We start from the raw sequence: 71,728 nt of genomic DNA on the forward strand, positions 1-71,728 counted from the left end.
GATAGTGTTTTTTTTAGTTATTTTTGAGTAAAAAATGATTGAAAATAAATTTTTAGATCCAATTGGTGTCTCAATATTTATTATAAAAAAATATTATTTTAAAACTTTATCTAATAAACTCACATGTTGGGTTTTTTTTTCATTTGAGTTTTTTTATATTAAATATTTTTTTTATCCAATCCATAGATAACACGAAACAATAACTTAATAATGAATTTCCCGAAGCCTGCAGTAACTTTTCGTCGCAAGACATTTTTGGATGACCTGAGGGTTTTTTTTTTCAATTATTAATACAAGCATCTTTCTTATCCATTCTTTTAAAATCAGTGTTTAGGTTTTAAAGCACTCAATTAAGCATATTTTTCTATATAAATATGTCTAAAATATCCACGTACAATACATACTACTCTCTCTCTTTTTTTTTGAAGAGTGGACTTTGTTTCAATGGAGACTAAATGTTTTGTGTCAAAGAATTCTAACGAAAAAGCTCGGTTAAAAATTATCAAAATCATCTGAAAATAAATCGATATAAATTCTTTTTGAAATTAAAATTAATATTAACCCAATAATTACTATGCGGACATTTTTCAGGTTTGCCCTAATATTTGTGTGGCCAGGCCCCAAGGGGAGAGAGTGGGTCCCAGGAATGATGTGGCTTCCTAAGCTGATTCACACGCCATGATACATTAATATTAATTAATATGGGCTATGGGAAATGGCATGATGAAGGAGGAGCAAACGTGATGAGGGAAAGGACGGGGTGGTTTTGAGAAGGGTCCACACAACCCTCTGTCTGTAACTGGTGCCACATTCTCAATGTGTTCTTGCTGTGGGCTTTTGCTGGCAGACAAATCTAATCCAAAGAGCACTCCAATATTTATTACAAAGTTGACATGCCTCTGTGATTCTGTAGGAAAGTCATCACTGTAAATGTTCTCTCTTCCAGCGATACTATCCTTCTCTTTTCTCCTCGAACTCTACCTTCATTACCCTACAAAAAACTTTATTGCCTTGGAAAAACTGTGATCATGTAAAGCTCAGCTGCAAACATACATGTTCTTGTTCGATTCCAAGCATCCAGCCGGCCTATGCCATGACATTATCTCCTCATCATAAGGCACCTACACGGGCCACTAGCAAATCTGAAGAGTTTCAAAGAAATGATTCCAAGATTTTCCACAAACTTAGCATACCGGCCTTTTCATCGTAGTTAGCTTTATTATGTGGAATTCTGCAGAAAGCCATCAAAATCCCAATAAACCAGGCCCAGAAACTGTCATTAATCATTGCGAGAATTGTACATGGGTAGCATCAAGATCTGTTTCCGAATGATGTAAAACGTCTCTTTGTAACCTTAAACTCTTGTGGTTAAATCTAATCAAGGAGGTTAGTTGATTTGGAGGGAATAAAAAGGGACATCTTGCTTTGTAGAAACTATGCTTGCTGTGTTTTAACTTCATGGTAGTGGCAGACAATTGTGGATCCCACCAAGGCAGACAAGCAATGATGTTAAATAAGGACCACATTCGTGTGTTGTAATGCTATTTTGTTTTTATAAAAAGTGTTTTTTAATTAAAAATATATGGAAAATAATATTTTTATATTTCTTTAAATAAACAAAGTTTGAAAATAGTTTTTTGTTTTTTTATTTTTAAAAAACACACTATTGGAGGTACTGTTAAACCGAATTTTACTTCCGAAAGTCTTCCCGAAGGAAGTCGTAGCAATTAGATTTATCAATGGGGGAATATTTCTTGGCACCACATCATCAAATTTAACATGTAGTATAATTAGACGATTAATAAAATCAATATAAATTTAGATCGTCAGATAGTGCACAAGAGTATCTTCATATATAATTCTTTATTTCGCCACGGATGCTCGAAACGAATCCAAGAACATAAGCTCCATCAGCATATGGAAAAAGTGGGAAAAAGAAATAAAGCAAGGAAATTCAGCATGTTCATCCTTTTGAAAGAATTTAAATCCTCACGTCCTGTCTTAAGTAGTAGTGTACACATTCTCGAACCAAAAAGAAAAGAAAAGAAATTTGATCTTTTAAAAGGTGTGCAAACCAGAGAAGCTAAGAAATTTGACTCGCGAGAGTTTTTAGGGTTGCTGAAGGAAGAAAAAAACATCTGATCTCCAATAAGTTTTCTATGAATTTCATAACTTTTTATCATTTAAATCGCAGGAATATATTGCTACAGCCAACAGTAGAAATGTCGGTATTATCAAATGAAGAAATAGATGATGTGATAAATGGGATGAATTCAAAAGGCAATTCGATGGCCTTGACACCTCATCAATTTTAAGTTCATTTTATAGAGCTTCGTTTGCGTACCTACTTGACTAATTTTAGTCCTAAACTAGGTATTGCTTACGCTAGGTTGTGAATTTATGATTTTTTTTTATAAAAAAAAATAATATTTAGGTACCATAAATGTATTTTAAAAAAGTAAAAAAATATCAAATTTAATAAGTTAGTTTAATTTTAATTAAATGATAAACAAATAGACAACAATAGCAAACAAATAATTTTTTTAAATGAAAAAGATGAAGCAAAGGGAAAAAAATTCATGGAGGTACAAAATTGAATAACAAAAGGCCTGGGCTACTCTTAAATAGTGCGAAAGAAATGTAATCTAGATAATATATAAGAGGCGAGCCAATTCTTAAAACTCATGGTTTAGATAATGATATTATGATAACCCAATAAAATTAAAGCCCATGAGGTTCGATGATGAAGCAGAGGGTAATTAAGCATATAACAATTAAGTTAATGTTGAATTATCAATTCGTTTTAGTTGGGATAGGGACAAGCTAGCTTTTAGAAAAAGAAAAGAAAAACAGAGTTAAAACATTGTAAGCACATTAGCTTCATAAAAATCCTACCTAATTATACAAAGATTTGTTCTAACACTTGTTCCTTTTTTTGTTAGTAAAGATGAATCTAAAATCAATTGTTTAAAGGGAAGTTTTTTTTTTTAACATAAATATAGAGATAAATATTTAAATTAATGTGTTACGGTGTATATCCTCTATAGATAATAAGAGGCGAGTCAATCTCTAAAATTCATAGTTTAGGTAATGAGATTGTGATAACCCAAAAGAATTGAAATTCATGAGGTTCGATGATGAAGCTGAGGGTAATTAAGCATATGACAATTAAGTTAAAATCAAATTATCAATTTGTTTAGGCACAAGCTAGCTTTCAGAAAAAGAAAATAAAGAAAAACAGAGTTAAAACATTAATTGTAAGCACATTAGCTTCATAAAACTCCTACCTAATTATACAAAAATAGGTTCTAATATGAAAATATAAAATCTTCATTCTGAAGATACATCGAAGAAGAGAAATACAACGACCAGAAAAACACAATGAGACATCCTAGCCCTAGACTGTCTCACTTATTTCTAGCGTGTGTGGAGTTTCTTTTTTGTTAGTAAAGATGAATCTAAAATCAATTGTTTAAAGGGAAGTTTTTTTTTTAACATAAATATAGAGATAAATATTTAAATTAATGTGTTACGGTGTATATCCTCTATAGGTAAAAAATAATTAAAATTTGTTTTTAAGGATTGAACTAAAATTGTTTTGAGAAAATTAGAGAGCCAAACATGTCAATTTCTTAAAGAGATAGAGAGTCAAGTTTCTATCCTTAAAGGACTAAACTGTTGGAATTAGTTTATAAAACATGTAAAAGGGTTTTTTAAAGCCAAATTATATGTGAGGTCTATTGTAACCTAATTCTTTACCTTCATTTTTATACACATTTCAAAAATTAGAAAAAAAATCCAAAAAATATGTATTTTCAATAAGTTTAGTTAATTTCAATCATTTCAATATTTTTACTTTATTTTTAAATCATGAAAAATCATAAAAAAAATACAAATATAAAAAATATATTTTGGGCCATAATTGAAGAAGAAATTGATAATAAAATGATAATATTTTTATCTTTTATAGATGATTGGTGGATCTAGGAATTGAGATATAATAATAATTTCAATTTTTTTAGAATCTTCCCCTTGTTTACTTTTTTTAAAAAAATTTGATTTCTTTTTAATTTCTTGCTCTTTGTTTTCCTCTTCTATCCAAACAATGCATGGATCGACAATATCAATCACATCACCTTATTTTTTTCCTTCTAATTTCAATTTTATTCCCGAACATAATCTAAAACGACAATAAAAAGCTAGACCTTACCCCTAGATGGTTAGGCATTTTGGTTGAATAGTCTACACACACACACACACATAGAAGGCATGGACGTGACATGTGTTACATATATAGATGCATAGCTAATGTGTTGATCAGGAGACCCATGCTACAAAGTTGAGGTGCACATAAGTCAAAAAGTAAGTAATAAGATTGGATCTGGGCACTGGGGCTAGCTCTAGCCACAACTGGTTTCTTCTCTGCTCTTTTCTTTTTTAATGTATACTATATAGTATTAGGAAAGAAACTTGGCCAAAATTAAACATGAGACGTGGACTTTCGAATATGATACTATTATCCTTCAAATATGAAAGCTTGAGAGTTTCCGGTAATGGGCACTTGAATATATGCTTTTTCAAATGAGGGAATGGCTTCAAGGGAGGAAATGGAGGGAACCAGCCATTCGACGAGGATGTCAAAAGTTGTACATCTTTTTGAGCTTGGCTAGAAAATGTAGGGCACTGCCATTTTAATATTTCTGTACAGAGAAGGAGGGTGAAAAAATGATGTCTTTGCCAGTTCGTGAAACTGCTCAGCCTTTGACATAAGCCTGTGGGCTGAGAGATGGTGAAGAGTGAGAGCTGAGCAAGAGAGGAGCCATCATTGCTAAAGAGCAAAGGCTATAGTTATATTCACTGGCATGGACCACCCCATGATGCTAAAAGAAGGGTCACAAGTCACACCACCCTCCTCTCTCTCCGTCTATCAGCAAAATGCCTGCCTGTGGCTGGCCCTTTATAACTCCCAAAATCCCATGGCTAATCATTTGAAATTTATTTTCCTTGAGAAAGCATTGGATAAATAAAACATGGATGAATAGTGAGAAAGGAAGGGGACCCTTTATAAAAGTTTATAGCCAGAATCCTATATATTAGCCATTCATAATTCATATATATACATGCCTCCCCTTTAGCAAAAGATTCACAAAATTTTGAAGCTGCACCACTCCCTAGCTACATAACCATATCCGGCCCTTTCTCGTCATTCAAATTTTAAATACCAAAGATGGCAGTGGTAGATATTGTATAATTGAAGTGAAAAAGATCATGATCTATCAATCAATGGGATGAAAAAAAGATTATCTACTTTTTAGTTTTATATCTCCATTTCATGCAAAAGATATTGCCCACTTTTGATCATGATAACTTTTTCAGAGGAGTGCCTGCTTAATTAGCTATGTGAACCTTTTCTCTTATTTTGAGAAATTCTACTATTTGGCCCTGTGCTTCTTCTCGATTAAAAAACAAATTTCGTTTCTCGGGAATGATCTGTTGTCAGGTATCATCTCTGACAGAACCCTAAATCTACATCTACATCTACACGGATTTTTTTTTTAAAAAATAAGATTACAATTTGATCTGAATGCCGGACAAAATATTTATAATTTTTTTTATACGATAATAAGTGCCTTTAAATGGTAGGCCTAGCCTTTGCTTAAGCTTTCGCGTCCATTGCATGGGTGGCTCGAACCAAGAATGATGGTATTCGTTATGGAAGCAAAACCTGTGGATTTGGCATGACTGCATGCTTATGCATTGCATTTAATTGAAAGGGTGGTAAATATTTGAGGTTTTTTTCTTTTTTTTACAAGCTAGCATCTTCCCATGGTTGATTTGATGCCTGGGCTTCTTGTTTGAAATATTGCTAGCAAGTTTTTATGGATTTTGGCATTTAAAGAGAGTAAATAATTATCACTGGATTTCTAAATATATCTGGAGTAGTTTATCTTAGAAAACACAGAATATCTATTAGAATTCAGAACATAATTTGCATGAGAACGACTAATTACAGAGAATAAAAATCTTCTAGAGTCTTTAAGTTGCAGTCTGATTTAATCAGTGAAGAACTTGGTGGTAACAGGGTGTGTGCAAAAAGTTCAATATCGACAAACTTTATGAAGCCTTAAAAAAAAATATTTTTGCTTCCCTTGAACAAGATGTTACTTTCAATCAAGTATCTAGAAAGCTGTAATACACCTAAAAAATACGTGTAATATTACTAATCCCGTATTACTGGAGTTTTAAAAGCGAAGTTGCAGCTAAATATTATTCTTGTCCACACATTCTTTGTCTGCGAATCTCACAAAATTTGGTTTTAGCTGATTATGCACCAATATTTTTCAATGTAAACTTTGTGATAATCAAATCATATGTTCCGATATCTAATTATAAATATTCCTCAAATGCAAACTAGATCACTTGGAAAGCGAGATTATGCAATTTCTAATGCCTGTCCATGGTTTCTTAAAGCTTTATTTTTTCACATGAAGTTTTTTTTTTTTAAATACCTCCTAGCATTTTATTAATGTATTCAACAACCAGCATGGAACTGGAGCTTTTGTCCAACAGGCACCGTCGGTCTCTACTTGGTGCTGCCTTTACACTGACAATGTATTGCATATGCTGCTACAAGCATAATTTTCTTTTTAAATATATATTTTTTAGATGTAGATGATGTGTTTATGCTTTTTAAGAAATAATTTCAATATATGAAGAAAGTTGATCTGATTATATCTTTTCCACAAAGATTCAAAAGAAACATTATGTAATTCTATCAAAACTTCCAATTACCATACATACATGACTTAGTTTGTCAGCAAACTTAAGTAACATTAGGTAAACAGAAACACACAATAGTAATTGAAATAAAGTTTGTAAGATCAAAAACTTTTTAACCATTTTTTCTGTGGAAATCTGTAAGCTTTAAATAGAAAGGAGTTTCTCGTTCTTAAATTTGTGAAAAAATAATTAAAGCTACTTGTCCGTAATAAGTTTGCTGGAAAATTTAGCTACAAATCTTCCCGAATTTTTTTTTATGTCCTATAAAGATTCCGTAAGTACGTAGATTTAAGATCTGCATATTCAATAGTTAAACTTTTCCATTATAATAAATTATAAATTTAGCATTACTCAACTAAAATACTTCATCTCACAAATATATAACTCCTATTATATATATTCAAAGAATATTAAATAGAATTTTTTAATGAAAATTCTTGAGTAAAGTTTCATAAAAAATCATGCTACTACAGTGTACATGTAAGAACTGATATTCGTGTAGTAGAAACGAAAGGAACAAGGAGAGGAGTTAAAGAAAGAAAAACACAGCACCACAAGAAGAGATTTGATTTATCTAACAAAAGATCGCGGCGGCTAAGGACTCCCCAAATCCCGCCACCAATCACTCCCTAGGCATCACACAAACTTATCAGGGAGATAAATTTTTTTTAACAAAACATTATTTAACAAGGGGATATTAGAATGATAAATCCCATACCTACGATCGTGGATGGAACAAAACCAGACAAAATACCAAACTCATGTGTTAAGTCTTGTTTTTTTTCTTCTTGTTTTTGGGTTAAGGTGGCACTAATTAAACAACATGGGTTTTTGTTTTTTTTTTTCCCCTTTCTTGATAACCAAAAACCACACAAGTGATGAAAATACGAGGAAATATCACAGTTCGATGGGTTCCGTGTTTCATCCTTCACATTGTTCATGCTATGCTCTCCTTGTAATGGTCAACTAGAAAAACCAACAAGCCATGTGAAGACCATACAAAAAATAGTCATCAAATTTAGCTAAGAAATTAGAGCATACTATGTAATGCAGGAGAGAAAATAGGTTTCAAATTCGGCTTCAAATAAAAAAAAAAATTCATATAAACGCATTTCAATTCCTAGAGAAAAATTGTGAAGTTAATAGAAGAAACAATTAAACTAAAAGCATTTTACTATCAAGAAAGGAAAACTAAAAGGGCCATGATCGTTTGTATAGGGATGTACAAGGATCAGAAATTAATACATGGAAAAATGTAAAAAAAAAAAGGAAAAAAAAGGGAGAGAGCTAGTATTTACACAACTAGGAGAGATTAAAACGGAAATAAGATAAAATACAAAAAAAAAAAAAAAAAGTGTCCTAATTAGGTTAACCAAAAGTCATGGTTAAGGTGGAGAGACAAAAAATATTCCTCTTTCATGCATCAACATTGATACTCACCGCCATTCTTGCTTTATTTTCTTCATCTTCATTCTCTCTCTCTCTCGCTCTCTCTCTGATTATGATCTCATTATCATATAGTTCTTAATGGTGATTATCATATATTAAGATATTTATATTCCTAATCAGAAGAACAAATCCATGATTCCATCGTACCTTCACTTCTTGTAGCCACATTCTCTTGCCCCAGCTTATGGTCACCACAAAAATCTGATGATGAAGCCAAGAAGTTAACTTTCCCATTTGTAACACGCTGGGTTGAGTTATTGTAATCACCATTAATTGACCTTAAAAGACCTTGTTGTTGTTGTTGTTGATGATGATGATGATCAACCTCATTTGAACCAGCCCCATCTCCCCAGTTTGTAAGACTGTTGCTGTGATCACTTCTTCTCACTAATGTTACATCTGCTGAGGGTGATGATGATGAAACTATGTTTTGAAGGCCTGAAAGGTTTGTGTTAACATGGCCATGGTTCAACCCGAACTCTTCTAAAACAACCATTTTCAGATGTGAGACATTTAAAGGAATTTCTAAAGAACCTTGTTGTGGTTTTGTGGTGCCAAGAATATTGGGCGAATCTGGAAGCGGGTATTTGGGCGGGGCTTGAAGAAGTGGGTGGAAATTGAGAATTGGGTTTTGGACGTTGAGGTTGAGCAAGTTATGTGGCTGTTTCAAAAGGCCTAAATCAGAAGGTAGTTGGTAGTTAATGGATGTTAAAGGGATATTATTTGAAATGGTAGTGTTAGTACAAGTGCCATTGATGTTGGTTGCAGTAGTGGAAGCTATAGCATCAACCATAGAAGCAGAAAATGATGATGCAGCAGAACCTGAAGAGACAAATGGTGGTGGTGGAGGTGGTTGGAATTTTTTAGCAAAAGGTCCTAAGAGGTAGGGGGGTGGTGAAGGGTCCAAATGTTGAGAGACAGCTGATCTCAAAGTGGAGGCTGCAGTCCCAAATAGATCAAGTCTGCTCCTTGGGAAAGGTGAGGATGTGAAGGGTGGTGCAGGGATCCCTGTAAACTCCTGAACCATGGCTCTGAAATTGGTGGTGTCCGTGCTCAAGACAGTTGTTGGTGCACGCCTAGAAGCTCTTGATCTTTTCTTCGGGTTTCTAATCCCTGCAGTGTTGCTGACTTGATCATTTGTCCCTGAAACTGAACCTGAACCTGGAACTCTTGTAGCACTTTCTTGTCCATGTGATGGTAGAGACTGAAAAGTGGTTCTATTTTGAGTTTGGTTGGTGAACTGTTGGGTTGGTAAGGAAGAGGAAATGAACCCACCAAGATCAGTGCAATTGGGGTCAGATCTTAAGTTCTTTGACCAGACCATATCAAGGTTGTTGAGTGAATTTGGGTTCGTAAGTGATTGTAGTGGTGATCTTGATGATGATGATGATGGTGCTAAAGGATCAAAATAGTTTGAAAAAGGGTCAAAAAACATAGTTGAAGATGAAGAAGAGTGGTGGGATTGGTGGTGGTGATGGTCTGGTTCTGGCGGTTGGTTATGAGGCATGGGACCAACATGGCTGAAAGGGTTGTTTTTGTTATTGTTGCTGTTCAAGAAAGCTGAGATTGACTCAGCGCGTGATGAATCATACTCTTCATCTCCACCACTTGAGGATTGCATACTTCCACTATTGCTAGAATCCATTTTTCTTCAAGAAAAAGAGAGAGAAACAAAAAGGGAAAGACGTAAAAGAAAACAGAGATATGTATGCAGTGAGATTTTTGCTGATGTTACTTGTAACTCACACACACAAGCTCATTTTAAGAAGGGGGAGAAAGAACCTCCAAAACAAAGCATGATGTAATATAAAGAAGAAAGAAAGAAAGAGAAAGATCTTCTGGGAGATAAAATCAAGGAGAGCTATATCAGAAAAGTACCCAAGTTGTCTTTAAAGCTCTGATCTGCAAAGAAGACAGCGTTCGGCTTGCTTTTACTCTGTCTTTCGAAAAAAGGGTATTTTATTGTTGTAAAGAATGGAATAAACAGCCCACGGATCATGAAATTGATAGTTCCATCAGAGAAGAAAGAGATAGAGAGATAAAAAGATAAATGGAATTAAGTTCACTCTCTTTGGGTGTTTTCCGTTCCCTTCTGTGTTTAAGCCTAATACGAGGGGTACTGAAGTGAATTAGGGTTTTCTTTGAGAAGTAAAAGAGACAGAGAGAGGTGCTTCTCTAGCATTTTCATCTCCCAAACAGAGCTGCTTCTGCTCGCGGTTTCTCTCAAAAGATCAGGGTGGGGTAGCCATGAGAGAGAGATGGAGGGAGGGAGGAGGTGGTGATTGGAGAGGCAAGTGGTCAAAGTATGTGAGACTTGCAGTTTTGATTCACAGTGTGAGAAGAAGAAAAGGATATGGGGTCAAAGGAGAGCGGTTAAAGTATAGTACTACAGTACTAATCTTGTAATTAACGTTACGGCATGGTAGTCTTCCAAGCTAATTTATAATATAATAAAAAAATATGTATTTTATGGATGTGTTTTCAAGTATTATAACCTTTTAATTAAAAAAATGTGAATATATTATTTATATATAATAAAATAAATTATAAAAAATATAAACATGTAAACCATGAAAGTTTTATTAATGATAATTAAATAAAAAAGATAATGTTTTTCTAAAAGTAAAAGATATAATTAAGTATATGCAAAATTTTGACCTCAATTTTCTTTTTAATTTATACTATTTTATTTATTTTATCTTGGAGGTTATTTTTTCTTGCCAAGAACCAATGGCTTTTATTTTTATAAACACATCATGTAAATACAATTGATTTATATAAAATATAAAAGGAAAAAAATTAAATATAAATTATAATAATCTGTTTAAAATATTACAAAATAAATAAAAATAGATACTATTTTAGATAAATAAATAATTTTAAAAAATAAGAGAGAATAATAATTAAAATTTAAATAAAATAATTAAAGATAAGTTAAAAATAAATAAAGGAAAGTATTAATTAAAATTTTAAAAATTAAACTAGGCCTTTTGAGTTAGATAGGTTAGGGAAGCGTGTTTGAATAGCAACCCAAAAGCCTAAGCTTGCATGGATGCATGCAAAAATAAAATAAAATAAAATTAAGAAGCAACAACATACCTTCCACTTTAATTTTATTTTGTATAATAGATGACATGTCGTTCATTATAACACATGACCGTTGTACCTTACAACATTTTCTAATCATCTATGGTGATAAAAAAAAATTGGTTATGAGTTTTATGATTTTAAAAACTCATTGTTAATCTATTTTCATTTAAAAATACTTTAGAAATCCTTACAAACCCTTTTTTTTAACCCAAACAAATATTTAATCTCTCTAAAAAGAATAACAATTTAATAAATAAAAATACTTTAAAGAACTAGATCTATTTTTTTTTTTTGCTATTTTTAAAGGGCAAAACCACATTCATTGAACTTTTTTCGAAAAGACAAAGCCATTAACATCAATATTGCTATTTTTAGTAGCCTAAATATCAAACTCTGATCACTCTCTTTTTTTAATATTTTTCAGCGACTTTCTTTTTTCTCTCACAATTTTTAAGGACTAAAAAAAACTAAATTTTAAACCAAAATGTAAAATACTAAAATACCAGGAACCAATAAATAAAGTAAAAACTATAGGGAAATTTAAGTTTTAAGTGCCGATAACAAGGTGGGGTGTGTTTTTTTTGTTTGTTAAATTTAATCATTCTTCTTTTGATTTCTATATTTAACTAACAAAATTTTTGTTCAATTCACCACCAAAATATTCATTTATACTCTGTATATATGAGAAAATACAAACTAAAGTTTAATATCATATTAATATTACTTGAAATGATGAAATTACAATTAATAAATTTTGATTATTAAAAAAGAAAAAAAATTATAATTAGTTTATGTGTGCAGAATAATAGGATGGGCAAGCAACCAAATTAAGGAAAAAATGGTAGCCGAATGGCATGGATAGCAACCATCACCAATCCACCACCATTACTTTCCAAAGAATTATAAAAAATTATAAATATAAAAATAACTTCTAGCAATAAAAAATTAAGTGTACTGCAAATTGGAAATCTAACATTATCTAGATTTTGTCTCATGTTTTTCAGGGAGGTTAGGTTTAATAATAGAGAAAGGAAGAATCATCCATGTCGATGTTTATATATATATATATGTATTTGTTTTTTGGCACAACATAGGCTAGTTGATTAATTATAATCTGGGCCACAGCCAGCCTTTGACGAAATCCTGGGGAACCATGAAAAAAAATCCCATTATCCGTGGGTTAATTATAATTGAGGAACCTGGGAAATCTTTCACAGTTTTTTCTCTTCAGAAACGTGTAGATATTGCAAGAATCATTATTTTTGTCTATCTTTCCTTCTTCTTACACCCTTAATGTAACTTAATTTCCTTACTTTTTAATGATTAAGATTCTTACTACAGTGTGTTTGTAAGAAATAATTCAAATTAATTTTATATGTTTGGCAGAAAGAAGAAGAAACCATCCAATCTATGGATGGATGGATGGATCGGTTCAACAACACCCTAAGGTTGCTGCAACCATCAAAACTAAAAAGAAGCTGTATAAATTAAATGATGTTACAATCTGCTTTTCTTTTCGCGTCCTTCCAAATATTTATTATTATTATTAAATACTTGGAATTAAGGACGAAAAGAAAAGTATTATTATTATTATTATTATTATTGTTATTACTCAACTTGTTTTTTTTTAGAAGAAGCGTCTTTGTCATTCTACGTGTTTATGATTTATCTCTTGTTATTGGTCTGTTTTTTGCCCTACAAAAACCAAACCCTAATCCTGAAGAACCGAAATGTCACGGATTTCAAAAATACGCGTAACGTTAGCGACGCAGTATGCAATGCATTATTAATTAATTTAATTCCCAGCTATACATATATATATATATATCTGCCGCTTTCAAGGGGAATTCTTCTTACAGTTATTGGCAGCTACAACTTACAACCTATCCCCATATCCTGAAATAAATTACAGGGAGAGAAAAGAAAAAGAAAAAAGAAGCATCGGCGGAAGTCAAATCAGAATTATATTTTAGAGGGAGCTAAACTTAAGATGACAAGTCAGGTAAAAATAACAAAATAGTATCACTTCTGAATCATTATATTTTGCAGTTCTCTTTAGAAATAAATAGTAATAGTGATAAAACAAATATGAAAGAAAAAACTTTTTGATATAAACTAAAATGCTAGCCTAAAATAATTTGATGATTTTTAGCTGAAACAAAAGTTATAAGACTCGTGACCTAGCCTAGGATGGTGGATTAATGAATTTTTTAAATTAAAATAATGTTATTTTATATTTGTTTTTAATAAAAAAAATTAAAAATTATTTTTACCCGAATTAACTCGAAATTTTATCATTAGATAGGGTTGATCCCAGGTTATAATTAACTATGGTTGAAACCTTCCAGGATTACAAAAGCTGTCTATTATGAACCTCTATTTTGTTTTTTTTTCAAGAATAAAGAAAGTTGGTGCTATGAAGAAAAATGTAGCAAGTCTAAAAACTTTTATATCTTTTCTTTTAAATTCGAAACATTTTTATGATTTAATTTATACATTTTTTTTGTTCAAAGGTTTTTAATAAATAAGTGATATAAAGTGAAAAAAATAATAGAGAGTTGGATTTTCAATGGCAAGATGAGTATATTGCTTCTATTTTCTCCTAAATCGAAAACGTAGGTAGATGCAGGTTTTTCATATACTTGCATTCATTAGTTTTCAGATCTGGCTCGATTCAAGGTCCAGGTTCCGGGTTTTAACCAGGTTATAGGAGCGTTCGGGTCAATTTTTTTTTTTAATCAAAACGACATCGTTTTAGTAAAAAAAAGACAAAAGTCAACGGATTGCAACCGAGTTTTTGACTGGGTCTTGTCGGGTCAACCTGGTAATACCGGTTTTTCCTTCATCTATTTTTTCTTCAACTCGGCTCGGTTTTAATCTCGGGTCGGCCGATTCTCGGTCGACCCGTCAGGTCGGACCGGATTTCAAAACTATGATTTTTATAACCATCATCCAAATGAATAGGATGAAATGAAGTATATCTTCCATTCATCACGTGTGTACCTGTCTTGATCATGAATTCTTTTCTTTTTCTCTTTTAAATAATTTTATTTTTTAAAATTATATTTAAAATTTTAATACTAAATATAAGTTATTATTACCTATTTTTGGGTCTTCACATAAACAAAAAAATCAGAAAAAAAAACAATACAAAAATTAAAAAAAAATTGAAAAAAAAAATAAAAAGATATATTAGTGAGAAGAATATACCAGAAAACTTAGGAAATTACCGAAGACTGATTGATGAAAATTAAAATATATAAGATTGAAAGAATTGATAGTGTATTTTCCATTGATGAAAGTTCTATTGATAAAGAAAATTTATTTTAAGGAGAAAAATTTGAAATAAAATGTTTAATGACTCAATTGGAATTCTTCAATGTTTAATTGAATTTATTAATGGTTTAATTACAAGAAAAAATAATTTTTAAAGTCAATTTAAATTTTAATTAGAAGAAATTAAAGTATTTTAAAAGAATTACATCAATAATTGTCTAGTTTATATCGTGTATAAATTTATTTATTTTGATAAAAATCGATGTATTATTAAAGTTCCTGTTCCATTAAGTAAATGACAATGTGAAAAAAATGAAGAGTTTCAGAGAATATAAACCAAAATAAATCTAAAGAGAAATTAACAACAAGAAAACCAAAAGAAAAATAGTTTAAGGCATTAAATCTGAACCTGTATAGAAGAATCTACTATTGAAGTTTCTCAACCATGATACCAAACGATGAGGAATAAACTCACAAACATCATTCCAATCTGGTTCCTCCATAGTGAAGATCAACATGTTTCTAGCTAGCAACCCAGAAGATATCATAACATAAAAGAAGAAATGCATTCTTTTCAAATTTACTGGTTGCAAGATGTTTCCATTCCAATAATACATGTTCATCTGTTGTAGAATGCACCAAGTCATTCCTAACCAGTCAATGAATCTACTTCACAATCTCCACAAGTAGTGACAGAGTAAGAAAAAGTGCTAAATAGATTCAAAAGTAACTGCACACAGAGGGCAAAGTGCTTGTGCATCACTGATCATATCATGTCTCCTAACAAGAAAGCCTCTAATGCATAAGCTGTTATTAAGGAGAAGTCAAATAAACATATCAACTTTTGGGGGTGTCAGTCCTTTCCATAATAAAGTAGAAAATCAAGAAACTCCAGGATATTGAATCTGATCAATGTTGTGACGGGCTAACTTAACAGTACTATAGTTACCATCCTTTTCATAAGCCTATTGTCGTGTATCAACTGAATCCGAAAGGGTCAAATTATGCTCCATAATCAACCTCAAAGATTGCGTAGCATCAAATTCTACTGGACGCAAAATCCTCCTCAAAGTTAAAACTCAAATTCACAGTAGTACTATTTAGAACACATACATCTACAATAACAACATCTTGTTGAATAGAAAGACTATATAATATATAATCTAGGAAATAAATCTTGCAAAGATTGTCCTTGTACCCAGCAATCAGTCCAGAATCTAGTTCTCTTTCCATTCCCAACCTTAATACAACATCTCTTCTTAAAGGTCTCTGAAATTGGATCGTTATTTTTGACAGCTGAAAATATGCCATTCGAGATTGGAGGCAGTGAACAATAAAAAACATGAAGACCATTGTGAATTGTAGGCCTTTACCCGTGTAAGATAAATTGTTTTCATCTCCCCGAATCATCCTCACCAAGCCTCCAAGTCCACTTGAAAAATAGTGCCTATGTATTGAGGTAAGAACCCGAAGGATACCTTATTTGGAAGTAGGAAGATAGACATATAATAAAATTGTAAGAAGATTAAGACTGATTTTATGAGACATAAACGACCAGCCAGACTCAAAAGTTTACCTTTCTACTTTGCCAAACTTGCTCTGATCTTAGTAAGAACCGGCTTCCAAGTTGAATTTTTTACTTGGATTAGCCCGTAATGGTAAACCAAGATATTTACAGGGAAAAGAGACACTACGAATAGTCAAAATATATAGTCTCATAAGACTATATAAGTCAAAAGCTGTATGGAAATCAATTTTGAATAAGAATCCATGGCCTCCCCTTCTTCTAAGTCCACGAACCACTTCATTTCCTATCAGAAAGCCATTAAGAATTTGTCTTACTGTCACTGATTATTCCCGGCAAAACCACTTAAAAGCCGAGAGGATAGCAACTTTGCCACAATTTTATAGAGTCCATGAATGAGGCTAAGTGGTCGGTATTTTGAAAATTCATTGGGGGAGTGCTTTCTCGGAATTAGTGCAGCAATACTTAATTGATGGTGAGATATTACGTATAATACAAAAGAGCATAACATATTATATTCTTAATCAATAATTATTTATCATTATTACCATATTCATAGTTATAAATTAAATTTCAACTACAGAGAAAAGTTATAAACTTAAATCTATTTTTATAGGGTTCGCAATAAAACATTATAATAATAATAGTTAAACCTATTAAAAGATTAAAGAAATATTTTTTGTTTATTTCTAAATTAAAATTTAATGTTCCAAAGTTCATATATAGATATTTGCCCTCGGAATCTCACAAATTTCTGAGCCGTCATCTCATACACAAACCATATATTTTTTTTTAAATTTTACTTGTCATGCATTTGCTTTGTGACAGAAATTAGTAAACGAACCACACATCAAAGTTCATCCACATAAATCCCTGGGTTTGACACAATATAAATAGCTCCAAATTGCTGGATGCCTGCCCTGTTTTGGACACACATACACACAATTCAACCGAACAGTGTCAGTGTAGCCAATCTTGACTAGGAATACAATTGACACCAACCAAAAAAAGTGACCATTCCTTTTCATTTCCCATCATGTTAAGTACAAGTCCAAATCAAATAGGCCTGAAAATCAGTATAATTCCAAGCCCAACTCTATCCGCCAACCCAAATTCCTTTTCTAACCAATTCTAATAATTCAACTTTTTTTTTCCTTGGCAATACTCCCCCCCTCCCCACTCCATAATAAATAGTTTAAAATTTGTCCCCTTTATATATATATTGGATATGTTTTCTTGTTTCCATTGATGTTCATCTATTGGTTCCAATGGTGTTATTTGTTGGAACTTGGAGTGGATTTTTTAATACATTAAAATAATAAAAAAAGAGAGTAAAATATCACAATCTAAATAAAAAAATAATATATTTTATTGAGTCGCAAACGGTCATATGTCTCACATACACTTTTTAATTCTTAGATGACATCGCTTAAATTACAAAAAAAAAATACATCAAAGTTCTGATAATAACATTATTAATACTATAAAAAAATCATTATTAATAATTAAATTGTGCTACTTTTTAAAATAATTTTTGAATTGTATTTTTTTCTGCATGCTAAAAAAAACCCTCCCTTTGATTGCATTAATTTCACAAACAAATGCAAATTTTGTAGGAGTCGTATCATTTGACAGTTGAATCGGCTTTGTGAGCTGCTCCAACACTGCATCATAGGTCTGATCACCCGAATACTGTTTGGAAATAAAGTACAATCCATGTTTTTAAAATTTTAATTTAATAACTTTTAATGTTTTTAAATTATTATGATATATTAATATTAAAAATAAAAAAAATATTATTTTAATATATTTTTAAATAAAAAATATTTTAAAAAACAATCTCAACCCTCTCTAAACACAATTTCACACCAACGCAGACAGGAGACAACGAAGACCTTGGTGCAGGCTTGCAGCATCATCTTTTCCCTCATTATGAAGGTAAAGCCCATGCCTAATCGTGGATCCATATTCATTACAGGCCCAATAATCTTAATCCCCAACTCCATATTGTTAACTTTAAGCAACTATGAAACCGTGAAGGTCCAATTTCTTGCAAAGACCAAGAGAAATCTGAAGCCTTCTTTTTTAGCCTAGGTCTACAGTAAATGACACTGTTACGTTGTTACAGGGGCTAAAGCTCCTCCTCAACAGCCAGCCAGCCAAAACATGGATATAAGCCTCCTAAAATTGAAAGGTGACTTGAGCTTGGGCAACAAGGCAAAATAAAATTTGAAAATTAAGAAGAGAGAAATATGCTCCAGGTTTGCTTGGCTAGGAATCCAAATGGCTTTTTTAAGCTCAACAAGAAAAGAATCGATTCTTCAAAAACCCATTCCCCCAATAGAATAATAAGAAGAAAAAAATCATGCCCATTTCCCGCTATCTTTTCTTTTCCACCAAACAACGCCCAGGACAGTGTCTCAATCTACTCCGAAGGTCCTCTCTCTTAAACCCTTTAAACCCCTTTTTATTATTTTCTTTTTTTCTCTAGTTGATCGAGAAGGGTTTGTGTGTGTGTAGCAGTTACTCTAGTTTTTATGTTTCTTTTCATATTTAAGTACGTGTGTGATTTCTTGGTAAGGGTTTAGGGTTTATTTTTCACAGAATGCATTTTAGTTTATATATTGCTTGAATCGAAGTCCGTGGAGTTCATTTTGCTGTTTTTTCATACATATATTAAAAATTGTTGGGTTATCTTTTGCTGCAATTTAATTGAGCATTATTTAGTGAATGTCTGTTCTTTACATTTATAGGCTGAATTTAAACACAATTATTGGTGAAGTTTGTAATGTTTTTTATTTTCTCTGTTTTTTGGGGCATTTTGAGTATATGTTGAATCATGTGTGATTGGTGTAGGCTTGGTCCATCAAAGAGGGTTCAATCTAGCTGTTTTTCCAAATCAACAAACCAAAATCACTGGAAGCGTCCTGTACCGCAAGTAAAAGTAGAACTGAAGGCTCCTCGTTTCCTTGTCATTGTATGCTGCTTAGCCTCTTCATTATCACCAATTGATATGTATTGGTTCTCGATTGAATGTGCCATTTTAAAATATGGTAGATTTTGATTGTTTGGTGTTGGTTTTGATTTAAAAGGAGGATTCTGCATTTGAAACTAAAAATGTTGTTAAAATGTGTAATTTTGCAGCCAGCTGCTGTACTAGGATTTGTTGGATTGGCAGCTTTTGTGCATTATAATGACGAGAGGAGAGCGGTTCCAAAAGGTACTTTTTATGCTTTATTATTATCAAATGACTGTTTACAATGGGTCTGAAATTTTATTCGAGAGTGAATATTGGCACTTCCATCATTTGTGGTGATTTCGTTTTGGTTTCTTAGATTGAGAGATTGAATTTCTGGTTCTTTGTCCTGCTTGACAAAGTGGAAAATTCCGAGACCATTGATGATTATTACGAGTTAAACCTGGATAGTAATTACTTTGTAGTTTAGTTAACATTTCCTTGTTCAGCAGTAGCTCATTTCAGTGGTTTGAGGTGGTCTTTTTGGTAACATGTGCAGTTATATGATATTTGCTGAACTTTCTTCGTTATTTAACTTGAGTATAATTATCTGGACTTGAACCATCTGCCAGCCTATAAACTCATGCCTTTTTGTTATCAAGATGCCTATTGAATCTTAAGAAAGATAGAGTGACTACCCTACCACTAACATGGTAAAATGTTGGATCTTTTTTGTTTTCCCTTTTTTGAGGTTTGAACATTGTACTTTGGCAGTATTAAATCAACTAATCAATTTTGAATCCATATTGTTCTTGATTCTATTGTTTTCACTGAGCTCTTAAGAAACTTGAACATGAAACAAGTATAGCACTCCACCAAATTGCATTTCACCTGACATTTATTAAAGAAATAATCAAAAGAAAGAAGTATGGTATTCATTTTGAGCTACTGATAAACTAAACAAGTAGTTACTTATCATGGTTTTTTGGGTTAATAATGATGAACCCAAAACTGATCACAACACACAAATGAGATGCAAGACCCACTAAGATCATCCATAAGTAAAGAAATGCACCTAGTGGTGGCCCAGAGAAAAGGGGTCTCTAGCAAGGCAGTCTATGCAGCAATCCCCTTCTCTATATTTGTGAGTCATCATCACTGTCCAGTTTTGATCCAATCATGTCTTTTAGTGCACAGAACAGCACATTTGTTGGATTAATGTTCTGATAAGTGCATCCAGCAGCACTAGCAAATGTCTTCCAGAATGACCTTTCTTAACCTTATATCCTCCAAAACCGAGATTCTTATTAATGCTCCCCATAACTCCATGTTCTTCGAGGTTCATAATGAAACCACCCAACTTTGTCCTGAAAGGTGCTTTGAAGTAGCTAACTTGCCAGTGGCAGAGCTGTCGCTTTGCCTCCAAGGGGGACTGGAACAAATTGATTATAAAATTATATTTTCCTAAAATTGAATAGATGAATTAAAGTTCTAGTTGCTTTGTGCACGAACAATCAATATCAGATGGGTGGGTATCTTTTTTTTTTCTTTCCAAAGCACAAAAACTGTGTTGCTGTATGTTACTGATAGTTGCAATGGCAAATACATGATTGTCTCGGGGCATGTCAGTTTTGCAGCCTTGAATGATACAAAAGCATCAAGCTAGTCTTTTAATTGGACAAAAGCATACTTGTATATTTTGGGCTTGTGGTGGGCATTTGACTTTGGCCAAAACCTACTGTATATTTTGGTCTTGTGACTTGAGAAAAGATATTGTTAATGCCATAGGATTGGTTGGTTTTATCCCTGTTCAGGAATGAGCTCCTAAAACCTGTGTTTTAGGCTTTCTGATTTGTGTGACTCAAAATGTTGCACTGTGGGATAGCCTTACTCCTATTGTCTGGTTGGCTTCATCTTGGAATGGAACGTGCCTAGGATGGAATACCGAACATGCACTTTGTGGTCTCTGTGACTGGAGATTTGACTACTGTATGGTGGTCATGTAACTGCTGTGAGGCAGAAGGAAATTCCCCGTTGCCTTAAATACAACTTTTAATGGGCTTTGGGTGATGATCATTTTTACTGAACACTTAGCTCATGCTTCTGGAAGATTAAGATGGAGCTTGATTAGCTTCTTCCTGAAAAGAAATGAAGAACGTAAGCCAAGTGGTCGTGATGTCAGATGCAGAGCAGCTTGTCGAGGGCTTCCTTTTAACCTTGTTCTCCCTCTTCTCTAATTGTATTTCTTTTCTTGTATACTGATCAGGTCAAGGCAGTGATTGCGTCAATGTCAAGGGTCCGATTATTGGTGGTCCATTCACCCTAGTTAACACAGAGAATAAAGTAGTTACGGAGAAAGATTTTCTAGGAAATTGGGTTTTGCTGTACTTTGGCTATACATCCTCCCCTGATATTGGACCTGAGCAACTGAAATTGATCACCAAGGCCTTAAACACATTAGGTATGATGCATTAGTCAGCATAACCTTTTCTCTCTCTCTCTCTCTTTTTATTTGGGGGGGGATGAGTGGTTATAAATCTGACATCTGTATTTATATGGATGTAGAGTCTAAAGAGAATCTTAAGGTTTTGCCAATGTTTGTTACACTTGATCCTCAGCGTGACAACCCCCCACATCTTCGTGCTTACCTTGAAGGTTAGGAATGCGCACGCTACTGCACATGCTTCAGATTATTCCTTATTCCTTAATTGCCTTGTAATAATTGGCTGTGGTAACATATGTTAATGAGCTCTGAACGACTGCAGAGTTTGAATCAAGAATAGTAGGATTAACAGGACCTGTTGGTGCTATAAGACAGATGGCACAAGAGTACCGTGTTTATTTCAGGAAAGTTGAAGAAGAAGGAGATGATTATCTTGTCGAGACTTCTCATAACATGTAAACCCCGAGCTCCTCTGCTGCTTTCTTTTCTTCTGATTTTTAAGTTTCTTTTTTTGGCTAGAACTCAAAAGTGGATTGTGTATCTTAAAAACATGCAGGTATTTGATAAATCCAAACATGGAGGTTGTAAAATGCTTCGGTGTCGAATATAACGCAGAGGAGCTTTCAGAAGCAATAGGAAAAGAATTGAAGAGAACCTCATCATAATGGTTTTGAAATCTCTGATGTGCTCCTAGTCTTCTGGGAATTTTATAATTTTGGAAGGTGTCTAACTAACATTCTTGATTTCTTTTTTCTTTCTTTTTAACAAAGATTTTGTCTAGTTGTTGCATGGGCTTGAACCCTTGACCTTAACTTCAGAATGAAGGTTTTAAGAGGTCAGTAGGTTCTCGATCCCATCTTACATCTTGCTATAATGATATTTCAGACACCTTCCTCCAACCCAGGATCTTCTTTTGACTTGGTATTTTAATTTTGGTCTGTCATAGCGGTATAACTGAAGATAGAAAAAGAAAAGGAAAACGTAAAATTGGGCCTGCTCCTTTATATTCTATATAGGTGGTCAATTTCTTTGTCCTACAAGAACACTTGTACAAGGGAGGAACTTCTATTTTACTGCTGGAAGGTTTGTTTATAAAATCCAGCTTTCTTCATTCGTGCGATGCTCAAGGCCAATGTGCCAACGTGCCCTCCTCTATTCCTCTTTCCCATGTTTCTAATTTATTTATATTTTTTGTGACTGGTTATATAAATCACTATCATAAGCATATCACAAATCTGATAGATGGTTCAATTCAGCTTGATTAAGTCATTATGTCTAGAAATAGTGTTATTTAATTGGTTATTATGTTCCTAGAGGTGTTTAGGATAGTGATAACGATTGTTTTTAATAGTGTTTTTTTTTTGAAAATTTATTAAAATAATAATTTTTTTTTTTTTAAATTTATTTTTAATATAAGCATTTTAAAATGCTCAAAAACATAAAAAAATAATTTTTTTTTAAAAAAAATTAAGATTTCACTAAACTCCAACTTCACCATTCTCCCGACCAGGCACTTCTGAGCCTTACACCAAAGACATGGTGCATTTATGTGGAGTGGGGCAAATTACAGCAAGTTTTACACTCGTTACAGGAATTTGCAATTATTTTCGAGTAAATCAAGGCAACGTTTTTCAAGTCCCTATCACCGATTATCAATAACCCTTCAACGACTGACACTTTTGGTTTTACACCTAAGACAATGGAGGACTAGCCTAGGCACAAATAACAATAACGTCAAGTTGTGTTGATTTTTGAAAGAGCAACTTCTGCAATGTGCCCAAGCTTGCTTATTGGCCTGTGGTACCTGGATGCAATGCTCTTGGAGAGGTCGATGAATCCACCTAGACAAAACCATGTCGGCAATGGCTTAGTGAGATTCTCAGAGCTTGGCAGCCTAGCTAGATCACCATTCATGAGGTTCTAACATCGTACTATTAATTTGGTAATACGAGTTCCTTCTTCTATTTTTTTCGTTTGTCGATTTACGTGTGATAACTACATGAGAGAAGAGAAGTTCCCATGCCAAAATGTAGGGGAAAGATAGGGGGGGAAACTCCTTTTTTTAGCAAAAAATCTAGAGATCTACATCTTACAAAAGACCGGGTCTCTTGGTTCCCTTTTTCCCACCACATAAGAAACACAAAACAAAAGAGAACAGAAAAAATTAAACAATCAAGAACAACTTTCCACTTTTAAATTTTAATAAGAGTAAACCAACTGTAAATTAGTGTGCTCTCTCTTTGTTAAATCTTGCAATCCCCCCCCCCCCCCCCCACATTCATCATGCCATTTCATGTCTTGTCTCAAACAGAAAGAGAGAGAAAACAAAGAGATTCTATGTCCTAGCGGTCACTTAAGGAGACCTAGCAATCCATCTCCAGCTAGCCTATTTTCAAACCCCACGTTCATTTTCTTCTCTATTTCCTCCCATTTTTTCCCTAGCTTCATGCAGGATTTAATCTTCCTGCCTGCCAAAGTCCGTGGTAAATATCTTTATGCAGATTTAATCCATGCCCAATGTCACTTCATCAATAATGTTTCATTAGTTAGATAGCCACCGATGCTGTGTGTCTTTGTTGGTTTGAAAATGTGGCATTCTTCTCTACCATAAAAAGCTGCATTGTCTTTAAGACCCGAGGAGAAAAGCGCTCAAAGGTCAGAACAAAATATGGGAGACATATCGCCCGAAAAGAAACCTGCAGGTTGTGGCCTATTCTCTGTAGTTTTCGGCCGAAGAAGTTTTTGGCCAAGAAGATCAACATCTACAGGTTCAATTCCTACAGTGAATGCAGCCAATTTCACCAGAACTCCTAGCACGCCAAGGAGGCGAAGGAGTGGCTCGGATGATGCTGCATTTCTAGACAATTCGCCTAGTGTAGCAGAAGGGCAGCAAAAATCTATCACAAAGGCTCCTATGCATCCCAAGATCCCCCCTGCACAGAACCAAAACTACGGTAAAAAACTTCCCGAGGAAGCAACCAAAATATCTTCTAATCAAGGCTATGCTAATCAAAATCAAGGTTATAGTAATCAAAATGCATTTGTTAATCAAGGTAGGAGGGTTCCTAAGGAGGCAGTTGGTATTTCCGGTGAGCTCGAAAGCATGATCACTGATCACCAAAAATCTAAAGGAAGCAGCACGCTTGTCCGTGCTTCATCAAGCAATGTGATGCTTTTTGGCAATTTAGGTAACTTGAGGCAAGGAGGAGGTGGAGGAAATACAACTTCTCATAGTGTTCTTGATTACCTTCCTAAGACCGCAAGAGAAGAGGTTGTTTCACCTAATGGAAAATACCCTAATAGTGTAATGGGAAATGTAGTGAAGAAACAGAATGAAGAGAAACCAAACGTAGGTGCGCAGCCTGCTTCAGGTTCTTTATGCCGGGCTCTGTCTACTAGAATGGACCCTGAGCAACTTAAAATGATGGGTAATGAAGATTACAAGAATGGGAATTTCGCAGAGGCATTGGCTTTGTATAATGCAGCAATCTCGATTGATCCTAACAAGGCTTCTTATCGGAGCAACAGAAGCGCAGCATTAACAGCTCTTGGTAAAATTCTCGAGGCAGTTTTCGAGTGCAGAGAAGCCATTCGAATTGAACCCCATTACCATAGAGCTCATCATCGTTTAGCAAACTTGTATCTCAGGTATAAAAATTACCATTAATTGCCAACAGACTCTAGTACAATTTCGTTCCATGATAATTTAATACTGTGTTTCTTCTTTTCCTTGGTGAAATTCTTATGTGTTAATAGATTAGGTGAGGCAGAAAAGGCTATATATCACTACAAACATGCAGGGCCAGAAGCTGACCATGTTGACATTTCAAAAGCTAAAGCTCTTCAAGCCCATCTCAACAAGTGCACCGAAGCTCGTAAACATCGAGATTGGAACACCTTGATCAAGGAGACAGCGGCTACCATATCTGCCGGCGCAGATTCAGCACCGCAAGTAAGCCGCCTAGTTATCATTCATCACATTTTAACCCCTGTATGTTAAATATTGCCATGCTATGCTAAACTAGTTTTGTGTCTAATTTAGATATTTGCATTGCAAGCTGAGGCCTTGATAAAGCTTCATAGGCACCAAGAAGCAGAGGAAGCATCGATGAAGTGTCCAAATTTTGATGTGGATGCCTGCACTAAATTTTTCGGTCCACTCGGTAATGCAAATTTGTTAGTGGTGCGAGCTCAGGTTCACATGGCTCTTGGCAGGTTAGTGTTCTGTACTAAATGGTCACGCATTATTAGAATTGCGTTAGAGGCCACAATTTGCATGATTGCATAGGTTCATAAATAAAAGAAAGACATGACTGTAACCTGGTGTTGTGGAACAACTCAAAAGGCATATTTTTGCTGGTAAAAAGGGGGACCAAAGATATACGAAGTCAAGAAAAAATTCGACTACTTACCCACCACCAGCCACCAACTTGCTCAAATATTCCCTGATTACTGTCTGGGTTAAATACTTTGATTTTGCACCTAAGCTTTATGGTAAAAGCAGGATCGTTTTTTAAAACAAAAGACATGTCTCTAAGCTCTACCCTATCACCTAATCCTGTGTCTGGTACTTCTCACCATAATTAGGTGGTAAAAACGGCTCTTCTATGAAATACTTTATCTTCTTATAGTTCCTTTTTCGGAGAATCTTCTTTATATTTCTATTGCTGACTGGGTTTACATTTCTCTCAAATAAACCATCTTACTCTAAAATTCTAAAATATAAATTATATTATATCTAACATATTTTTTCAAGTAAAAACTCTTTAAATTTAAAATTTATATAAACTCATATTAGTTTATATTTAATTTTTATCAAATAAATAGGGATAAAACTTACACGGATCCATACTAGTTTATGCTTAATTTTTATCAAATAAATAAATATGGTAAAATTCAAACCTGTAACCGCTTAGTCATCAAGGCTATGATACCATGTCAAAAAACTAATTTAACCCAAAAGTTTAAACTGTTAGGTGAGGTTCCAAGATATGATTTATATTATTCTCTAATACATTCTCTCAAGTGAAAGCTCTTTGAGTTTGAAATTTTTACAGGTCTACACTACCTTGTGCTTAATCTTTATCAAATAAATAGGGATGATGAGATTCGAACTCGTGACTGTTTGGTCATTAAGGCTCTGATAATCAAAAAATCAATTTAATCTAAAAACTTAAAGTGTTAAATGAGATTTCAATATATAATTTATATTATTCTCTTATGTTTAGCCAAACTGTAATTTAAGTATAATTGAATCTATCTAATTGAAATACTTAATGTTAGCTTTTTTATTTTTTTAAAAAATAAATCTTATAACATAACAAGTAGCTATCGATTTTATTCAGTCCAAAACAATTGAAAGAACGCACAGGTTAATTGTCCTTAGTGTTTATTGGGCTAATAAAGCTTTTAACCAACGGATTAACAGATTTGATGATGCTTTGGCTGCGGTGCAACGAGCAACTAGGCTCGATTCAAACAACAAGGAAGCAAATATGGTGTTGAGAAAGGCTAAAGCTGTAGCTGCAGCTAGATCAAAGGGTAATCAGCTTTTTAAGGCAGCAAGATTTTATGAGGCTTGTAATACTTATAGTGAGGGACTTGAGCATGATCCCTACAACTCAGTGTTGTTATGCAATCGAGCTGCCTGCCGGTCCAAGCTTGGCCAGTATGAGAAAGCGGTAGAGGATTGCAATGCTGCTCTTACCGTCCGACCAGGTTACTCCAAGGCCAGATTAAGAAGAGCTGATTGCAATGCTAAGGTGACTAAATTGAACAGAGAAATAATTTAGTTTATACAGCGTGTTTCGTCATCATTTTAACAGCTTTTATCTTCTATAGCAACTTAGATATAGTCGGATTTGGTTTGCTAGTGACTAATGTTTGTTTCACTGAAATAGTTGGAAAAATGGGAAGTCTCAGTCAAAGACTATGAGATGTTGCAAAATGAAGCCCCGGGGGATGACGAAGTGAGCAGGGTCTTGATGGAGGCCAAGTCAGAGCTCAAGAAGCAGAGAGGACCAGATGCGGCAGCTTAATATAAAGCTAGAGAACAAGTAGTGAAATGGTAGAAAGAAATTGCTAGAGCAGCTACCTGCAGAGCCAATGAGGCCAAGAACAAAAAACGAGATTACTTATGCCTAGTGTTGATGCTGAGGCAAGAGATTGGGCACACTAGATTGAAATTAGAGAAAGAAAATGCTTTAATTTAGGGAAGAAAATTGATCCGACCGGGCATCATGTTTCAGAATATGCTGTAAAGGACTTCGTTTTTATGTATAGCTGGACACTTGTGTGAAATTTTGTTGAAACACCGCCTGAAACCCGTCCGATTACTGACTTTTTTCTGGCCTATAAGACCCATTAATATCCTATCTATGAGCATTAATGAACACCACCACGAGTTGACTACTCATTAGATCCAATCTGACCGACAAAGGAACTCAATAAAACACTCCACTTTCTTAGCATCTACTAATTGCTGCCCCTTTGAGCAATATAGCCAACAACAAACACAATGCCAAATCTATCACGAAGATCATCTTCATGACCAATCACAACGATTCAAGTTTTATTAGCATTATAAATCCTCCTGTGATCAAAATGACAACTTTCATACATACATATGAAGCCATGATCATCTAAGAACCTATAACGATAAGCAAAGTCAAGACATGTTCTTGAAAAACCAAGCACATGAACAACTGTCCAAGTTATTTTCCTCATCAAAAGATGATGGTCAAAGATCGTCAAAGCGTGATCCGACACAACCCAACACCACACACAAATTAACCTTATGAAAAAAAAAAGGTCTCTCACATGAATGAAGCTCCGGCAGATTTCTTAACATCAGGATAATCACAATAATTCCTAATAGCAGTTAACTCATAAGGCGAAGTATCAAGAGCCAGCCACTGCTCAATGGTGAACTGCTTTTGTGAACAAGCCGCATGGACCCCAGTTGTAGTCACCTCCACGTAGTTAACGTACCAACCATGGCCTGAACCTGACCCATCAGATGTCAAGTTCAATGCACACACTGGTGAACTCAAACATGGTGCTCTTCCACTAAAAATGTCCAAATTGCCCCTCTCGAAGTAGTTGTGACCTGGCTCCATTAGCCCTCCCCATCTCTCAAGATCTGGGACCTCCAAGCCCTTACCATAAGAGTCGTACAGTCTAACGCTTATGATGGAGTCCGTGCCTCCTTTGATGATGGATCCTGTTCTTATGTACACTGTGTATACACAGTCTTCATCCTGCAAGAGATCAAGAAAAAAAGAAAAAAAACGAATGTAACTAAGGATTGGTTTTAACAATGACCAAAAGATGAGAAAGGATTTCGAGAAAGTTTCAGAGGGCAACTTACAGAAAATGCTATGGTGGCGAGGGAGAGGAAGAGGAAGGGGATGAGAGAGAGGTGGAGAGTGGTGACAGACATTATTTTCTTTGTTTTCTTCTTTAGCCGTAGAAATGTGAAAGGCCTGCTTAGTTGAAAGTGGATTTATAGGGAAGAGGACTTGTAAGCATGGGATGAGTGTGTAATAGCGACTTGTTTGGTTGTGTATAATTAATCTTGCATTGCATAAAAATAATATAATTATAAAAATCTCTTATAAAATTACACTTTATATTGAAGTTTAATATTCATAACAATTTAGATTCTTAAACCATAAAAAAAATCAATAAAAATATTCAATATTCTAAAATTTAATATATTCATAACAATTTACATCATAAAAAAAATCAATAAAAAATATATAATTATATATTATATTATTATTCTATTTTATTTAATATCTAAAAAAAATTTACATTAAATTTTACAATTTTATTATTAAATTAAAAAACAAAACCACTAATCGCTTAATTCCAAACTCAAACAAAATCTCAACCATCACCATATTTATAAAACCAGTTTTAATTTTTAATTTTTTATTATATTTGTCAAAAATCAATATTATTATTTAAAAAAAAAATCCAAATAAAGATATCTCACACTCCTCCTCAAAACTTGAAAAAAGGAGCAAAAACAATTAGTTTTGAAGGGTAGATTTTTAGGTTAGGATGATGGCTATTATTTGATTCGTAATATGGGAGAGATATAGTGGGTGTTGGCAGATATCGAGATATGAAGAAAGCTCATTATTTTCATTATTATTCGAAGTGTTATATAACACAAGTCTGTTATGGAGATAACAGAAGATGAGATCCTATCCTAAAGATTAATATAGGACTCATATATACTGTCATAACCTATTTTTGAGTTATTCCCCAAATTCATTTTCAAAAATCAAAAAATATATTCATACAAAAAAAATCTTTAAAAAATAATAACAGTGAGAAGAGGATGCTGAAACGCCCAAAAAATAGCTAGAAATTGGTTGAGGAGGTTCAAAAATACAAAGATTGAAATTTGACACTATATTTTTGACAAATGAAGAGCTTTGTTAACAAAGAAAACTTAATTTGAAGAAAAATATTCAAAATCAAATGTTTATGAATCCAATTAAATTTTATCGAAGGTTTAATTGAATTTATGGATGGTTTGATTGCAAGAAAACTTGATTTTTAAGTCAATTTGGGCTTTAATTGGAAGAAATTAAAGTTCTGGGGTCAAATTAGAATTTTTGAGAGTTGTTTTGGTCAAATCAAGAGCTTAATTGCATAAATATTGAAATTTAATGGCTAATTGGGGACTTGATTAAATAAATTCAAAACCAAGGACCAAACTAGAAACATACGCTGAAATCTAGGGTTTGAATTGAAGTTCGTCAGGGGTGAAATTCAACAAAATCGAAAGTTTGAGGCCAATTAGGGGTGTAATTAGAGATAAATCACAAATTAAAAGAGTAAAGAGTAATTGACAAAAAAATACTATTCATCTTCTTCTTCAGAGGGCCAGCCAGAGGGGCCTCCTTCCCAAGCCGTTTGACACCTTGTTTTTTCTCCAAATTAGATGAAACTTGCACGAAAACGATCTCCTGACACCTGACTACATGCTAGTGCAAACCGTTTGGGCTGATCGAGGCTTCAGAGGTGGTGACACCGCCCCAAAGAAGCCAACCCGACCAACCATTTTCCTGCACAAAACTGATAGTTCATCATTGCTACTTTGAACTAATGGTTGGGATGCTTTCGGGTCGATCCAAGGGCCGAGATTTGGCACCATAAAAGACAAAATGTCCATTTTCCATCGCCTATAAATAGATTTGATTTTCATGGTCCAGAAGTGGAGAAATTTGGGTCCAAAATCAGCTAAAAAACCAGCATCCAACACCCGGTTTCTACCATCCTCACACTTTCTCTCTCTGCCATTCCAGCCGCCGTAACACGCTACTATTAGCCCATCCGCCACCCTATCCACCACAACAACACCACCGAGAATAGCCACCAGCATCACCGTGAGCCACCCGCGCCACCAGGTTAGCTTCCTTCTTCTTCTTCTCCAGCCGCGTCCTCCACTATTCTGCGTGAACAGTGGAGAGTTCTCCAGTGTTCACTGGGCAGGGCAGCGCAGACCCAGACCAAAATTGTTGGGCCGAGTTCGACCCAGTCCAAAAATTTCCAAAAAAAAATTCCTTTTGAAAAATTGTGACTTTCCCGCATATTTTTTTTTAATCAATTTTGCTTAATATTGGTTTGTATTTTTATATCGTAAAGATACAAATCTGGTATTAAAATACCAGTTTTCGTCAAAACATTGCAAAAAATTATAAAACAAAAAATATATTTTGTTTTCATGCATACGACAAAGTCTCTCAAAGATTAAAAAAAATCATATCGTTTTTTCATACAAAAAACATAAAAAAAATTCAAAAATATGTTTTAGCATGCATTTTGGCTTTAATAACAAGTTTAGTGGAGCCATGAGAACTAGGTCAAAAATTCCAAAAAAAATATTTTTTTTCTTTTAATAACTGAGATTATGAATTTTACACGTAAAATGTATTCCCGGTATTAAAAAGGTATTTCTTTTGTTAACATAGAACAGTTAGGTTTTTTTTACTTGATAAGATAAGGATCTCCTTACCGAGAATGACTTTTCTTAAACCCTAAACAGACCAACAATTAGAAAACACGACAATACCGTAGTTTTTTTATTAGACAATCAAACAATGTAGCTTACTTTAGGTAGGACGTATTTGGGGTTCTAATACCTTCCTTTTACACAACCAGTCCCTGTGTCCGATCTCTAAGATCAGTTAGGATTCCTAATGATCAAAATACTAGGTGGCGACTTCCTTTCCCGCTAAAAGATAAGAATTCCTTATTTCCCTATATTTCTTGATTTCTAGATATATACTTGAGAATGAACGCTATTCGTCACGACGCCGCACACATGCGACATATACAATAACATTCTAGGAGAATAGTTGTCATCTAATATGCTCCCTCAAGATAGACCACGGGAAGAGAGGCAACGATTTTGTAAGAGCATCTACAAGTTGATTATCAGAGGAAACATGAGCTACACGAAGAGAACTTGTCTGGACTTGATCCTGAATAAAATGAAAGTCTATTGCAACATGAGTGGAACACTGGATTAGAATACAACTAAGTAACTCTAATATTATCACAATAGATTATAGGATCATGAGATAAATCAATTCCAGGATCAATTAAGAGATAACAGAGCCACTTTAGTTCAGTAGCAGTAGCTACTACATATCGATATTCAGCTTCTGTAGAAGTACAAACAATAGTTTTTTGTTTCTTTGAATTCCAAGAGATAGGATGACAACCAAAGTACACAATATATGCATTAGTTGATGAGTAGTCATCTTTATCTCCAGCCCAATTTACATCAGAGAAGGCATGAAGCGAGAGTGAAGAATCACAATTAACAATAACTCCTTTATCTAAGGTACCATATAAGTAGTGCAAGATACGCTTGACAAGAGCCTAGTGCTCAGTTGATAATTAATGCATATATTGAGATAATTTGTTTACCGTATTAGTGATGTCTAGATGGGTCAGAGACAAGTATTGCATATTGCCCACAATAGTGCGGTATTCAGTAGGATCGAGAAGAGATGTGCTTGAGTGTAAACTGATTGGAGGACTATTTTCACTTCAATCCTTTATCATTTTTTCATGGAGCTCATCAAATGAGATGGAGTTATCACGAGCTTTAATAACATGAACCAATTCTTTATAGTTATCTCTTAGCTCATCTAGAATCTTCTCAGTAAGATCTTCCTCACCTATTGGTGCACCAAGTATGGCAAGTTCATCTGTGTGAGCTTTGATTGATTGAAGAAAGTCAGTAATATTCAAATTACCTTTGGTGGAATTTTTTAAAAGAATCTTAACTTGTTTAATGCGTCCACGAGATGGTTTAGCATAGGTGTTAGCTAAGATGATTCATACTTCCTGTGATGTTGTGGCTCTAGCAACAAATTAATGAAATGATTGTAGGAGAAAGTGAGCCAATGAGAGTATTAAGGATGAGCTGATCTTGATGAACCCATATGTTGTAAGTAGGATTTGGTATGGTTGAGTATTTGCCATTATAATAACAAGTGGACAGGGCTTGGATCCGTCAACATATCCAAGAAGATTGTAGCCTATAAAAAGAGTTTGGAATTGAAGTTTCCAAAAGACATAGTTACTGATAGTGAGTTTAAATGGAGCTTGAGCAGAGGTGTTTATGCATGGTGATGAGTTTAGAGTTTTTGTCGAATTGGTTTGAGTAGTCATTAAAAAAAAATTGATGTTTTATTCAATGGATAGAAAGGAGCTCTAATACCATGTTGGTAGATTTCAAGATGTGGAGAAAGACTCATTATTTCCATTACTATTCAAAGTGTTATATAATACAAGTAAGTTATAGAGATAATATAAGATAAGATTCTATCATAAAGATTAATATACAACTCATAGATACAATCAGATTTGTGTTTGAAATATTCAAATTAACCAACAGTCTAGGAGAATATCATCTTATCAATATTGAAGAATGCAAGAATATTAATTCGAATCAAATATAATTAACTAGAAAAAATAATTATTAAATCCAAATCCAACTATATGTCGATGCCAACATTAAAACACCATTTTTCTTATCAACATAGCAAGGATTTTTTTATCCAACTCCACACCTACCACATGCAAAGTAAGTAACAGAAGCCTCTTAGTTAAAGCATCCGAAAAATAGCTCACCTTCACATGGAAGAACTTAAAGCAGCAGATTTTTTAGCCCGATAATAATCACAATAATTCCTAACAGCAGTTAACTCGTAAGGTGAAGTATCAAGAGCCAGCCACTGCTCAATAGTAAACTTCATCTGTGAACAAGTCGCATGGACCCCAGTGGTAGTCACCTCCACGTAGTTAACGTACCAGCCATGGCCAGAGCCTGACCCATCAGAGGTCAAGTTCAAGGCGCACGCAGGTGAACTCAAACATGGTGCTCTCCCACTGAAAATGTCCAGATTGCCCCTCTCAAAGTAGTCGTGGCCTGGCTCCATTAACCCTCCCCATGCTTCAATATTGGAGACGCCCACGTAGTCACCATACATGTCATATAGTCTCACGCTTATGATAGAGTCCGTGCCACCTTTGATGATGAACCCTGTTCTTATGTACAGAGTGTATACACAATCTTCATCCTGCAAGAGATCAAGAAAACAAAAGGAATAAAGGACTGGTTAAAGAAAAAACAATTGAAGAGATATAGATGGCATTATGGGGTTTTAGGAGGGTAGCTTACAGAAAAGGCGATGGTGGAGGCGGAGAGGAGGAGGAGAGAGAGGAGGAGGGGGTTGAGTGACATTTTCTTTTTCCTTTTTTGGTTGGGTATGGAGATGTGGAGGTTTGATTTGCTCCATAAATTATATAATTAATATATATAATGAGCGTGGTTGGTATTTTCCATTTATGGCTGTCTTATTTCGTGGTGTGGGCTGTGAGTCTATAGTTGTTTTGTAAGGAAAGGACAATATAGGAAATACAGAAAATATAAATATGACTATAAAATTGCAAATACGTTTATCCCCAATATAATTTATGGAGCAAGTATATATACATCCCTTGATCATGTAGCAATTTCTTTTTTGGTAGAAGATCATGCAAAAATTACAAGTGAGAGAAGCCCACAAATTAATTATAACAAAAAATCCCACGAATTATAAGTACATATATTACATGACTTTTTTTAAATAAAAAAAAACCAACACAAGGCTTGAAATTATATATATCTCGAATATCATTAATTTATTTATTGTCAATCTAAAACATGGTTAAAATATAAAATACCAACTATAATAAATCAAGTAAGAAAAATAAAAATATTTTTAATTATTGAAGATTTTATAAACCAAATAAGTATTTTATTTTATCACTCAACATTTTTTTTTAATTCAATGAATTTTTTTAAATATACTAAGCTGATCAGATGAAGAATACAAGAAAGAATTTTTACCATAATGCAAGAACTTTTAAAATTATCATACAATAATATATATATATATATATATATATATATAATTACAAATAATAATTCATTTCACATTGCTAGAAATATAAAGTATAACAGCCACCTGTCCTCTTGGCTTTGTCAAAGTCAATGCAATATTTATGAAATTTCTAGATTGGCCTTGCCAAGTGTCAAACGAAAAGAAATCGCATGTGGGGACGCCTGATGAGAGCGTACACATGCTAAGTGATAAGAGAATGGATTTCCTGGCTATAATTATTGTTTTGGTTGCATCTTCTTTAATTTTTTTTCTTTTTTTTTGGCAGAAGAGAGAGATTTCTGGAACTATTGAAGATTGATCGAGTAGAGGGGTGGGGAGGGCATATTCTAATGGCTCCAAAAAAGGTTCCATGTGAAAGAATCAACAATTAGGTGGCAAGTTCGTCAGTATAATACTGAGTTTTTCTTATGCTTAATCAGTGTTAGAGCATAAAGAAAATTGTATTTGACTTTGAATTGTAATATAATTTTCTTAATAAATAAATTATAAGAAAAGATAGTTGAATGTAGAAGTATTTTTGCATCAAATGATCTATATCTTTGCAGATAAAGATGATAAATTAGAATGAATAGTCTAATAGTTATAAATTTGGATTTTTTTTTTGCTTTAATTCAATAACAAGTTTTAATTTTCATTAAAAATAAATACATTTCCTACCGCCTGTTTAGTCCAGAGTCAAGATTAAAACCAAAAAAAACATATAAAAATGCAACTTGTCTATTAATTACTTTGTACAATTACATCAAATAAAATAAATCCAAAAAATTCCTTTTCAAAATAGGTTCAACAAGAACACCCCTTAAGCTCGAGCTTGATATCGTGAGCATAAAGTACAGCAGGCCCCAAAAAGATTGGGCTCGACCGTGGTAGTTCAAACCCAACACTCAATGAGAAGCCCGAGCCCACCTCCCTAGAGAGTATGACCTTGGGCAAGAAGCCCGAGCTTATGCAAGGTGCACGCACAACATGGGCGTGATATGCCCAACACCCCTGTGGTCTTGGGAGCGCGCCCTGAGCCTAACATGCTTGGGTTTAGACAACGCGCCTCAATCTATTTTTCATCTTTAATAGGCCCAAGCCCAACACTTTCTTAAGATTTTTTTGGAAACCCACGCAGGTCTCCCGATATTTTATATTGATTCAATACATATTATTTTGAGTAGAATACAATTCAAAATATCATAAAAAGTAAAATTATACTTCAGCTCATTCTTTCTACAAAAGGATAAGATTCATGAGCTATAAATACATCATAATTTTTTCGAGTCAAAAGTTCACAATCTCTTTATTCTCTACTGCATATATATTTTCAGAGCATTTCTCTCTAGAATATTATTATAATTTTTCTCTCTAAAAAGTTACTGACTTTACCATCGCAGAGCCCTTATATCCATCAAAAGAAACCTTTTTGTAGATACCAACTATTAGTCACCTGGCTTACCAGACACCACCTGCTACTACCATAGCTAATAGTTACCTGACTTACCAGATATCACCTGCTACCGATTATCAATCCTGTGAACTTTTCCTGTTAAGTTACCAAATACATGAATCAGTTTGCTTGAACTATAAGATCATTTAATTATTCAATGCATCAATTTAATTCCTAAGTATCTTGGATTTTGGAACTCATCAATCAGAAAAAAATATTTTTATATCTTTTTGCTTGCTTAAAATATTTATTATTCAATTAAATATATAAAATAAATAATAATATGAAAAATAAGAACCAAAGGATTGTAATGGTTAATAAATAATTTATTTGACACAATTGAAAGAAGGTTCAAATATCCTCCCGTGCATGCCTTCCCTTGTAACTTGAAAAAGGAAAAAAAAAAAAACAAGAATGAAAAAGTTTTTGGAAGTGTTGGGCCTTTGGGTGCTTAGGGCTATAGCCGAGCCAGGTGAGAGTAAGAAATGATGAGATGCCCAAACTAGGCCTGCTGATATCAGATTTAGATATTGGGCTGTAATAATTAAAACTATAGTTTAATCTGTAATATTGTAATCTGTTGCCTTGTAGATCTAGGCCTGGCCTGACCTCTCTTTCAGTTGAATATACTTTCAGATTTTGTGCTGTGTGACAAAACCTGCCACAGAAGAATGAAATATATCTCGACATGACCGAGGCTAGCTGTTGGGATGCAACAAAAAACCATTAATGGGCATCAGTGGAAAAATTCTTCAGGCACATATTAGTAAAGATCTTAATTAGGAATCCTTAATTAATTACAAGAGGAACAAAGCGTAAATCTCAAACCCTCTCCCCTTTGACCAAGTAAAGATCTAAAAATAAGCTCAAATTGATGATATACCAATGCTTTTTCCTTACCAAACTTATAGTACTTACGTGTTGCCAATCTCCAATTCCAACCTTGTTTCTTTCCTCTTATCTCTAATGCTACCCATCAACAGCTCATGCAACAACCTACTCCCATGCAAACCCTAACTTTCTTCGTTGCACGTCATTACCATTTACCCTTGCCACCCTAACCTCCTCCCTTTTGTCCGCCGCTCCCCATCTCCAAATGGAGGAGCGGGTCCCAAATGAAAGTGGTGACAAAAGCGATGAGCCTCCTCTCCACACTAGATCCCCACCATCCGGCAGTGACCTTATTCCCAAAGCAAGACGATTTCCATCACGCAAGAAATCCATCAAACACCCATCTCCCGAAGCCATTGAATCTGAAACCTATATTATTCAGATCCCGAAAGATCAAATATTCAGTACTCCATCACCAGAAAATGCTATAATCGCGGAACGCCACCGCCTTCCACAAAAGAAGGATCAGAGGTCTTGTTGCAACCGTTGGTTGTGCATCATTGTTGCATTGATCTTGCTTGCTCTCATTATTGGCATAATCGTCTGGACATTTCACATTCTTTTTACCCCTAAAGTTCCTCTCTTCACCGTTGTGAATGTTACTGTCAAAAAACCGCTTTCTACTCATAAGAAAGCACATCTTGGGTACCAAATCACATTCGAAACAGAGAACCCAAATGGAAGGTTGAGCATTTCTTATGTTAACAAAGGGGATGCCACATTATTATACAAGAATCACAAGATTGGTACAGGAAAATTCCCTGAGGTTGATCAAGACGCTGATAGTTCAAAAAGCATCGAGTTAGGTCTATCTGGCTCAAGTGGACCGTTGCCTGACGACGTTGAAACGAGCATCCAAGACAAAAGGGGGAAAAAACATGTATCTTTATCAATAAGAATGGATGTCCCAGTCACAATGAAAGGTCTCGGGGGAATTAAATTACGGCGTAAGGAAATCAATGTTGTTTGTACTTTCAAGGTGAGCTCTTTGGGGGCAGGTAAGGATGTTCTATCTCAAAAATGTCAGTCCAAATTCAAGTAGATGGTGCTGATCATATCAATGATGATGATGATCACACTGCAGTAGTAACCATCAATGTTATGCAAATTAATTTAATACTTCGGGTCCTGTACGTAGTATTTTCCATTTATTCGAATGTTATTTTATGTTGATTATTCCAGTTGGTGGGATCGATGGACTTCATATATACATACTTATAGTCTCGTTTTATTTCTTCAGGAAAACTAATCATATAATAATCACTTGTGTGCTATAGTCTAATTCTTTGCATGGCCGTTCTCTGTAAATTTATGCATTTCCCCTGTCTCTTGAACCAGAAGGTGATGGCGCGTCCCATTTTTATTCTCTAGATGACCATCCATGCATCCAGAATTTATGGTCACTGAATTAATTAAGATTATATATATATATATATATATATATCAATTGTTTATGCACCTGTTGATTTGCTATTGGGCAAAATCAATTGTGCTTATCTTTCTACCAATTTAACATCTTGAACTTAGATAATGGATGGCCCACCTATGATGAAGCCCAAATAAAATCTTAAAATTTTGGAAGTCCAGTACTTAACAACTCCATGTCCTCCACGGTCTAAATGAAGTAAAACAAAGTTTGTTTGTCCTGCGGACCTTTTTTTTTTTTCATTTTTAATGTGAAATAAATTATGAAAAAATAAGTTAATAGAAAATATCTTTCCATCAATTCTTAAATAGTATTAATTAGAAAGAGGAATTTTTTTTATCATTATTATAACTCATGATATTTATCAATATCATTAATATCACAATTATCATACTATCATCACGGTCCATCGTTACAATCATAACTCATGAACATAACCGCTATTTTATTATCATTTCATTATATATAATTGTCGATCACCACTATTATTATTGCTACACCATAATCATTATTGCCAACACCATAGTTTTATTATTAAAATAACTATATATCATTTTTATTATCACCATCACCACTACAATAACAATCATCATCCTATTATCATCAATATTATTAATATAACAAATATTACAACTATTATCATCATGGCGCTACTATTATAATTATCAATACCACCACTATTACCGTTATATTTATCACAAATATTGTAATTTTTCTTATTTTATAACCATCATAAAAAAATCATGAATGAAAAATAATTTATTTTACAGAAATTTTTTTTTTGGTATATTCAAATAAAAAAAATCATTTTTTTAGGAAAATACTTTCTTTCTATATAGAAAAATGGGATAAAATATGGAGACATATCCGAGGAGATTTTGGATCAGTTCGAGGCCTAAAGTCCATCAATATGTTTCATTTCAGGACAAAACTTCTGATCACAAACAGGCACGACGGTGGGCCCATTCGGCAGCCAATGGGCTCAATATACTGTTTGACACGGCCACACTCCAACTGCCCAGATGTACTTACGAAAAAGAAAAGAAAAGAAAAGAAAATAGTGAGAGCGTAAATGTTGTAGAGATATATAGTGGTTTATAATTAATTAAAAAGTATACACATTGAGATTAATTTATACATAAGATATCGATCGTGGGATATTCTCATAATTTTATAATTTTCCTTATTAATTTTATTTACCTGATAAGTACCTATATATATATATATATATATATATATATATATATATATATATAAGAAATAAGGTCTTAAATTCAATCTCGAGTCATTTTCCTTCAAAAGATTATAGTTAACAGCAAAAAGGAGATCACCAAAGTAGAACAATTATTGTACTTTGTACAGGACATTTCGCAGAAAAGCAAGTGGCATAAAGGGAGTGGTACTTTGAAGGAAGCCTTTGATTTAAAGCAAGAAAACTTTAGCAGAGCATTAGCTAATATAGAACCATGGAGAATGCAAGCTTTTGAGCAGGTTGGAAGGGTGGGTTTCACTTTACCTCTTTCTTGCTCGCACTTGCACTTGGTTAGTTGGGGAAAATGGATCCCTCTCTGTATTGGGTTCCTTCTTTAATTATAATTTGTCATATACACGTTGCTTTTTCTCCTTTCTCCTTTCTTTTTTCTTGTTTAATTATAATTATTAGCCTACAAAATTAAAAGTCAAGCTAGGTCCTTTTCATCAATCTCAGGTCAATTAATCTCCCCACTTTGGTAGCATACCCTCAGTGCCCTCAATCATCTGCTTTTATTCACTACTCGATGCCCAATGTTGGTTTAGCGTCCCAGCTTCAATCGTCAATAATTGTTGCTTCATTTCCCCGCATCCATTATCTATTATGCATTTTAAAATTCATAAATTTAGTTTCATGCATAGACTACGCCAAACCAGACAGTTCCCAAATTACATTCCCAATTATCCATCCCCTTTCTCTTGCATCAATACTTTTCATATATGGCAGAGAGGTTCTGGCTGGAGGGGGTCGGCCTATGGCTATGAACCATGCGCAGATAGCTAGGCTCTGTTCATATGTTCCCTATAACAGGGGCATCTAGGACACATGTGCATCCATGTGACCATTGGGTTTTGGCACATACAACCAAATGACCAATAACTAGTCTCATCACCTAAGAACTCAATATTAAATTAGATAATTTATAAACACAAAGTTTATAAAACTGAACTAAACAATATTGGTATTGAATCTACTAGGTTATTAGTTCACCTAGTGGATCATTATTTAGGTCGTATAGTCAATGTAAATATATGTTTTTATATATCATACAAACTTGCTCGCCAAAACCGTGGGTGGGAGGCTAATCCCAGGGTTGATCCCTGAGGTTCCGCACCTAATCTAACTCTAAATAATATATTCATATCATGGAAACTAGTTTTTAAAACTTATGTCTTTTGGTTTTTGAAAATTCATTGTCAATCACCCCGGCCTGGAGCAAACTAAAGCAATCTTTATGAATAAACTAATGGCTTATTGATAAATTAAGCAACTCACTGAAAGTAACTATGTCAAGTGTATAAGGTGTTGATGTCCAGCTTGAACTCATCACACAGTCCTTTGAAAATATACAGATTTAATGCCCCAAGCTTTGGAGGAGGGGCCTGGTGCATAAATGAACAACTTTTGGGTTTGTATGTGCATCACCATGTTGGATCTCTTATCTTTACTATCTAAAAAAATATTTTTTATTGCTCTATAGCCATCCATTTTTATCTTATTTAGTCTTTTCATAATTATTCTTACATATCATTATAAAACTTATCACACTACAGATAAGATGGCAATGAGTCATCATTCTACGTACGTCTATTCTTGAATCACCATATGCTGGGCCATGATCTTGGGTATTGGAAGGAGAACCTAATGTATTATCAAGGTAGGCAATGAAAGTACTCATCAGTATTTGATCTTGTTAAACCAAAGTTAAACACTCAAGGTTGGTACAAGGAAGAGGATTGTTTTCAACAATCATGTTTGAAGGTAGACATAAACTAGATCCATAATAAAGCTAAATAAGCCATATCCTTGCAATAATGGTTTCATCTATGTTCTCCTATGTAAATAACTTGTAGTTGATAGTTTGATAGAGATAAAGTGACGAGTATTGGAAAAAGGACGGGAGGTTCATAATTAGGGAAAAGATATCAGCAGGGGGTTAACAACTGCTTGAGGAAACATGTTGGTAGGTTTTTTACTTGTAATTGCAGGAGAGCGGACATTGCCTCCTTCTTGATCATTATTTTTATGATTAAGTGATTTTCATACAAACTATAATAATTATTGTATATAATTTTAGTTTTTCAGGGTAGGATCTTGTTGCGTCAAGTTACAAACTATTTAAATTTGATTTTAGTGTATCTTAGGAGATATCCATATCAATTGGTATCAGAACTTGTGCTATTATCAAGTTATATTTCTTAATTTTGTTTCTTCCTAGTTTTGACTAAGGCCTTACTTCTCTTTTTAAAAAATCATCTTGTCTAATTTTGATTTTTCTAACATATCAAAGAAAATCTGTATTCATGATCTTGATCTTCTATCTTTCTTGATTTCAGCCTAGAATAAAAAATAAAAAATAAAAAGAAATCTTGTTCTTGCTGAATTGCATGTGTGGATTAAAAACAATGAAGGAAAAGTTGCTATGGCATAACCGAATATAAGCCCTTAAATTCTAGGGTTGACCAAAAGTTTCTTGAATATTTTCTTGATTTTTCCAAGTAGATAGATACCAAATCTTGGTATTGCCAAATTAAATTCTTGTTGTTTTTGGATTATTTGACATTGTTTCATTAAAATTTGGTTAGTAAAGATCTTTATTTTTTTTTTGGAAAAAAAATAGCATACCGATTCCCTTACTTCTTATTTTTGACATTGTTATTAAATAATATTATAATTTTTTATTTAATTTTTAATGTTTTTTTCAATTATTATGTATCTAATATGAAAATAACAATACTAATAATAAATTGTTCATGAAAGTTCGATTCAAACTGGTTTTTTATTAAAAAAAATTAATGAATATAATTTCATCACATTTATGAATTTTTTAGCTTTCAATCATACACAAAATATATATATACTATTTTGATTTTTTTTTTAACTTGATTTAACAATCGTAAAATATATTTTTTAACAGAAAAAATGATTTTATTAGTTAAAAACATTATGTTTACTAAGATAAAGAAGAGATATGTTAATAAAAAAATTATCTTGATGCATTATTTTTTCACAATAATTATATTTTTAAATTTAATAATAATATCAATTTTTTTTCTAATATCTTAAAAATTTTTATGATAGAAAATTGTTTTTAACCCTATAGCCGCAGGCATACAAACTAATGAGATCCAAAAATGTACTGAATGAAGTGAGGAGAGGAGATGGTGAGTTTACCAGTCAGAGTTGTTGCAGTGGTGACAGCCGCTTGTGCTTCCTTCCCTACCAATAATTGAAGCTTAAAAGACTCTAGTTTATTTCAGTTAAGGCACCAATGATGAATGTGGAACCTAGTGGACTCCATCTTTCCACGTACAAAAGAAACCGAGCTTGTCAAAGCTTGGAGCCATGTTGCTGTCCCTATACAAAAATTCGTGTGTGTGTGTTTTTTTTTTTTTCTTCACATCAAACATACCTCCTTGAGTGGATTCCAACTCCTCATTCAACCATAGATTCCCTTGTCCTAGTGGTGGGCTTCCCTTTCAAGAACCTAACCAAAACGTTTATCCTTTTCCGCCTCCTTTGAATGCCAGAAAAAAATAAAAAAACAGGAGGTTCCATTCATCTCTAAGGTGGGGATCACTCCTACAGATCTGAGTACCCAATGGGGGTATAGGCCTGTTCTAATGCTCGTAAGAAATGACACTTCAATTCCTATCACCTAAGTTCTAAATGATTAATATTACTTGAGCTTATGTATTATACTTATTATTTGAGGGCGTTTCTATTCAACATGCCAAGTTCAACGGCTTTTTGAGCATGTGCAAATAATATCTAGTCAATTCATATTAATTGCGACTTTAAATTTTTAAATTGTTTCGACAGACGAAAAAAAGAAGATCTGAATTACTAAATTCGCACGACTTCTGTCGTATTATGGTGCCTACTCATTTTTCTGCTCATAAAAGTGTATCTCCGAAGCATATATTAAAATCCTTTCCAGATCTTTCTTCTTCCTTGTCCGAGAAAGGTTGTATATGTCCATCTTTGGTACGCCAAAATGGAGCCAGGTATCACCTAGGCAAGCAAATATCTAATTTGATTACCATATATAGTCCTTTACATAATAGTACTATATATTTCTAATAAATGGCTCTTGAATGCTTTTGCTCACATAAATTTGTTTACAAGGAAAGGATTCTGAGTATTTGAACACAGCTAGAGCCATTTTAAACCACAGCCTTACAATCCTTAATCAATTTGTGTCCACTAAGAGAGAAGACTCGTCATGTATGGAGTCATGGACATGTAGAACAGAAAAGGCCTTCTTTGATTCTTGTGGATATCAATTCCATAGATGCAGTTTTGGGGGAGGTTAGGCAGTCTCTTGGAATCTGTGGAAGTAGAAAAGAAAGGAAGCTAACCTAGCCACTAGAGTCAATAATTCCCTATGTTGTCACAATTATTGATCCATGATCACATAGGGGGGTGGATATAAAATCCACCTTGATATATAGTATCAGTACTGTTTACCAGAACGTGCATGAGATATTGTAGCTAGCTTCGATCATAGTACTTGGTATTAATTATTATTAGTATATCTATGCAGTGGTTACATCATGATTCGTACATCCTGGCTTCAAGGTAAGCATCATGTCTTCATTCAGATAAAACGATCAGGGAGACCCAAGAGCTGCTGTAGCATGGTGTAAAGAAGGACAAACAAAAACAAAACTGAAAATAGGATTGAACGTCCACAATTCTTTTGGATCATCCGTCTCATGGGTCTCTCCTTTTGACTCAGCATGAAGATAATTTAAAGTAAAAGAGGAAAGTTTAATCTATATAATGGGGCCTCAACATTACCACATCTCCAAATGAACCAATCATGATGGAAACGATAAATGATGGAAACGATAATCTTATCTCCAAATTAAGGATTTGTCAGTGAGCTAGCTATGATAAGTTCCATCTACATCCCTTTTGCTTTTCTTACATTGCATTTTCTAGTAAATTCTGAGTCTGTAATGAGTGATTTGTCCCTCCTTTTGCGCTAAAATACAGATCCATGTGAACTTTATTGGTGTTGATGCTAAAGAATGTTAATAAATAGTCATTGATCTGTACTAAATATGGTTAAGGTGGTCTATCATATAAAACCAATAATGCATGTTTGTGTTTTTACATGGCCAACCTATATATACTCTTGGGAAGATAAAGCCTTTACATTTTCTTTGGTCAGAAAATTTGCCATACAAGGTTCTCTTTCTTTGTAACTGGAGATTTATTAGCCCTACCTTTTTCTTTTATATAACCCCATTTCTTCCAAACTTGTAGACCGTATGTACAAACAGTCTAGCTTGTAGTCCTTGATGAGGGATTATTGAGGGCATGTGGAGAAAGCAACAATTCAAAGGAAACGCGGCCTTGAACTCTTCCTACCTTTTCAAGAAAAGATAAGTGGCCTTTGAGGTTCTTCTAAACGATCCATTTTAGGTTTTGAAAAGCAGTTTCCCCGAAGGTACCTCTCTCCTTCAACCCTGTAGCACCAGGGCTAGCCTCGGAACTTATGAGGAAAGGAATAGTCACAAAGCTGGCAACCTTGGGCTCAAAGACCTTTCTCTTTCAAGCATATTGTTTGTTAAAACTTGTACATTATTAAGCAAAATGTACCAAAAATTCAAGGTAACTATGATGTAAGATGTGGGAGGTTCTTTCTTTCAGAAAGTTCCTTTTGAACTAAACATTTCAAGCGCATAGCAGAAAGATGTAGATTAATTGTAAGAGCCTTGCGTTCTTTCCGTGATATATATACTTCAATTATCAATCCCATCACTTGTACAAAATCTTCTTTCTAACCATTTAAGTTTCCGAAAAGAATTGATTGCAAAACTTTGCAGTTTTCTACATATAAACTAAGAAAGGCATTAATGGAAGATGATTTAAGTTATTTGTTCATATCAACACATCTTGGGGCCTAGGTAGTTTAGGATTTGAGGTCCCAAAACACATGCGCATGGGTTTGAGTCAAAGCATATATGCCAAGCTGCATTGGCTGGACCTAGAAAATAAAAATGGTAATAATAATGCGAGGCCACGCATATTTATTAATTAGTGCTAACCAAATCCAACATTTTTTTTTTTCAAATGCAATGCCACACGTACGCACTCATAAATTATTCATCAAGCTAGCTGTTGTAATCGATCAGATTTAAACTATTAGATGATGCGTAAACATTAAAATATGTTGTTACATCCTTCTCCTAGAATATCATAAATCACAAGGTTGTGAAACAAAGAAAATCAAATCTGGTCAAATACTACCTTGAATTTTTGGTTAGCATGAATTTAGTCCACAACTTTCTTTCTTTTTTAATCTGATTTAGATCCTTAACTTTTCATTTTCTTTCTTTCTTTTATCAATGCCATCCCTTCGTCCATTTTACCATCCAATCTGTACTGAAGTTTGACTGGACATACACCCTTTATATAACGCGACATGTGGATTAAACACAAAAAATAAAAACTTAATTAAACTTATCGGATGATATTGCAGATGATAGAAAGGCCAGGGATCTAAATCAGATTAGAAAAAGGTTAGGGATTCAGTTTCTATTGACTGAAAGTTAAGTTCATGATAGTTCTTGACCAATTAGCCATTTAGGATATTTCATCATGGAAACTGAAGAAGCTAATATTGAAGACCGTAACTTGAAAGTAATTTCGAGCTGCGGGTTGACAGAGTTTGGTTCCCATATACATTTCCTTAGACATGACGTTTGGATGCCTGGGAATGGACTCGTGCTCACATAATAATGGAGTATTCACCAATAATATTGTAAAATATGATCGGTGAATTTCGATCATTCAGAGGGATCATTCTTACAAATATCCTTTGCCCAAAGAAGTTTCTTATGAATCTTAAAAAAACAAAAAAACAAAATTATTGTTTAAGCAGACCATGTGAGGAGTTACAGTTAATATTGATTAATTATTAGGTTTGGTTATGGAGATTGCAGTTTCACATATACACACTCAATTTAAAAATAAATCTTCAATTTTTATGATGTATCTGCTCGAGTCATGTAGAAAGAGAGATCAAAATATCTATGCATTTTGATTAATTACTTGCAAGTTACAGAGATCTTAATCTCCCCTTGTACCCAGCTGGCTAGTTACTACAAGGCCTCTCATGTCAAGAAAAGAGTCATGTTTTTTCCCTTCCTATTTTCTTGTTCATATTTTTTTAACCTGAACAAGAAATTACGTGGTCTAACATCGATCCCACCCTTAATTACATTTCTTGAAGGGGTGGGTATATATATATATATACTGTTTCGATTTTCCTACTCCATCTTAAACCCTTGACTGCCCTTGAAAGGCTAGCCGTTTCCACTGCACCAAACGTTGCAAAAAATCCATGACCTGTGGGAATATCCAAAACTCATTAGCTATATGACTAGCTAGCAATGTATTACTCGAAAGAGAAAAGCATACAGAAAGTGAAATAGATAAATTACAGCAATTATGCATGTATTGGATACTACTTGCCTGGGTGGGTTCTTGTAGGGAATAAGATGCACTAGTGTCCTTGGGGAATTTAGAGACCAAGATACCAAAACCTTGTCCTCTCTCTCTCAGCACCTAACAACAGTAAAAAAAAAAAAAAAACATCATTAACCTAAAAAGACCTAGATTTAATGTAAGTTTGATAATTAAGAAAGAGGACTTTGTCTTTATTTTAAGCATTGGATACCTTAAATGCATCCTCGTCTGTTCTATCATCTCCAATGTAAACAGGAAAAACATCAGTACAATTGGCGAATCCTGTAAGAGAGATTAATGATTATTAGAGATTAGGTAATAAATCATTCAACACTATAGTTTGTCTGGCTCTTACAATTTTAAGTGTATGTATATATACAAATCTAGTGGGGGTGATCACTTCTTTTTAAACACCGTGATTTCTAGTGGGTCTTTTGGGTTCTTCAGATAGAAGCTTTACAATTTTTTGAGTAGGTGATTATTATCGATCAAGCACAGGAAAGAAAAGGGAAAACAAGACCTTACCAAGAGACTCTAACAAAAATTCAAGAGCCTTTCCTTTGTCCCATTTAATGGTAGGGCGGATTTCTAAAACCTGTGCAGAAGAAGGTGGTATGGAAAGTGAGGCATCTCTTTAATTATATACTCACCAAATACATTATAAAACTAATAAATAAAATACAAGATTTTTTATTTATTAGATGCCATGCCACACCTTTCTTCCTTGAGTAAGTCGAAGCTTTGGGTACTCCTTCAACACTGACTTAACTACTTGAGCCAGTCCACTCCATTTCTGTATTTTTCATGCATCACAGTTAGTAAAAATTAGTTTTAATATAACAGTAACAACATATTGATATTTTCTTGATGCTCGATTCCTACCTTCTCATCAACGCAGCGATAGTGCACAGAGAGACAGAATTTGTTATTTTCCACCTTGGCCCCTGGAGTTGTTTTAGTTTTCTCTACCAGTTCTTTGTAAACCTGAAAACCCATTACCAAAAAAAATAAAAAATGTAAATATCCTCCAATAATTTTATTTATTTTCTTTATAGTAATAATTAACTTGTACATCTTACCCAAGTAATATTTACATTACCTCATCTATCATTGGAAGAAACTCACTGCCAGCTTGAAAAACAACACCTTCACTGCCCTGAAGAATACAACATAAAAGACAAACCAATTTCTATCATTTTGTGAAAGGAGAAGATAGAGAAAATTAATCAAGCTATATTTACATGATGGTACTTGAAAATACAGAGGTAAAGCTCACTCACTTTCTTGTATTTGCTGCCTTTGGCTGGTCCTTTGATGTCCATGCCATGGCTTCCAGCATAGTACAGTTCTGCTAACCGTACAAAGTTATACACCTATAAAATATGGACAGAAGTAACAAAGTTTAGCACGAGAAAAAAAAGGAGAAGAGCCAAAGTAATCTGTACTTACTGGCCTAACATTATTGAATTCGAAAGAGGAAAAAAAAAACAGGCTTAAAATGTACCTTGTCTCTGCATCTCCCACTCACTATTGCAGTAGGAAAAAATCTCGCAAGCTTTCTCACTGTTGCTCTCATCTAATTTTTCCCCAACACAAACTTCAGTTACAATATAAAAAGAAAAAAGAAAAAAGGGAAGAGGAGCTGTACAGAGAAGAACTAGATACCAACCTGCTTGGACATGAAAGCTCTATCTGGGTCATCAACGATAGGAGAAAGTGTGCCATCATAGTCCAAGAACATAACTATTTGCTTTCCTTTGGAGGCATCAATTATCTGCTCAAACATCTCCAGTGCTGATGGGTGGTGAAGCTGCAATCACCACATTAAAAATCAGGAGTCATCATTTGATCATGTCTAAAAGTCCTTCCCTGAGCTTTATATTAGTTAAAGATTGGTTTTTCTATTTTTGCTTTTGGGTTTATTGTGTGTGTACTCACAATCCATGAGCTTTGGTCGTCATTAGCAGAAGGTGTGGACTTGACATGAGTAGGAGAAGAGGTTCTCATGGAATTAACCCAAGCATTAAATCTTGCTCCTCCACTGATTTCAAGATTCTTTAAAAGTTTCTTTCTGGAAATAGAGATGTAACCACCAGGAGCCGCCGGAGGCTTCTGCGCGGCCGTGGTGAAGATAGAGGAATTTGTTACATGCACTGTGATTGCCAAGTTGATTCCAGAGTTTGTATCAGCCACTACCACATTTTGGTTTGTCATCTTTCCTCTACAAAAAAAAAAAAAAAAACCCAGAATCACATTTCCTTCCAAATTATTGCAAACAAGAATTTGAAGAAGATTATCAAATCAAGAATCTAGAAAAACCCATTAGAGAAACTACACCTACATAAGGTCCTTGAATTATATACCTTACGAGAAGATACTGATATTCGAAGGGACAACAAAACTGAGTGAATAAGAGAAGGGGGAATTAAAACAGAGTGCTCTGTTTTATAACTCTTTAAGCTTCAAGAAGAAATACAGAGAACAAACAAGAGAGATAATGTAAAACAGAGAAGAAAGCAAACAGTTCCCAAAGTTTTGTAGAGAGAGAGGTAATGTATGCTTGCAAGAGAGACAGCCCAGTGGTCGATTTATAGTTGCAACAAGACGGACGAGAGGGCCACAATGTGCACCCTCTCTCCTTCCTAAGCTCCAAACCGTGGGACCCTCTGAGGGGTGGAACCCACAAAGCTGGCCCAGACCCGAAATCCTGAAGAGGGACCCACATTTGGCCTAGTCCCCTAGCCGTCTCCATAAACACCTTGCCAGCTAACAGTTTAGGACGTGGAAGACATTCTTTGGATGACTTGACTGTGGTGGGTTCTTGCCACGTGTAAATAGTCACATGCCACTTGCCAGGACCCCCCCCCCCCCCCTCCCCCTGGAATTTGGATGCCTAACAATTGAAAACCCAAAACCCCCCGCCCCCCCGCCCCCCCCTCCCCAAACTTTGTAATCTAAAAGCAAGTTGTGGGGGTGGCCGTGGTGGTGCTTAGAAAACGCCCCTTGTAAACACAAATAAAACCACCAGCTCAAACCAGCCTACTGTTATATGCTATTGTGCAAAACCAGCTGCGGTTCCTCTATGTTCCTCAATTTGAGAATTTAAAATTTGAGCAGCTTCAATTTGAGAATTTAAAATTTGAGCAGAAACAAAACAGCCCGTGCATAATTTAGTAGATAATTAAAGCTGCAATTTTATTTTATTTTTCAATTCCTTCATCATTTGCATTCAATCCGTTCCTAAAACCAATATTTTTATTGGTGGTCACTAAAAGATAAACAGCTAAAGATTTATCATATAATAATTTTTTCCTATCTAAAATATATTACAATTTTGTATGCTAGTTAAGAAGCTACATCAAGTTCTTTCTTATACTATATCGTACACTACCTGAATTTTTAGATTTATTTATTGATGTTTTTATTAGTACTTATATTCACAGTTCATCGACAAGAAACTTGCTGACATGATCACAAACAAAAACTCTTATTGGTGATTTGTGGTCTATCGACAATGATTTTACATATGGATTTACTGACAGACAAAACAAACAAAAAAATAATAATTTTGCCTGTTTTATTCTGTCGGTACTTCCATTGTTGAATATAACTTATCAGCGACAGAAAAAATCATATGTCATTCCATCAAAGATTTCTTTTTCGTTCGTCAATGAATTTGACATGTAACCGTCAAACAGACTATCTGTTATTTTATCGATGAGTAAACAGTAGCAGTGACATTTGCAGTAATTCCTTTTTAACTCTCTAGACCCGTTAATAATAATTTAATTTTTTAAAAAAAATCAATTAAATAGAAACATAAAATAATTAAAACAAATAAGTTAATATAAATTCAAATATTTATTACAAATTTAAATATTTATAAGTTCAAATACAATTAATCTATAAAAGAGTACTTGAAAAAAAGGAGGAGACGAGTATTCGCTTGGACCATGAGGTGAATAAAAGGGAGCACATGTATCACGCATCTGTAATCTTTTCTCCAATAGCAATCGGCGGAGTTGTCGTCTCAGCATTAAGTCGTTCATAATTAGCAGCAAGATGAGTCGTTCGATCTTTAACTCATCGATCTAAAATTACCTCGAACTCCGGAGCTTGGTACTTCCAGGTAAATGGATCCTGTTGTGAAGAGACCTCTCCTCGACATGGCAATATCACACTCGACGAGTCCGCTTCGTGAGTGGATACATGTGTCTTAGTTGCCTGTTCTTGGTGGGCACTTAACGATTCATGGTCGTCAGAATCATTGCTAAAAGAACTAACAACGATCTTGTTTGTACAACGTGTTAATGTATTTTTCCTAGGCATCTATACAAATTAAAGTGTTAAGGTACCATAAATCATTTCTATTTTTAAAAAAAATTGGCAGCACCTCCCCTATACGGGAGACTACCTAAAATTATTAAACCTACAAATTGGATAAAAGATCAAAAAACCTGGCCGCGTCTTCATTAGATTCTTCATCTACTATTGGATATTGACAGACATAACCCTGATTCTTTTGTAGAAGATGCATCGTTACAACATCTAGATCGAGAAATTTTTTATTTTTACACCTCTTACATGGACATCTAATACCATCTTCATTAATATTTCTCGGATTATGTAATGCGTAATTAATAAAACCTTGAACTCCATTACAATAATCCATCTTACATAACCCTTCAAGTGAATCTTGATATATTCATGAATGATCATCTATTACTTATGTTAAACCTATATAGAATATTGATGACATCTATTACTTATGTCAAACCTATATAGAATATTGATGACATCATGTATTAACTAATTACGTAAACTAAATAAATAACAAAACATTGGTTTAACTCAAACTTATTCAAATTATTTTAATAGTACAACTAATTAATTATCAATTATCTACATAAATTCAAATTTCTATATATTTACCAAAAAATCAACTCAATAATAAAATTAAAAAAATATAAAATGAACTTATTAAATAAGTCATTATTTATTTCATCACAAAACACCTAAGTCATCAATTCAGATTAGATTTCATCAATTTACAAACAAATATAATTTTATAAAATCTACGTTAATATATACAAATTATACTTTTATACAACAAATCTTTAAAGGAAAAAACTATAAAACAAGTAAACATCAAAACAAAATACATATACTACAAAATTACATAGTAAAAATAAACATTTTAAAATTGAGTTCAAATAAAAAATGGATAGTTTTACTTACTTGATGTGGGGAATCTTCAATAAAATTTGAATCGGAACATGGATGCTAACAAACTGAGTGTTGGGGTGGTTGAATTTGCAGTAAGAGGTTGATTTGTGATAAAATTAAGAGGGTTTGTGGTGTTTGTTGTAGAGAAAAATAGAGGAAGAAGAAGAAATGAGAGAGGGAGAGAGGAGGGTCGCTTGTGATGCCATAAATTAAATATTATAGACGGATTTACTAACAAATTTAATCAACAGATTTAAATCCATCAATAAGTCTGTCTGTAAAAATGACACTTCATCGTACTTCTTTGCCTTTTTTATTCCTTCTTTTCTCATTGTAATTCCCTTGGTATTGATGAAATATTTTCATTGGTGTTTACCGATGGATACAATGAGAGAATATTTTGTCTATAAAGCTCACCGCAATCTATTGAAAAAAACATTATGTCGGTGTTTCTTTTTGTATTTGTCAATTTTCTGGTAGTGCGTTCAATATCTTTGGATTTAAATTATCATTTCAAAATTATTTGATCACCCATTTGACAATTTCATCATTGAATTATAGAAATCCTAAAGTTATGTAATTTATATATAGCTATCTTTTTTTGTTTTTGTAAAATACATTGCTTAAAAAAGATGGGTGCTTCAAATTTAATTCTTTGAGATAATTGCATCAATTTTCACATTTGTTTGTAATATCATATTGACAATTGTCAATCTAAAAATATTATTTTCTTTCAATAAATAAATTAGAAACAAGAGGGAAAGTAATTCTTATTGTTACAAAAAAAAATGATCAAAGAATAATATACAAATACATGAACTAATTAATATCCACCCTCAATGTTATGGGTTTTAGAACTTAAAAGAATTTTTTTTTGGGAGGGGGGGTGCATTTTTCATTTTTATTATTATTATTTATTGATGTTTCGGTTCTTTTTTTGTTTTTGCTTTGGTTATTGATTTATTTTAGGTTTTCAAACCAGCCTTAGATTCTGTGTTTATTGGGATTTAAAGTTTATAACTTATTTTAATTCACTTTTTATATAGTAATCGCGATATCAAAAATATATTTCGGCATCAGATTTGTACTCTGTTTCATAAAAAAATTGATTTTGTTGTTTAGATGAAATTTAAAATCAAAGGACCAAAATTAAAAGAGACACAAATGAACAACCCTTTTATAGTTATTTTTTAAGGTGCTTTCAAGTTTGACCCTCTATTTTTTTATTCCAATTTTATTTTTTGATGTTGTGTTGATTATGATTTTTGGTTGATAATTTATTTCGATATGTTTCTTATATGCTCACTAGGGTATCAAAGAACTGTCCTGATATAAGGTTGGTAATTCATTATGCGAGATATTATTCAGATTCTTTATTTTTCAAAAGACTAAGAGTAAAGAGACTAAAATAGGAAAATAGGAAAACATTGAAGCTTGAAGGGAATTATAATAGCATAAACGATCATAGAAAACAAGGCAAGGAAAAACGAAAGGAAAGAGAAAGAGAAAGGAAAGAAGAATGGATGACGGAGTCACAACGAACCTCCTCCTGCAACACATGCTACCATATAAGAAAGAGGACCCCATGACAATTCCAATGAAATAAAAAATAAACAACATGATCAAAGCTCGAAGGAATGCTCATGCACCGCCCAAATGATGCAAGCCTTCCTTATGTTCTGGCATGTGTTTCACACGTGTAAGGCTCTTTTATCTTCTTCTTTCAGTATAGTCCTGCATTTTTTAAAACCTATTGAATTAAATCCTGATATTTTTTTATCAATTTTTTCTAGATTTTTTTATTTTATTTTTCAACAATGAGTTGATTGGGAATTGTACTTATAATTTGTTTCGTTTTGTTTTGCTTTCTATAGGGTTTTGTGGTTAAAAAAAAAAATAGGCATTGAGTTGATGCTTGATTTTGTGATCGTTTATTTCTTAACATATAATTAAATGAAAAATGGTTTTTTTAAAAAAATCAAGTTATTAAACTTTGTAGAGTCCATGACATGGTTTGCAAGTTTAGCGAGTTAACTCGATTCACGAGTTTGATGAGTTAAACTTTTTCTTTTTCTTTTTAATTATTGTTTTTTATTTCATTCTTCAATATTGGGTTAATTGAAAATTAAGATTTATAATTTGTTTTATTTTTCTTTCTATGGAGTTATCGTAGATTTTTTAAAACATTCCGGTATTGGGTTAGTGCTTCGTTTTGTGATTATCATTTTTTATTATCATATAGTTAACTAAATAATAGTTTCGAAAAAAAAAACCAAGTTATTAGTCTCAGTGGATACCATGACCTAGTTCACAATTCAACATGTTTACCTAAGCGACTTGGTTCACGGGTTTGTTGGGTTGACCCAGGTGACCCGGTTCACAAGTGTTGTAGGTTTACCCATCAAACCCAATATGTTTTTTTTTAATTTTTTTTCTTCATTTAATTTTTTATTTGTTTTTAATTTCATCATTTAATATTAAGTTGATTCAGAAATAGGTTTCATGATTTTTTTTATATGCTTTCTATAGAGTTATTGTGGTCTCAAACAAGCGCCTGATATTGTGTTGGTGCTTGATTTTACGAGCATCATTTTTTTCATAACTAAATAAAAATAATTTTTTGAAAAAATTTATTAAACCCATTAGAGTCCATGATCTGGAGCATATGGTGACCGAGATCGATCTAAAATGTCATCGTCTTAATATTTGTTTTTAAACAAAATCATCTTAATTTTTCTTAAAGATAAACCATGTTTTTACTGGTTGTATCTGAACCCGTGAAGTTGACATATTCATGTTGGAGCAACTCTCACATAATTTAAATTGAAACTCGAGTTAGGCAAGAAATTATATCAAAAGGTTTCAAGATTAACATAATATCAAAATATCCCCTCGACCTTGACATTTTTTTTCATTTAAAAAATATTTGGTCAAACTTGTGGTGTAGAGTGGGCCAATAGAGTAATTATAACATTAAAACAAGTACTAATTATTTTTCAGAAAATTTGATTTTAACAGGTATTTATTAGTAATTAAGTAATTCGATGGGTAGCTTAAGTTTTTGGTCTTGTGACTTGGTAACATTTAATTTGTGGGGCAAGATTTTTCATGAGAGTTGTATAGTTCAAACTTAAATGTTGACTTTACAACAAACGAATCGAATATCATTGACTAACAGACCTTCTTAAAAAAAAAAAAAAAAAACCTAAGAAAAAGATTTGGTTGGCATCACGCTCCCACGATAAAACATTGCCTCTTTTAAGGTTGCGTTGGGTGGATTCCCATCACAAACCTAAAAAATTAATATAATAGTATATTTTCTTGACCTTGACTGGATTTACCAAAAGTTTAATGAGTAGTTAAAGTTCCATGAATAGTTTATGTTATGATAAAATTTAATTTAATTTAATTGATAAGAATGGGGATGGTAGTACGTTACTTCAAATTGATGGAGAACATCCTTTTAATAGCCAAAGCACCGTATTCAAATTGATGGTGAGCTTCCTTTCAATAAATTAATTAGAAACGTTTACTACCAAAACTGTGTATGTTGCTTCAAACAAGAAACGAAAAGCGTTACAGTGTTTCCCAAGCATTTTTCCTTTGAATTTTCCTACTATTTCTGTTTCCTTGGACCCATAATTTGAAGTATACCATCATAGAATTGCCACCTAGCCTATTTACCTAGGGTGGACCGATAGTAATTTGTATTTAGTAATTTTATGGTAAATTGTGTAGAAAGGTATTTAGGAAACAAGAAAGAGACCAGAAAGTCCAAGAAAAGATAGTTAGGTTCCTTCTCCAATTGGTCATCAGTCAAATGTCAAACAAGAAAAAAAGAAAATGGAGGGCATGTGAGATCGCAAGCAAGCAAGAGAGGGGACAGACTCTGGCGGGTGATACAGATGTTGTTAGGATAGAATGGACAGTTCGTCCTTACTCCCTTGGTTCTCTTAATTCTCTGTACCCAACAGCCACTCACTGAGTCTGGAATGTTTTCTTTGTATTATATATATATATATATATTCTTCTCTACTTTCCAGATCTCTATTATTGTCGAGAGAGATAGAGAGAGGTGTTATTGAGAATATACATACTACGGTGAGGTCACCATAGATTATGCATGCACAATTATACTTCTGTTTTCTTTTCCATGTTTATGAGAATATTGATATAACACCTGCATGCACACATTGGTTTTTGAAATATATAATATTTTATATTTAATGTATAATCAGTCCATTTATACATTAATATTTTAAAATAAAATAACAATAATACTTTATTTAAAATAATGTTATTTCGTACGATATAAGCTAAACAATTCATATCCGAATTCTTAACAAATAATGCAATGACTACCTATCATCATGTAATGGACAATGAACCTCTAGCTTAATGGTATCAATGTCCGGCCCCTACCTTTAAAAAGTTCAAGCCCCATCTAGAAAAAAACAAATACAATAACGAAAAAAAAAAAAAACCAACCAAGATGACTTGTATGCCAAGAATAAGAATAAAAAGAAAAAAGAAAAAAGATTCACAATTGACCGGAGAAACCGACTATTTGAAGATTTGAATCTCATATTTTACGTATTTTTTTAATTAATTAACAAAAGCAACAGATTCTTGTATTAATTATATGGTCATGCATCACGTTCAGAATATTTCACATGCATTGCTCCGTATTTCCTTCTTTAATTAACCAAAGCTTTTGGTAGTATCTGAATTTTTATAAACTATACTTTACTAGTCAAAACAGGGATACTTTGAAGATGCTAATGAAGAACTATTGGCTTTCAAGTTCGAAGAGTTGATCAAATAGTAAAAGTTATGTCATAATTAATAAAGTGTACAAAGTAGTAACATTTCCATTATGTAAGAGATTAGGTACACTTGATTCCCAGTTGCAGGCTAAAGGCAAAGACACCACGCTATGGAAAGCTATGTGCAAGGTGCTGTCTCAAGTTGTTACAGGAATAGCTTCGAACCACTGATTCAGCATTCTTTACAGGATATCCCAGATGAGAAGAGCAACATATGATGACGACAAATACCACATAGAAATGGGAAGCTTTTGCACATCTTCTTCCCATAACTGTGGTTATGGTTATAGCTATTTAAGTTAAGCTTGTTTTTGGAAAAACCAAGTATATTGAAGTTAGTATATATTAGAATAAAATAACATGAAAATCAGTAATGTCATAAAGTCACTGTTAGATTAATTGAGTCAATGCAAAAGACATTCTTTTATATATATTGTAAAACTTCGCGTGAGATCAATACCAATATTCAACTTCTTGTATTCCACCAAAACTACGTGTGTAAGCAAAATCTTTCTTGTGAGTGTACTATTGTTTTTTTTATTTGTTTATAAGTATAATTTTTCAACAGAATTCTTATTATAACTTGAGAGTAACCATGGCTTCCAGCAATAATAGTACTCAAATTCACATTCCCCGCCTTATAAAACAAAACTATGATTTGTGGTGCATACACTATAAAGTATTGTTCACATAATAAGAATTATAAGAGTTAGTTGAAGATAGCTATACTAAACCAGAATCAACAAAGAGAAGAGGTGGCTATGAACAATATAGAAAAACAGGCTCTAAGAGAATCCAGAAAAAAGGATAATAAAGCCTTTTTCACAATCTATATATCAAGGTCTTGATAGAGCAGCTTTTGAAATGGTGGCACCAACATAGACTTCAAAATAAGTCTTACCAAGAAGCTAAATGGAAAAAAACAATGAAAGAGGAGATCAATTCTATCAACAAGAACAACATATGAGAGTTGATATCATTTCCAACATGGCACAGGCTGGTGATATGAGTGAAATGAATTTTCAAAACTAAAAGGAATGCAAAAGAAGAAGTTTAAAAGTACAAAACCAAATTAGTAGCAAAAAGGTACAAACAACAACATGGAGTTGTTTATAAAGATATTTTTGCTCTAGTTGCAATGGTGGAAATAACTAGATTGATGATCTTTTTGGCAACTTAGAGAAAATGGAAATTGTACTAGATGAATATTAAGTTAGCCTTTTTAAATGACAATCTTGAAGAGGAATTCTATGTAAAACAACCACCTAGTTTTATGGTTAAAAAAGAATAAGAGAAGATTTACAAGCTGAAGAAAGCTCTTTATAGGCTTTAACAAACATCAAAAACATAGAATTCTAGAATCAATGGCTATCTTACACAAAATAGATTTGTTAGATGCCTTTATGAACATACCTTATATATGAAAAATAATTTACAAGGCAATGTGATGTTTGTTTATTTGTATGTCGATGATCTAGTTTTTACAGGTGATGGCTTCATTATAATTTAGGAATTCAAGCAATCCATGGTGAAGGAATTTGAAATTACAAATTTAGTTCTTATGACCTATTTCCTAGAAATATAAATGAAGTAGTGTAGCAATGAGATTTTCATTTCATAAGCCAAGCATGCAGCAGAGGTGTTGAAGAAGTTTGCCATGAAAGATTGTCAACATGTAGATAATCCAGATGAGTATGAAATAAAGTTAACTAAAGAATAAGAAAGAGCATTGATGAATCTAACATACTATAAGAGCATTGTGGGATGTCTACCATATCTGATATGTACCTGGCCAAATATTCTATTTGGAGTTGGTTTGATTAGCAAGTACATGGAAAAACCAAGAAGTTCACATTTAAAAGCAGGTAAGAGGATTCTGCATTTTGTTAAAGGATCATTAAGTTATGGTTTATTCTATTCATCTTTACAAAATCTTAAGATTACTGGTTATAATGATAATGACTGGGCTGTAAATCTTGAAGATAGGAAGAGCATAACTAGTTTTGTGTTTTATATGGGAAATGCAACTTTTACTTGGTCATCTAAAAAACAATCAATTGTTTCATTATCAACGTATGAAGTAGAATACATTACCGCAACCTCCTGTGTGTATCATGCAATTTGGTTAAGGAAATTATTGAAAGATTTACAAAAAGAGTAGAAAGAAGCTACCAGAATTTTTATTGATAACAAGTCTTCAATTCCTCAGCAAAAAAATCTAGTCCATCATGAACATTCAAAACATATTGATACACGTTTTCATTTCATAAAGGAGCATGTGAAAGAAGGAGATGTGGAGTTGATTAATGTCAGAACAATTAAACAAATAACGAAAGATAAAAATATTTTGTTATTTACAGAGGAAGCTTAAAGTTATGATGATGGGCGAAACAAGTTTAAGAGGGGAGAATGTTGAAGTTTAAACATTTTTATGGAAAAACCAAGTATATTGAAGTTAGTATTAGAATAAAATGACATGAAAATCAGTAATGTCATGAAGTCAGTGTTAGATTAATTGAGTCAAAATCTATTTAAGTTTTTTAAATTTTATAAAAGACATTCTTAAATGACTATATATTTTGTAAAACTTTTATTAATTAAGGCGTGAGAGTACTTCTTGTATTCCACCAAAACTGTATGTGTAAGAAAAATCTTTCTTGTGAGTGTACTTTTGTTTTTTTCTCTATTTCTGAGTGAAATTTTCCAACAATAGCTAGTCCTCTCGTGCCAAGTAATAGGGTGGAAAGGGATCTATGTACTGACAACTTTATAATTAAATCAACTTATAAGAAACAAGAGTTCAATGCCATGCAGCAAGGATCCAGGGATCAAATTTGGAGTTCATTTTGGAAATGGCACGGTCCTAAAAGAATAAGTTTTTTTATGGCTAGAGACACACAATGGTCTATTGACAAATGAACAAAGAGCATCAAGGCATTGGACTGGCAATCATCACTGTCATCTTTGCCCATCTCGTGTAGAAGATCTCATGCACACTCTTTGGTATTTTCTAGCAGTAACAAACATCTTGAGGTAATTTGTTCAACACCATAACATATAGGAGTTTTTTAATCCAACACTAACTCTTTGGCTTATTAATAACTTGTCAAGCAAGGAGACCACTTGGGAAAGATGGCAATGGTCTATTATTTTTAGGGTGACAACATGGAGTATATGGAAAGCAAGAAATAACATGATATTCAATGATAAAGCTCAACTCATGGATAACATGGTTGTTGTGTCTTGATGCATGGTGGCTGACATTGAACATGTAAATTTTGCTAAAAAAAGATAAGGAGGAACCACCAAAAATACGAGCTTTATGGGGGTGGAAGGATCCTCTTCAAGATTGAATGCAATTAAATGTAAATGGTTATAATAAAGGCAACACCGGAGCTGGAGGGATCGTAAAAGACATCTTGGGATCGTGGTGCAAGGGATTCGTCATCAACACATGTACATGTTCGTTAGTCAAAGCAAAATTATGGGTTGTTGTCACTGGTTTGGAGCTAGCTTGGTCACTTGGGATATTTCGACTCTAAAGACTCTTCACTAGTAGTAAAACTCATTATGAAGCAAATTGTAGACAATTTGTATATTAATGACCCATCTTCATGATTGTGTTCAATCTTATATTATGATTTATTGGATTTATTTTTCCTTATTTAATCTAGTTTTCTAACCGTCAAGCCCTTAATTTCACCCAAAAAAAAAATAACTCTACTTTCTTCACCTAAGACAATGTTTGAGAATGCGGTATAAATCACGTTTCTTAAAAGTTTGAATTTGTTTTTGTTTAAAATTAATTTTTATATATTTTCATATTGTTTTAATGTGTTGGTGTCAAAAATAATTTTTAAAAAATAAAAAAAATATTATTTTGATACATTTCCGAGCAAAAAACATCTTGAACCGTTATCACTACCACACTTCCAAACACCCTCTAAATCTACGCTTTTAACCTCTCTCTTTTTCCTTAGTTAATCGCAATTCCATCATGCTTAATTTGTTAGCTTCTAGTTTGTTACTCCCTAAGAATATGCAAACCACGTCAAGAAAAAGAAACATAGTTAATCCACTAAAAGTATTAGTTAGCAAATTAATCTAGTTAGGCAAAATAAACAATATTTTTTTTTCCTTTTGGATTAGTTTTAATTCAAGATTCAAGTTGTAATGAATAAAATTTATATAATTATTATATAATGGAGAAGAGTCATCTTTTTTTGTGTAGTTTGAGATCCAATAAGTCCCTGATGAAAAAAAAAATAGTAATCTTTCAAATTTCTCAGCATAAAATTGAATTTGGTACGACGTTATAATCAATGGAGGTAGAAAGAGGATGTCCCTGCCCTAACCGGAAGAAACTTAAGCTGATTAATTAAACAGCATGAGAACGAAGATTTTAATATGATATTTTCGGTAAATAATTAATCTCAACTTCTTTATATCTTGGTTTCAAAGTAATAAAAGCATAAATCATACTTATTAGATCAGATAAAAAAATTTAAAAAATATATATAAAAAACTAATTTAACATAATAGAAAGATATCAACATTTAACATAATAGTTTTGGGTTGGATAATCATATCTTGATCTAACACGTGTTAATAATTTTTAAAATAAAAAATAAAATGACAATATTTTTTTGTAATTCCCTGAATATTTTTAATATGTTTCATAATTCAAATATTCTACTTACACAATAATTTTTACCATTTTAAAGTATAAGTATAGTAGAATTAAAATATTAAAGTTTTACTTTTACTCGGATTAAAAAACGACAAAATAATTACTTTTACCAAAACCTTCCACCATCTGACAAAAATTGTACTGACAAAAAAGCAAGCACTCTTTTCTTTTCTTTTCTTCTTCTCAACGTTACAAAATGAGGGTGAAAAATGTGAGCATGTACTCTTCACAGACATAGCCTTAAGATATAGGGACAAGAGCCACGAGCTTTGTAGGGGTTCCATGCGACACCGCACGTGTGATTTATGAGGCATCTCTTTCTCTTTTTCCACTGTCCTCCACGTAATACATGTATGACAAACGTGGCATAACATTGTAGATTCTATGGATTATTTAAGTAGGTCCATAGCAAAACCACATGGCGAGAAATAAAGGTCGGCGGGTTCAGAAAAAACACACGCATCACATTTACACAATCTCCTGTCCATACAATGAATGTATGGTTTTTTTTTTTTTTTAATAATAGAGTAATTAATTTATTGAAAAGACCAATATGTCATAAACTAGAAGTCAAAGAACAAAAGGACTTTATAAACAAGAAGACTTCTAATTACCAAGAAGACGAGCACTACCAAGCTTTTACAAACAAAAACACTTTATTTATAAGACCATGTTACAATGTTTTCAGGGTTTCTAATTAAAATATTCCATGTGCATGAGAAATTATTGTTGCAGGTCTTTAATCAAAATGCAAGGCGATGAAAAGTTGGGTTGTGTATTCCAACCAGGCTTTTATTTTTAAATATTAACTTATTTCTTGTGGTCTAAATGCCCCCATAAAATTCCTTAGGATAGTTGTTACCTATCTATTTTAAGATTATATAAAAAAAAAATACAAAAAAATAACGAAAGAAAAATAAAAAGAATTTTTCAGTTAAACAAAACATACCAAAACTCCTAAAAAAATATCAAAAGACTGGTTGAGGAGTGTTCAAATATATAAAATTGAAAAATCTGACCCTATTGATAAAGAAAGTTCAATTTTTAAAGAGGAAAATTTAAAATTATTATTTAAGAACTCAATTGGAATTTTTCAAGGTTTAATTGAATTTATTAAATGATTAATTGTAAGAAAAATTGATTTTTGAAGTCAATTGCAAGATTAACTTGTTTCTTTCCGTCCAAATATCCTCACAAAAATCATTATGATAGTTGTTGTTACTCATTTTGGGGCTCTACATAAATAAAAAAAATAAATAAAAAAGATATCTATCAGCTTGAAAAGAACATGTCAAAACTCCCAGAAAATTATAACAAAATCCCAGAAAATTATGATAAAATAAGTAAATAAGTGTCAAAATATATAAAATTGAACATCAAGCATATTAGATTTTCGAACACCATCAATTTCCTTAGCCATTTTTTAGTTGCAGCATATGTTAGTTAAAGTTGGATTGTTTCTGTTATGAATGTCATTGTTTGTATTCCTGATTCATTCCTTACAAGATTTTCATTATACCCCGCATAATTAACTCGGGTTGAATTTTTGAGCTTCCTTCAATTCTAATAGATTTGGAAGCACATAACATGAACAGTCTGTTTCTATTTTGAATTGAAAAACTTATAATATCAATTCTAGATCTCAACTATTGAGACATCACTCTAATATAATGTATCTCGAGGTTAATCAACCTTATCAAGGACCGAAAGTATATACTTTGTCGAGTTCGTGTGCCAAACGCGCGTCTACTGTAGGAATTTACTACCATACAGCTAAAAAGATCAAGAGGGAGAGTGGTGAACAAACTGGGTGGACGAAATATCTGAAAAGTCTTTTCTAGCCAAGTGTCGACTTGGATATGAATCCGTATTTGTGGTGAGTGGAGTTAGCACAAATGATTAGGCATTCCTCGTGGGGTAACTAATCCTAGTTCGCAATGCCCCAGGGAGTCGGTAATCAAAGTTTTTCTCCTGCGCGTGCACCCAAAGCTCTTTTTTTTTTTTTTTTTTATGTCGGCCCACACTTTAACATGCTGGTTTTGACCTCGTGAGCCCCACTTAGCCACTGCCCACTGGGCTTGTCTTCACAGATATGTCGTCCTTTGTCAGGTTGTGAGTGCAATTCAATGGTTTAGTGAGCCAATTGGTCAAGTCGTCTTCACAAGTTTAATGAAGAACAGTGACCGTTTAGTTTTGTTTAGTGAGCCAATCGCCACTTGTCATTGTGCAAAATATCTGTTCTTGTGATGGGACAGGATTGAAATGAGACCTCTAGTTTTTGTTTCTCTCTACCCCTAATTGTGGATATTGAAGACACAAACACCTTTCACTTCGAATTTCCATCTACAACTCTTGTTTTATTAGATACGCAACTTATAATTCATCACAAGCAGTTCCAGAAGACGCTTGCCCGCGCTCCACTGCGGGTAGCCATCTTAACATCGAAGATTCTTGATTTTTATTTTTTTTTCTTAACAAATTGTTGGAACCCCTCCGGCTTCTTTACTATATCTATACTGATTTTGCTTAATAATATATATATTTGATAACAATATTCATCTGACCATTGCCTTGTTGAAAAGCCATAAGAAGCTAGCCCTCTGTTCACACACATGTTATCTAGCTGGTCATTCCACATAAAAACACATTCGAAGATGGAGTTCACCTTCTGCTAGTTAATTTTGGGCTATTGTGCTTGATTAGTACTGCCATGGGCTCTAATTTCAGGCCATAATAATAGTTTTTTTACTCTATAATTTCTTAGTGCCTTTTATTGTTAGTTGTGTTTAAATTTTGGATAAGTAAACAAATTAGATTATTTTCATTTCGAGTCTCGATCTCTATATCCTCGGAGGGTATATATGGCCATTATCGTCAAGAATACTTGCTCTTGCACTTGCTCGTATATTTATCTGTGTATGTCCTTCACAACATCATGAGAAAGCTTTAGAGACTAGTTTGACCGAGAATCTCAACTTGATCATTCATCGATCGTAAATAAAGATATAGCAAGTAAATCCCTTGTCATTTCATCGAATGAAAGATGTATCTGATACCGAAAGCTGCTCGTCTAATATAGATTAGGGTTGTAAATCCCTTGTCATTTCATCGAATGAAAGATGTATCTGATACCGAAAGCTGCTCGTCTAATATAGATTAGGGTTGTAAATCCCTTGTCATTTCATCGAATGAAAGAACGTTGCTGGTTTGACTTAAAAAAACACTACATCATATTATATCTAACGAAGCCTTGCTCTCCTAGTCAGCTGTTTCAAGCATTGGGTAGTTACAAAACCTTAAGCAAAACCCTAGCCACCATTGCAAAAAAATTGAGAGAAAGTGAGCTGAAATTTAGGCAAATAAACCTTAGAGTAATACTATTCATCTTTCCTAACTTTTCTCCCACAAAAAATTGTAGCCTCATCTCTCTCCAAAACTAAAACCTCTCCCCTGACCTCTCTTTATGATGAAATCACCACTATTTTCTTATGTCTTAACCCTCTACAAAATCTTTAGGTTAAAAGTTATAACTTTAGGTGTCGTTTCTATAATATAACTATTTATTTAGTCACTTTAGGTGTTGTAACAAACTAAAGGCAACCACATAAGTGCGGTCCAATACCTGTATATGAAATCCCCATACCTCGCAAAGAGAAAACATCACAGGGAAGGCAAGCCTACTTTTACAGAAAGTGAACGCCAATACACAAGTCAACAGAAAAATGACTAACCACAACACCATCCAATCTGATATCATACCCACATGAAGGCCTAACCTGACTCAAAGAACAATCCATATATTCATAAATCAAGCAAAAATTAAAGCATTTATAAACACAGTAAATAACACCATGATCAAAACCAAGCATGTAAAAAACAATTAATGTATAATCTACCCTAAAACTTCCACGGAATAGTACAGTGATGAAATAGATGATTTGTTTTGTTTGTTAACAAATGTTATTTTATATTCAAGGATAGATTCAATAACTGAAGTCCTTATTCTAGCTATGTAGAGTATTACAAGGCATGCATTTGCATGCATGTTCTAATAAGGTAACAATATTTTATAGGTTTTGGTTCGGCTTATTATGTATAGTACTATGCCAAAACATTGACAAGAATGAGAAAGGATCGAAAATGTGCTTGCCTTTTTTTTTCAATCAACTTGGTATAAATATAACTAGCTATTTGAGGTGCTTCATCGCAAGTCGAATAAATTTTTTCCAGTAAAAAAATTCCCAATCATAAATCAAAATACTTATACATTTATCTAATCAAATAAATTCATATTTGATCAACAAATAACTAAAATTAAGATATTTGATCTCGCAACACAAGTCATGTACTCAGTTGTGTTTAATAATTTTTTTTCTTAGAATAAATTTTTATTTAATTAAAAAATTATATGTGTCAATAAAAGATAAAACAAAGTCATTAATGAAAGCATATTTAACAGAAATATGAAGTTCTACTATCAAACAACTCAATGTTTAATGACAAACCTGAAAAAATTAAAATAAAAAAAAGATTTGGGTTAACCCGAGCTAGCCCATTAACCCCACAACCATGAGCACAAAATTAAGATAGCTCCATAGAAAGAAAAGTGAAAAAAAAAACACAAAGATCAATTCCTAAAAAATAAATGTTTTAGGATATAATTGGGAAAAAATCAATTTAAAAAAAAAAAACACCTTAAAACACCAAAGTCAACCCATGTTAACTTTTTAAAAATAAATGCAAAAATATCTTTCTCACCATAATGAATTTGTAAATGATAGAAGTGTCCATATAAAAAGACAATATTCTCCCTAATTGCTAATTTTCGTTTGTGTACATAAGGGCAAAATGGGAAAAGCATTGTGGATTCACTATATACATACATAATGTTTTTCCCACACAATTTAGATTTTTTTAACTAAATTCTTGGCTCACGCTACATCGTGGGTTAAATTATTTTTTTGTAACTTAAAAAAAAACATTCTAAAGAAGTTGGGAAGGAAAACAAAATTGATGAATGCTGCATGAAAAACTTTAAATATATCGAGATTGTGATATATTGAACGATATTTAAAAAAAAACAATTAATATTGAGACAACGACATATTGGTTTGACCTGAGCCAACCATGGTTAACTAGCAAAACCCACAATCCAAGATATAAAATCGTGATAACCTATGAAACCTAGATATAAACAAAATATGCAGCCCAATTCTAATCAACCAAATACTAAAAGCCAAAAATGAAAAAAAGAAGAAGAAAAAAGACCTAAAAAGGTTATATTAAGCAAACAAAAATATCATGAAGTGAGCATAACATACTTATATTTAAGTAATTTATTTAATTTAATTAAAAAAATATTTTTAAAAAGTTAAATTTAACAAAGAGCAACAAATAAAAAGATCTCAGATAAACTAGGTCATTTTTAAAATTAGCAGAAAATCCTCTATAAAGCAAATAAAAAATAACAAAACTAAATCTTCAATTAAATCAAATGATGAATGATGAAATTGAAAAAAAATGAGCTTGAGAAAAAACAAACGAACTGGCAAATATCCTAAACCTAGAGTGGTCTCTAAAATTCACAACCTGTTAAATTGTACAACTAGACTCAATCAACAAACTCAATTCAACTTTGAAAGATAAAATTGAAAAAACAATATCAATTTTAATCAAATTAAAAAATATAGAAATAAAAACTGGAGGATAAAATCGTAAAAATATCAATTATACAAATTATCTCAAATAAAATAAATAAAGATCAAAAGAATAAAGATCAAATTTGACAGATTAAAAAATTAAAAGAAAATGAAATTGAAAACAAATTTTAATTTAATAAAGTAATTCAAATAAAAAAATATCAATTAAAAGCAATAAAAAAATAGTGATTAAATCTGAAATATAAAAAAGTAAAGGAAAATAAATTTGAAAATAAATTTTAAATATATAAAGTTAGAGAAACTACGTGATAATTAATCCTTGAATTTTAAAAAAGGGTAAAACCTCATATTAATCATGGATTATTGCAAAAAGAAACAAAAACTACAGTACTTTGGGTAAGGTTCGCATCTGTGTATTTTTTTATGTTTTTAAATTATTTTAATGTGTTAGTATCAAAAATAATTTTAAAAATATTATTTTAATACATTTTTAAATAAAAAATATTTTAAAAAATAATCATAACTACAATTTCAATCACCTTTAAATACTGTTCATTAAACGAAACATAACCGTACATTTTGTCTATTTTAAAAAGTATAACAAATGGCAAACGGAACCCTCAGATGTTCAAAAGAGGGAGGCCACTTGTTGCTAATTCTAATTATTGGGTTTGTATCTTCTTTTTCTTTTTCTTTTTCTTTTTCTTTTTCTTTTGTCTTTTTCCCTCTCTTCTTTTTCCTTTTCCTTATATTGATTTTCTCTTTTGAGATTCCATTATTCTTTAACAAGTTGTCATTTTCTGCACTCTTTTCCCTTTCTTTTGTTCTTTAAACTATTATAATTTGTCTTTCCTAACTGCCCTTTCACCTTTCTATCTTTTTCTTAAAACCACCGAGATACTTTAATATAAAAAAATTTGGACAGATATATAAACTTAGCTTAGAAACTAGTTTACAGTTTGTTGGATTAAATTTTTTAAAAGTAATAAAAAATATTTAAGTTATAAAGAATTATTTGATACTTTTATTAAAATTAGTCTAGCGAATAACTTTAAAAATTTATATGACTTCTTGTCCAGCTCAAATTTAAAATTAAACCGTACGTATAAAAGTTAACTCCACGTGACTTGGTCGATCAGAAAATATATTGGTTGACTTGTAAAAAATATTTAAAAAAAATTGAGGAAAAAAACTCTCTTAACCCGACTTCTTATCAAATTAGATTTAAAATTAAATAGTATCCTGACATGATTTAATTATCTAGCCCTTACAAAAACAATATAGTCAACCGATTTTGCATTTAAATCATCATCTAGTAGCCTCTTTGATATGCGCGCATGCTTGTATTAGAACTAATGATTTATAGTCGAAGCACATGCTAAATTGACAGAAAAAGTGAATACTTTACTAAGCTTTTGATGAAGAAAATCTCAAACAAACATACATATATAATTAAATGATGATTGTACATATTATTCTCTCTCTCTTTTTTTTGCCTTTTCATCAGCACTCATCATATAATTATATCACTTTAACCTTAGTACATATGTAGCAAATTAAGATTAACAATTTAGCTTTTGGAAAGAAAGAGTAAGCAAATCAACTTATAGGGAAGATACAACAAAATTTGGACTTAGTTTGAGCACTAATTAACTGGCTGGTCCGTCGACATGCCGTCGAGCTCCTTGACAAATCTTTCCATTGCAGGAGCTGCCAAGCAAAATGGGACCACAATCCCATTTTCTCCTTTCTTGTTTGTAAATGGCAATGGGATATAAAAGCTTGCAACTCCAGGCATGGCCCTTTGGCAGCCCCACCATACATACCTGCACGTCTCAAGTCCGATGCTAGCTAGGGATGCCCTTACCACTGTAAAATGAGGCCTCCCCTTAATCACCATCAATGATCATATGTTACTGATCGCATGTATTCTTCAGTCTCGTCAGCCCTAGCCTCTCTCACCAATTCTCAGGCGTATCCAAATGGTTTTTTCGAGAGTTCTCCTGCACTAGTTGTCACTGCTGCTACTGCAAAAGCACATCTAATTTTCTAACATATTTCTTTTCACTCTCTTGATACAAAAAAATCAAAATAATAGTAAAATCATATCTTTGCACTTCAGCATTGTAAACTAAAATAATAGTACACAGTTTGAAATCATGATCAAGTAGCCTTAGTTTATTAATCCACATATTTGGTGCTTATCCTCCGAGCCCGACTCCTTTAGTTTTTCCTGCTTGATCATCACCACAATGACATCACTTCATTATCTACTCCTTATCTTGATTGGAATTTTATGGCGGGCAAATCAGTCCACTATTAATCCATGAAGTACTAGCCTGCTAGAAGAACAATGTGTATGTCTCTCCATTTCAAGAATTAAAAGAGCTCTTGATCTTGTTCTTTTTCTTGATATCATCCCCTGCTAACAGGGATAATAATTTAATCTGAATTCAATACATACAGACCCTACCCAACCCGAATAGATAAAAAAATTTAAGAAGTCGATGAATAATAGATATGGTATAAATATTGTTACATCCGCATCAAAACAAAACCCACCTGAAACTATCCAAAAATATATATTTATATTATATAAATATATTTTTATAATATTTATATTTTTTAATACAATATATATATATATATGTATATATTATTTTATTTTTTATTGATTAATAAGTAATAGTGGAAGAAGATACTAATTAATAGATATTTAAATAACAATATGATATAAATATTAAAGAATACAACCCGCGTGTAGTGATTGGCTTCCTTATCCCCTGAACATTTCCAACTGAAAACAGTTGCTAGTTTGTGATTTGATGCAGTGGGACCCTTAACACTAAAGTCCACGTAAATATGATGGAGTTCCACGTGGACGACATCAATGTCTTGATTAAAAACAAATTACTACAATGAAGATCATTTTCAAGAACATCATCAATTATATTAAACAGTCCTTACTTTTTCAAGTAAAAGCTGAAGTGTGCCTAAAAGGAAAGGATGATCCTTACATGCGCCATAAATGTAGTTTTTAAACATTCTTTCGTAAAGATATATTTTCATATTATTCTTATCCTAAAAGTGATATTTCGACTAAAAAATTAATTTTATGCCTTCTATAAAGCCTATATATAGGATATATGAGTTTCTTTATTATATTAATGTCATTAATTTTTTTTTATTTTTCCAGAATGAGGGAGCAAGAAAAGCAAAGCTAAACAAATTAAATTAATATATTCCCATTACTTTTTTGTACTACTTAATGGAAACTTGCAAACAAATTGCATGGGGATGGAGACAAATGGGTCATGATCCGGGCGTTAGATCCATTTACTATTTTGTGCTACTGAAAAAATGATGGCAGCTTATGCAGTCACGGATATTCGCATGTCGGCATGTATGTCATATTCAATTTTTAAGTGTATGTTTAGTAATGTATTGTTGTGTGTGTTTTTTAAGAGTATTTTTTAATTAAAAAATATTTTTTATTTTTAACATGAATACATCAAAATAATTGAAAGGTGTTTTAAAAAAATATTAATTTAATATTTTTTTAATTAAAAATACATTTAAAAAACAGTGATTTGATTTTAAAGATGTAGCTTATGCATTTGTATATAAAGCATTTGTTCAAGCATGAATCAAACCCTTGATTTATTTGTCAAAATAAAAGTAAGCAATTGACATATTAAAATAAGGACAAACCTTAATGTAAATTTAGTCCCTAAACAGAGATTTTTATCAATCAAACCCCTAAGATTTCATATATTTATCAATGGGATCCCGACCTCAATTTCATATATTAATTATAGTAGAATTAAGGGGAAACCTCGCCAA

General features: G+C 32.9%; 7 protein-coding genes across 9 annotated transcripts; 3 read left to right on the top strand and 4 right to left on the bottom strand.

Annotated features, from left to right (window-relative positions):
- Positions 1-7,328: 7,328 nt before the first annotated feature.
- LOC7471513 (putative GPI-anchored protein pfl2) lies at positions 7,329-10,555 on the bottom strand. 2 transcript variants are annotated; one of them, XM_024600764.2, is made up of 2 exons: positions 8,377-10,555; positions 7,329-7,746 (listed from the first exon to the last, which is right to left on the bottom strand). In XM_024600764.2, exons 1-2 carry the CDS (start codon positions 9,872-9,874, stop codon positions 7,718-7,720), a joined length of 1,527 nt encoding a protein of 508 aa, XP_024456532.1. In that variant the 5' UTR covers positions 9,875-10,555; the 3' UTR covers positions 7,329-7,717. The 2 variants fall into 2 exon arrangements, with proteins under 2 accessions (XP_024456532.1, XP_002307093.1); XM_002307057.4 differs by lacking the exon at positions 7,329-7,746 and having other exon boundaries at positions 7,936-9,878; positions 10,108-10,555.
- Positions 10,556-18,271: 7,716 nt separating this feature from the next.
- Positions 18,272-22,630, top strand: LOC18099061 (protein SCO1 homolog 2, mitochondrial). The gene is made up of 7 exons (XM_024600869.2): positions 18,272-18,556; positions 18,977-19,097; positions 19,265-19,340; positions 21,343-21,537; positions 21,642-21,731; positions 21,842-21,974; positions 22,076-22,630. Exons 1-7 carry the CDS (start codon positions 18,486-18,488, stop codon positions 22,182-22,184), a joined length of 795 nt encoding a protein of 264 aa, XP_024456637.1. The 5' UTR covers positions 18,272-18,485; the 3' UTR covers positions 22,185-22,630.
- A 1,159-nt stretch (positions 22,631-23,789) lies between these two features.
- LOC7477091 (inactive TPR repeat-containing thioredoxin TTL3) lies at positions 23,790-27,830 on the top strand. Its single transcript, XM_024600639.2, has 5 exons — positions 23,790-25,167; positions 25,276-25,471; positions 25,562-25,734; positions 26,948-27,281; positions 27,420-27,830. Exons 1-5 carry the CDS (start codon positions 24,188-24,190, stop codon positions 27,555-27,557), a joined length of 1,821 nt encoding a protein of 606 aa, XP_024456407.2. The 5' UTR covers positions 23,790-24,187; the 3' UTR covers positions 27,558-27,830.
- Positions 27,831-28,066: 236 nt separating this feature from the next.
- Positions 28,067-29,042, bottom strand: LOC7477092 (PLAT domain-containing protein 3). The gene is made up of 2 exons (XM_002307058.4): positions 28,889-29,042; positions 28,067-28,778 (listed from the first exon to the last, which is right to left on the bottom strand). Exons 1-2 carry the CDS (start codon positions 28,958-28,960, stop codon positions 28,335-28,337), a joined length of 516 nt encoding a protein of 171 aa, XP_002307094.1. The 5' UTR covers positions 28,961-29,042; the 3' UTR covers positions 28,067-28,334.
- On the bottom strand, positions 28,954-34,348 carry LOC7471515 (PLAT domain-containing protein 1). 2 transcript variants are annotated; one of them, XM_052453277.1, is made up of 3 exons: positions 34,235-34,348; positions 33,685-34,133; positions 28,954-29,070 (listed from the first exon to the last, which is right to left on the bottom strand). In XM_052453277.1, exons 1-2 carry the CDS (start codon positions 34,295-34,297, stop codon positions 33,687-33,689), a joined length of 510 nt encoding a protein of 169 aa, XP_052309237.1. In that variant the 5' UTR covers positions 34,298-34,348; the 3' UTR covers positions 28,954-29,070; positions 33,685-33,686. The 2 variants fall into 2 exon arrangements, with proteins under 2 accessions (XP_052309237.1, XP_002307095.1); XM_002307059.4 differs by lacking the exon at positions 28,954-29,070 and having other exon boundaries at positions 33,475-34,133.
- A 3,180-nt stretch (positions 34,349-37,528) lies between these two features.
- LOC7471516 (NDR1/HIN1-like protein 13) lies at positions 37,529-38,365 on the top strand. The gene has a single exon (XM_002306279.1). It carries the CDS (start codon positions 37,529-37,531, stop codon positions 38,363-38,365), a length of 837 nt encoding a protein of 278 aa, XP_002306315.1.
- An 8,669-nt stretch (positions 38,366-47,034) lies between these two features.
- Positions 47,035-50,052, bottom strand: LOC7477093 (probable trehalose-phosphate phosphatase J). Its single transcript, XM_002307060.4, has 12 exons — positions 49,847-50,052; positions 49,422-49,704; positions 49,153-49,293; positions 48,988-49,059; positions 48,764-48,856; positions 48,583-48,639; positions 48,366-48,467; positions 48,199-48,276; positions 48,009-48,078; positions 47,695-47,765; positions 47,490-47,582; positions 47,035-47,363 (listed from the first exon to the last, which is right to left on the bottom strand). Exons 2-12 carry the CDS (start codon positions 49,695-49,697, stop codon positions 47,295-47,297), a joined length of 1,122 nt encoding a protein of 373 aa, XP_002307096.2. The 5' UTR covers positions 49,698-49,704; positions 49,847-50,052; the 3' UTR covers positions 47,035-47,294.
- Between the last annotated feature and the right edge of the window lie 21,676 nt (positions 50,053-71,728).

Source organism: Populus trichocarpa, chromosome 5, assembly GCF_000002775.5.
Source record: "Populus trichocarpa isolate Nisqually-1 chromosome 5, P.trichocarpa_v4.1, whole genome shotgun sequence".
In the NCBI taxonomy this organism is placed as follows: Eukaryota; Viridiplantae; Streptophyta; class Magnoliopsida; order Malpighiales; family Salicaceae; genus Populus; species Populus trichocarpa.

Coding starts and splice junctions, on each gene's coding strand:
- LOC7471516 (XM_002306279.1), top strand. CDS start 37,529: ATGGAGGAGCGGGTCCCAAATGAAAGTGGTGACAAAAGCGATGAGCCT.
- LOC18099061 (XM_024600869.2), top strand. CDS start 18,486: ATGCCCATTTCCCGCTATCTTTTCTTTTCCACCAAACAACGCCCAGGA. Junction 21,732..21,841: donor TCTTCGTGCTTACCTTGAAG/GTTAGGAATGCG, acceptor GAACGACTGCAG/AGTTTGAATCAAGAATAGTA. Junction 21,975..22,075: donor GTCGAGACTTCTCATAACAT/GTAAACCCCGAG, acceptor AAAAACATGCAG/GTATTTGATAAATCCAAACA.
- LOC7471513 (XM_002307057.4), bottom strand. CDS start 9,874: ATGGATTCTAGCAATAGTGGAAGTATGCAATCCTCAAGTGGTGGAGAT.
- LOC7477092 (XM_002307058.4), bottom strand. CDS start 28,960: ATGTCTGTCACCACTCTCCACCTCTCTCTCATCCCCTTCCTCTTCCTC. Junction 28,779..28,888: donor TCGCCACCATAGCATTTTCT/GTAAGTTGCCCT, acceptor GATCTCTTGCAG/GATGAAGACTGTGTATACAC.
- LOC7471515 (XM_052453277.1), bottom strand. CDS start 34,297: ATGTCACTCAACCCCCTCCTCCTCTCTCTCCTCCTCCTCTCCGCCTCC. Junction 34,134..34,234: donor CCTCCACCATCGCCTTTTCT/GTAAGCTACCCT, acceptor GATCTCTTGCAG/GATGAAGATTGTGTATACAC.
- LOC7477093 (XM_002307060.4), bottom strand. CDS start 49,697: ATGACAAACCAAAATGTGGTAGTGGCTGATACAAACTCTGGAATCAAC. Junction 49,060..49,152: donor GAGCTTTCATGTCCAAGCAG/GTTGGTATCTAG, acceptor GGGAAAAATTAG/ATGAGAGCAACAGTGAGAAA. Junction 47,364..47,489: donor CCCTACAAGAACCCACCCAG/GCAAGTAGTATC, acceptor ATATTCCCACAG/GTCATGGATTTTTTGCAACG.
- LOC7477091 (XM_024600639.2), top strand. CDS start 24,188: ATGGGAGACATATCGCCCGAAAAGAAACCTGCAGGTTGTGGCCTATTC. Junction 25,472..25,561: donor GCGCAGATTCAGCACCGCAA/GTAAGCCGCCTA, acceptor TGTCTAATTTAG/ATATTTGCATTGCAAGCTGA. Junction 25,735..26,947: donor GTTCACATGGCTCTTGGCAG/GTTAGTGTTCTG, acceptor ACGGATTAACAG/ATTTGATGATGCTTTGGCTG.